The following is a 72,089-nucleotide window of genomic DNA, read 5'->3' on the forward strand; positions in this document are numbered from 1 at the left end:
ATCTGTACACATCTTCCAGCCAATGCCTCACATACTAGCTGTGATCAATCACAAATGTTAACATATAAAGGTAGATGCAGGGAGGATGTTCCCGATGGTGGGGGAGTCTAAAACCAGGTGTCACAGCCTGAGGATTCAGGGTGGACCATTTAGGACGGGGGTGAGGAGACATTTCTTCACCCAGAGAGTGGTGAGCCTGTGGAATTCATTAGCACAGGAAGTAGTTGATGCCAAAACATCGAATGTATTCAAGAGGCGGCTGGATATAGCACTTGGGGCGAATGGGATCAAAGGTTATGGGGAGAAAGCAGGATTAGGCTATTGAGTTGGATGATCAGCCATGATGGTGATGAATGGGGGAGCAGGCTCAAAGGGCTGAATGGCCTCCTCCTGCTCCTATCTTCTATGTTTCTATACTGTGGCTATTTCCTGTACTGTACGGCTAGATGTAACTGACCATAATGTAAACATATAAAGGATCAAAGCACTCACGCATTATAGTGCTGTGTCCAGGGAGGGTTTAAAATAAGAAGGCAAATGTTTCCATTCAGACTGTAATCAACCTTCACATTGTAAGATTCAATATCGAGGCTCAACTCCCTCAAGCACGGGTCAGGACATGGACCCACACCTGTCCAGATCTGTGCCACTCAGTGTGATGTTTACGATTCCCGTGGCAGGCAGGACGGGAGAATTCCCCCAGAATCAGCAATTAAGACACAGAAAGAAACTGGGATTGCGTGTCAGAACAAGGTTGCTGAAACGGTCACACAAATGGAAAAGCAGCAAGCCTGCATGGAACAGCTCCATGCAAGACCAGACTTGGAACTGTACATAGTTAAAGCCTACCAATAAAAGTGTTTGGCCGGAATTCTCCGGCCGTTCACCCTGGCGGGATTCTCCGGTCCTGCCGGCAGCGGGTTTCCCGTCGGGGTGGGGTGACGTCACTGGAAATTCCCATTGACAGTGGCGGGACCAGAGAATCCCACCGCTACCAAACAACACGCCACCTCCCGCCAGCGGGAAACACGCGGCTGGGAGGCCGGAGAATCTCGCCTTTATGTTTAAAAACATACAAACCTCAAGATCTCATCAGTGAGCCATCACCACAGCAATAATAAAAATCTATTCAGTACATAATACGAAATGAGGTCATAATATGAAGCTTCGGTAACGGATCAAGTTAGACACCTGGAATTATTGTCTCCGAGATCAGATTCCTGTTGTACAGAGTAGACATGGCGGGAATGATCATTTGTGAGCACAGCTGAGGAGCAGAGAGCCGCTCCAGCAGTCAGTGTTGCCATCAAGAAATATTTTCGAACCTGTAAGCCCTGAAGTACCTGATCGGCCTGTTATAGACATAACTATCTCCCTGGAAGCAAATAGTGATGAATTGCCTGTGCCAGAAGAGGTACCTGTTATTGCAGTTCCTGTTGACGTCGATCCTGTGGAAGCATCTCAGACAACAGAATTACACTGCTCTACAAGAAACCGAAAAATCCCCCTCAACTCTCCATTTATAATTGTCCAACTTGTTGAGTTCGAATTTGGACTTGACTACTTGGTTATTGAAGGCTGTATAAAGAAGCAAAAAGCGGAGGGATGTGGTGAATGTCCATTTAAGGGAAACTGACTGGAAGGACCAATTGGGACTGGGAATGGGTAATCACCCCAAGGGTTGGAGTCCTCTATTAGGCAGAAGACAGTCTGAAAACTTGTAGAAGACATGTAGGGACTGGGGCAGCCAGGGGCTGCCTGCCTCTGTACAGTTTTTCCATATTTATAAGCAGCCTTTGTGTTCCTGACAAAGTCTGTGATTGTGCATCATTACAGATCCTTACTGGATTCCTTTTTTAAAAATGTTTCTCTTGTTTTCTTTTCCAAATCCAGCGGAGGTTTGAACCTGCTGCTGATTCATGATTGCACATTTTGTACCAACACTCAGAAGAATTTATAGTCTTCGATGTGGAGCCCAAAACTGAATCATCCTCCAATCCCCCTCCCTACCTGTGTAGTGTGAGCATTGCTGTAAAGCTTTCCCAACTCAGGACGTCTAAAAATGCTTTCATATCAGTGAAGTGTAGTCACTGTTGTAAGGTAGGAAATGAGTCAACCAATCTACATAAGCTCCCACTGCAATGAGATAATACTCAGACAGTCGTGATCTTCACTGCATGGTAAATTCAAGAAAAATGTTCAGAACAGAACCAATCACTTTTCCTGGCCTTTTTCGACCTCGCGGAAGTCTTTGGGCGCAATCTTACCGGCCGTTCATGGCACGCTCCCTCTGCAGCGAAGTCGGAGAATTTGGCACCCAGCCAAATCTCCGCTCACTGCAGTGAGATGGGGAAATCTGGCTTTTGACCCTGTTGACTGCGAAGGCTTATGGCGTACCTTCCTCAAATTTAGCTGCCCTCAGAAATTTTTCACAATCCTCCACCTACTCCGCGATGACATGCAAGCTGTGATTCTCAACAATGGAACCAAAACAAACACTTATCTGAGTGAAGACTGAGGTCAAACGTGGCAGCAACTCGCTTCTCCATTTTCCTTATTGCAACACTGCTCCTCATCTCCAGAAAATTACCCACAGTCTTGAAGTTAATTTACAGAACAGAGAGGAATTTCGCAGTAACTTCATTGCAGTGTTAATGTAAGCCTTACTTGTGACTAATAAATAAACGTTAAAATAAATAAACTTTAAAAACTGTTCAACCTACCCTGCCCTCCAATCCAAAATCCAAACCACTCCGACCTCAGTCACTGAGTTTCAGTATACAGGAGACGTTTCCACCAAACATCTGGAAAACTAAGATCTTCTCCTAATAAGTTCCCACAGCAGAAAACCTTCCCTGTCATTTCATATTAACGGTGAGATCCTCGAAAGTGTGGATCATTTTCCACCGCGTGGGAGCCTCCAGTCAGCAACGGCAGAAATAGATGACAAAATTCATCGTCAATGTGATAGTTCAGCCATTGGCTGACTGAGTGAAAGAGTATTTGAAGAGCAGGATCTGAAACCTGAGACGAAGATCCTGGTTTCCTGGGCAGTAGTGATCCCTGTGCTCCTTATATATGCTTCAGTGACTTGGACTATCAACAGTCTCATCTTAAAACATTGGAGAAGATTCACCGGTGGTTCCTTCACAAGATCCTCCAAACCCAATGGCAAGAGAGGATATCCAACAGCAGCCTCCTTTCCCAGCATGCCCAGCATCGAGGCGCTAATCACTCAAAACCAGCTCCATTGGAGAGGGTATGTGGTTCGTGTGTCTGGTACCAGATTCCCGGAGAACCCACTCCAGCCTTGGCAGGAAATGCCAAGGAGAACAATAATAATACTGCACGGATGATTCCTGAAGAGATCCTGCTGACTCATGGGAGTTCATGCCTTATAACCAACCAAAATGGAGAAGGTTCATTCAGGAAGGCAGCAAACACATTGCGAGACTTTGCCGGGACAATGCAAGGGTAAGGGTGGGGCATCAGAGAGGATGCACAAACCTCCAAATAACTCATCTTTGCCAACCTTCCAGCCCATATGCTCCATGTGGCACAGTCTGCAGACCACTCTTTGGACTTAACAGCCACCCAGAACCCACCGGACCTGGAGTAGAACTAAGTCATCCTCGATTGTGAGGGCCTGCCTAAGAAGGAAAGACATGAGGCAAACTGTTTGCGCACATTCCCACAAACAGCAATGAGATAAAGATCAGACCGTCTGTCTTTAGTGATGTTGTTTAGGGGCTAGAAGGTGGCCAGGAGGGAGAACTCCCCTGCCCTTCTTCACTGGATTCCGCCTCCCCCACTCTCCCCACCCCACCTCCCGAGAGGGCAGACTGAGCCTCTGTTTAACATCTCACCTGAAAGATGAGACAACACCCTGACTGCCCTGGAAGTGTCAGCCTGGAATTTGCGAGCGAGTGGGATCCAACTGCACCATCTTTGCGTGCAGAAGGTGAGCACTACTCCAGAAATCTTTCCCGTCTGCTTCTAACGACACAGGATGGGAAAGGACAGAGAGTCTCACGGATAACATGGCACAGGACATCAGAATGTTAACAGATGTGCCAGAGTATTGCCCGCAGGTTCTAACTGAACCATTACAAATCGTGTCAACAACACCTACATCCTATCAATATGCATCCACTATCATCAGGCACACCTTATCAGCAACATCATTCAAAGATCTTCAACAGCTCTCCTGGATTTATATACAGTTCTGCAAATTATGGTCTGACCCTTTCTGCTGCCTCGTGTACTTAAGCTTTCTCCCCTGCCTGAGGAGATTTCACTAACAACATATAGCAAACAAAATCCTTTTCTCTCTATCAGTTTTCAAACACCACAAAGCAGAACAAAATCCCCATCAACTCTCAACTTCCTGGAAATTGCATGAAAATGAATGAAAACATTAAGAGCTGATGCTTCTGAAATGCACAGCTATAGCATAACGCGATAACATTCACAAAGTGGCCGTTTATGTCAGAGGAGTCAGTGAATTATTATAGCTGATGACAGTTTTCACTCTGGAAACACTCCGTGCTACATGATCCTCCAGCAACAATCTGCATTGATATAGCGCCTTTGACAAGGACGAAGTAGAAATGGTCGAAAGCTTCAGATTTTTAGGTGTCCAGATCACCAACAACCTGTCCTGGTCCCCCCATGCTGACACTATAGTTAAGAAAGCCCACCAACGCCTCTACTTTCTCAGAAGACTAAGGAAATTTGGCATGTCAGCTACAACTCTCACCAACGTTTACAGATGCACCATAGAAAGCATTCTTTCTGGTTGTATCAGTTTGGTATGGCTCCTGCTCTGCCCAAGACTGCAAGAAACTACAAAGGGTCGTGAATGTAGCCCCAATCCATCACGCAAACCAGCCTCCCATCCATTGAATCTGTCTATACTTCCCGCTGCCTCAGAAAAGCAACCAGCTTAATTAAGGACCCCACATACCCCGGACATTCTCTCTTCCATCTTCTTCCGTCGAGAAAAAGATACAAAAGTCTGAGGACACATACCAACTGACTCAAGAACAGCCTCTTCCCTGCTGCTGTCAGACTCTTGAATGGACTTACCTCACATTAAGTTGGTCTTTCTCTACACCCTAGCTATAACTGTAACACCACATTCTGCACTTTCTCCTTTCCTTCTCTATGAATGGTATGCTTTGTCTGTATAGTGCGCAAGAAACAATACTTTTCACTGTATGTTAATACATGTGACAATAAATCAAATCAAATCAAAATCAAATCAAAAAACATTGAAATTCATTACCAGGCTCTTGACAAAGGAACGTTAACAAAAGAAAGTTGAGACTGAACCAAAGGAGATATCAAGAAGAAGTGGCTATAAGTGTGGCCAAAGTTTCAGTCCTCACTCTGTGCTTATTTATTGGAACTTGGGTGGATTACCAATAGGGAAGGGCAGCAATTGACCCCAGGAGGGAAATCAAGTTTCCTATCCCTGAACGCAGGTCACTCACTGATGGAAAGTTTAAGTGTGTAATAAATTAGGGTAAGGGCATCATCATTCTCCACAGTCAAATAGCCTGCAAACGCTCACAACAGCAGAAGATCACAAGAAGAGACCATGTGACCCTTCAAGTCTGTACCTTTTGTGCCGATTATGCCGATTTATTACTGTTCAAAAATCAAAAGGCAGGTGAAATGAACAGAAACGAGAAAGATATATTTTGATTTAGACAAAGGGAAAGAGGTGTATGGGGAACGGGTGGGGAGGTGGATTTGAGACCAGGGAGAGGTCAGCCATGATCTGATTGGATGTCAGAACAGACTCAAGGGGCTGAATTTGCTTATGTCTGCTCCTAATTCCTATGTTCTTATGTTGTTAAATATTTTCCTAATCTTGCAGTGAGAGATATTAACCCAACACCACAAACCCTTGCTCCTTTCAATGTGAACTCTGGTTGAATGGGGGAATTTCCCCTGAAAATTCACCTCCTTTGTAAGTAAAAAGATCCTTTGATCATCCAAAGGCTATTTTCCAGCACAATTCTGCTCATGTGGTAATATTCCTTAAAATTTTGAGATTAAAAGAATATTTGATTCATTAAACAGTGCAGAAACTAATTCAGAAAGACAACAAAAATAAACAAGTAATATATTTGGATGACTAAAGCTAGTGTCCCTTGTGAGTAACATATAATAGTTATAGACACAAGCACACTTACACACGTATGAACTCACATTAACACAGATACACACACACACATACTCAAACACTCACTCTCACGCGTACACATACTCAAACATACACTCACACACAAGTATACACAGATACACACATACTTACTCACTTACACAGACATACACACACACACAGACACACCTCAGATCTGCCATCATATGTTGACTCCCTGTTGTAGGATGGGAGATTGATCAGAGCACAGTATATTGTAATTTGATGTATAAAATCTGTCAAGTGATTTTGGTTTTGGACCCACTAAATATCAATGTGACCTGTGACAAGTCACACAACACTTAGAGCTAAAGAGCTGGGCCATTGTAATTGGTAAACTCCCCTGTCTCGTATTTCTATTGAAATTAAAAACACTTGCATGGAACATCAAGCAGTTGAAGGCTTCATGGATACAGTCTGAATTTTCTCATAATGTGCAAAACTGTGGCAGCTGAAGTTCATTGCAGGGAAGTTTTGTAATCCAAGCAAGACAAACCGGAATATTTCTTAAATGGCAAGACACTAGGGAGGGTGGAGGATTAAAGGGATTTGGGTGACCTGGTACACAAATCACCGAAAACTAGTGTACAGGTGATCAAACAATTCAAAAAATCTAATGGAATGTTGATCTTTATCTCGTGGGGTCTGGAACGGAAATGGGAAGGAAGTGATACTTCAGTTGTATAGAAGGTTGGTTAGAATCCATCAAGAGAATTATGTTCGGTTCCAGGCATCAGATTTTGGGAAGGAATTATTAGACTTAGAGGGAGTACAGTACAGATTTACCAACTTGATACTGTGGTTAAAAGGATTAGAATAGAATTCTCCAGTGCAGAAGGAGGCCATTCGGCCCAAGTGGTCTGCTCTGACAGAGCATCTTACCCAGGCCCGATTCTCATAACCCCACATATTTACCCCGCTAATCCCCCTGCACATAGCGAAACTCTAAGGGGCAATTTAGCACGGCCAATCAACCTAATCTGCGTATCTTTGGACTTTGGGAAGAAATCAGAGCACCCGGAGAAAACTTACACAGACGCGGGGAGAACATGCAAACTCCACACAGCAGTGACCCAAGGCTGGAATCGAACCTGGGTCTCTGGAGCTATAAGGCAGTAGTGCTAACCACTGTGCCACCGTGCCGTGAGCATAGAAGCAAAGGGTAATGAAAATGTGGAACGCTCTGACCTGAAAGGTTATGCATTTTGGGGGTCAACTGAAATGTTAAGAGTGGTATTAACAGGTTTTTCTTGGGTAAAGGTATCAATGATTGTGGATCAGGTGAATGGAGCTAAGATGTGATCTCATTAAATGGCAAAACAGATCGGAGAGGCTGAATGGTCTCCACCTGTTCCTACGTTCTGCTTACTGTTAATTCTGCTTGGTAAGTTTATTAGGATTAATATTTGTAATAAAACTGAAATATCACATGGATACAGTCAACGTTTCTCTTCTGGGATCAGTGTTCAGCCTAATCGGCAAAGAGGAAACAGCCACTTCCTGTGATCGCTTTGCAAAGCAAATGGTTTCTGTTCATTGAGTATTCAATACTTAAGGACATTTTATGGAAATAAGTAAACACAATCTATTAGTCTTCCCTTCTTAAGAAGTTTTACTTGGAAACTATGGGTTCTTGTCATTGTAAATTATTCAGTATAGATTATTTTTTTAATGACTGCATTTAACTTTCCATTAAAAGGATGTTAGTGCAATTGAATACCATTTAAGTCTTGTCATTATAAATGTTTACAATTACAGCAGTGCCAGTCAATGCCCTGTGGCATTACCATGGGCAATAATATAAAATGAGCAACATTGATTCTGCTACCCATTATGCACCTTGCCATGTTTTCATTTGTGTTCTAGTTACTGACTGGCTGAATCAACAGCAATGGTAGTGTAATGGCTCTGCTACTGGACTTCTCATCATTAAACCTGGATAAATGATTCAAGGTAGGAATTTGAATCCTGCGAAGACAAATGGGGAATTTAAAATCTGTTAATTAAATGAATTTGGGATCAAAAGCTATTATCAGCAATTGTGACCCTGTAGACCATAAGACCAGAGGAAATAGGAACAGGAGGAGGCCATTCAGCCCCTCGAGCCTGCTCCGCCATCAGTAGGATCATTGCTGATCCCGACATTGCTCATATCCACTATCCTGCCCGTTCCCCCGCAACCTTTAATTCCTTTAATGTTCAAAAATCTACTCATCTCAACCTTAAATCTACATAAAGAATTGGTTTAGTTTATAAAAGCAAATTACTGCGAATACTGGAATCTGAAACCAAAAAAGAAAATGCTGGAAAATCTCAGCAGGTCTGGCAGCATCTGTAAGGAGAGAAAAGAGCTGATGTTTCCAGTCCAGGGGTCATCTGGACTCGAAACGTCAGCTCTTTTCTGTCCTTACCGATGCTGTAAGAGTTTTAACAACACCAGGTTAAAGTCCAACAGGTTTATTTGGTAGCAAATGCCATTAGTTACCGATACAGACTTACCGATGCTGCCAGATCTGCTGAGATTTTCCAGCATTTTCTCTTTTGATCGGTTTAGATCATTTGGCTGGACAGCTGGTTAGTGATGCAGAGCGACGTGGGTTCAATTCCCGTACCGGCTGAGGTTATTCATGAAGGCCCCGCCTTCTCAACCTTGCCCCTCTCCTGAGGTGTGGTGACCCTCAGGTTAAATAAATAGAGCAGTAGCCTATGGTTACCTGGGACTAAGGAGACTTTACCTATACACAGGATATCCACAAAATTGTCATAAAAACCTACTTTGTTCATTAATATCCATTGGGGGAGGGGGGCGGGGGGGTGGTAAGTCCACCAAGTCTATTTAGCTTCAGCCTCACAGCAATGTGGTTGGCTCTTAACTGGCTGAGCAAGTTGGTTGTCATGGTAGTGGGAAATTAACGTTGGCCTTTCCAATGTTGCCCACATTCTGTAAATGAATTAAAATCTCCATCAGCATTGACCCTAACCACCTCTGAGTCAGGGAGAGGTTAGCATCTGCATACAGTGAGGTTGGAAAGTAGGAGATTCTTTGTCTAGATATCCTCTTTAAAATATGCATATTCTGTCCTTAATTTTATATTTCTGTTATACATTTCTATATTTAAATTGATAAAGGTCATTAATTACACCTTCCTGTTCATCACACCCTCTACCACCCAGGTGAAATTGCAGTCACAGTGTGACGTATTTACAAAGGCAGTTTATATTATAAATGGAGAAAAAAAATGACCTTAAATTTCCTAGGATTTTTTTAACTGTACTATAATTGTGTGGGAAATGTGACAGAAGCCAGCGTTTACCCACATCCAGCAGAGCCAGGCAGCTCAGCGGACCTTCCTGCTTTATAGTTCATAGAATCATAGAATCCTTACAGTCCAGAATGAGGCCAGTTGGCCCATCGAACCAAATAAGCAATATTAAACCCCAGTTGGGACTCGAATGGAGAGGAAAGGCAAGAATGACCAGAACTATCCACAGCCAGCCCCGGACGTGGGATGAACAGGAGCTAAATGAACCTCAGCCAGACCTGGTCTTGATCTTCAGCAGCTCTAGGGTGAGTGAATATATTACATCCACAGAAAAATAAAGACTCTCAGACAGTGTCCTGGACACGGTCCGCGGATCGATATAGGTTCACCTTAATCAATGGGGGTAATCCGAAACACACAGGAACCTATTGGAATGGTCAAAATAATCCACTGGGAAAAGTGTAAACCCCTAAAACAAAAGTATAAATCTGTAACTTTTCTAGCAAGATATAAAATGGCAACTCTGTACCATCCACAGGCAGGCCGAGGTAAAATACAAATCTTTTAAGTATTTGATGACCAGAAACAATAAGAGAAGCCTAGACCAGGTTAGCTTGTTACAAAGGACTCTCCTTTAAAAATGCAAATGTCTATACTCCGTGGAGCAAGAGAAAGAACCTTGGATACAGGGTAACTTACCATCACTGACAAAGAAACTCTCCTAAGAAGGGCAAAAACTAACCCCCTGGATCACTCTAAAATAATATAATAAATGTGAAATCATTCATTTATGGGCTGGCAAAGTGGCACAGTGGTTAGCACTGCTGCCTCACAGCGCCAGGAACCCAGGCTGGGTTCCCAACTTGGGCCACTACCTATGCGGAGTCTGCATGTTCTCCCTGTGTCTGCGTGGGCTTCCTCCGGGTGCTCAGGTGTCCTCTCACACCCAAAGATTTGTACGGTAGGTGGATTGGCCATGATAAATTCTTCCTCAGTGTACCCTTGCACAGTAACTTCATTACATGTTTAATGTAAGTCTACTTGGGACATTAATTAATAAATAAATGGTCAAAGAAGCCATCTTTGTACTGCCTACAAAAGTTCTTGCCTCATGCCAAACCCATAAACCATCTGGATAAACGAGGATGTCCCTACACCCCTTCGCTCCGCCAACTAGTGCCCCCACACCAATCTGATTCATACTACCCGAATCCACCCAACACAATTCTGCCCACCACAACATAAAGCACCCACAGATAAAAAATCATCCATCCCACCAGCTCCAGGAGCACCTCCCCACCACCCTAACAGACACACAGAGGAGGCAGAAGCACCAAGACATGGGAAGATAACAAACCACCCTTCAACCCACAACCTACCCACCAACATCCCTATCAGGAAACCCCCAGGACATTTACCCCCCACATGCCTGACCTCCCCCACTATAGTCCACCTGCTACCCATCTCCGCCCCCGGAATCTGACTCAGCAACAAACACGAAACCTCTCCAGCCAGGAAACCTGCCAAAAAAACTCTCCAACACGCACACCACCTTGACATCCACCCCCAACCCCCAGAAACACATAAACCCCCAACCTAACAGCCCCCTCCCCCTAACGCGCACCACCTCAACAACCACCTCCCCCCAACCGCCTAAAATACGGCAGAACCAGACCATCACCCTGCTTTCCTCTTCCCCCACCCACAACCCCCACCTTTCTTCCCACACTTTGTTTTGGGATCTAATGAAGATCAAGAACACTGGTCTTGGATTCTGTTGAAAAAGGAAGAATTTTGGAGCTGACCTAATTGATGTTTTTAAGACTGTGAGGGGGATTGACAAAGTATTTCCAAATAAATGATTTACTTTGGTGAAGAGTTCAAATGCCTAAAGCCCAATTTACCAATGAGGATGTTTGTAATGAGGAAGGAAATTGAGGGAATAGATTTCTGGAATAAGATATTAAGTAAGAGACAATCAAACTGGGATCAAATGATGATGGGATGTCTTTCTGGGAAGATAAGAGACTAATGTTTTCGAAAAGTAATAGGTTTATTGAATAAGTTGCCAGGGAAGGCAATTGTAACAGACGCTAAAATGGATTGAAACAATTCAATGTACTTTTGGACTGAGAGTGAAGGCGGAAGGTTGGACTGAACTTAATCAATAATGGATATGTTGCTGAGCCTCAGGCTGTGAGTGAAAATGATATTCTCATCTCTATTCCTAAAATTAATCGGGATTCAAAATAAATTATCAGAATCTTTAAAATGGCAAACCCTTCAAGAGATACTGGGGTGAAACTGGACCTCAGCAGAATGTAGATTAACAGATAATTTTCAGTTCCAACAAGGATCTGGTTATGGTGCAAGTGGTATAGAATCATAGCTTCCTTACAGTGCAGAAGGAGGCTATTCGGCCCATCAAGTCTGCTCTGACAACAATTCCACCCAGGTGCTATTCCCATAACTCCATGCATTTACCCTGGCTAGCCCCCTGAAACTAAGGGGCAATTTAGCATGACCAATCAACCGAACCCACACATCCTTGAACTGTGGGAGGAAAACGGAGCACCCAGAGGAAACCCACGCAGACACGGGGAGAACGTGCAGACTCCACACAAAAAGATCAGAATTGAACCCGGGTCCCTGGCGCTGTGAGTCAGAAATGCTAACCACTGTGCCACCATGCAGCCCAAATAATGGGCAATCAGTGTGACATTTTGGGTCATCAGTCCTCATGTCCAATCCATGTCCAATTTCATCTCGTCTTTCTCAATTATGTCAATCCAGCTCTTCCCCCGAGGGTTAATTTCTATTTAGTTTGACCCTTGTGATGACCTGACAACAGGTTTGAGATTCCAAGAAATGACTGTGATGCCTTAATTGTTTAGATGTGTCTGATGCTACTGTCGAACGACATTGCATTCTCTATTTCCCATCCTGCTTTAGGCCCTGTACCATCAGCCCTTTCCCCAAGTGTTCATTCTCTCCCCTACACAAACTCCCAATAACAGTCAATAATTCCTGAATGAGGAATCTGCCAAAGAATGGGGGACATAATTAATCAGTTTTCATTTTCTTGCACTGTTCTCCCCACTTCTCATGAAGTTCCATAGGTATTGGATTCTCTCCAACACCAAACCCCATCTTCTTGTCAACAAGCGATTCAACTGAAGGGGCTTCTCAGTTGAACCAGGTCCTGTCATTCTAGGCACACCAGTAGGATCTCCAGAATAGCAATTGGGAAGGGTAGAGGTCCCTATGGCAAGATTTCCCTTTCACGAGCACAGGATTATTGAGATTGGCTGTGCCTCAGTTGTCTTGGCAGAGAGAACAGCTAACCAAGTTCTGAGCCGAGGTTGGGGGAGGAGAAGGATGGGGGGAGGAAGGGGGAGTGGGGGGGTGTGTGGTGGAACGGATAGCAGGATCTTGGTTCTGCTCCTTGTGGGGTCAAAGGGAGTTGTTGGGCTTTCATTAAAAGGCTCCAACCAGACCAATGCTGCCTGACAGCTGGTGTCGGCACTAATGAGCCCCTGTGGGAAATCCAAGACAAAGGTGGATTTCATTTTCCTTGTCAATCAAAACTTGGCTGTCATTGGGAGTGAAGAGAGTTCTTTGCCTATTATTTCTTCGGACCCGTGATGGTTTTTGGAAACACCTTTTGTGAAGTGGTTTAGCGTCTGCTTCATCTTCTAGGAGATGATTCACACAGCAGGCTGTAAACCCTACTCCAGACCATCCCAGTGGGTGGAGACTGATGCTCTGGCTTTAAATTCTGGAGTTTAAGGTTAAAGTTTATTCATTAGTGTCCCAAGTAGGCTTACATTAACACTGCAATGAAGTTACTGTGAAAATCCCCTAGTTGCCACATTCCGGCACCTGAGGGAGAATTTAGCATGGCCAATGCACCTAACCAGCATGTCTTTCAGACTGTGGGGGGAAACTGGAGCACCCGGAGGAAACCCGCACAGACACGGGGAGAACGTGCAAACTCCACACAGACAGAGACCCAAGCCGGGAATCGAACCCAGGTCCCTGGTGTGTGAGGCAGCAGTGCTAACCATTGTGCCACCCTGCTGCCCTTTTTATTTGTACTGACATCCAATGGGATCCTCAGGTATTGCATGAGTTGTGGGAGCTCCCTTTGCCTCCCTCCATTCCCCCAAAATACTGGATGGAGTGCAGATGATTATAGCCCATTGGAAGAAGTGTTGTGGCCTGTCAGACTATTAAATCAGCTTATGAATCCTTCCACGACTCCACAACAGCCCAGGTGTACAGCCCGAGTAAGCTCAACCAAATTCCTGGAACTCTTATTCTTAATCTGATTGGACAAAATGAGAAAGATTCCTAGAATCCATACAGGAGGCCATTTGGCCCAAATTAATTTTGATGGTTGGTGGATGGGGATTGAACACGTGAATGCAGGCTGTAGATTATAGAAATTCATATAAAAAAAGGCTGTTTTGCACTTGAAACTATTGGAATGAACAGTTCCAAGGGAAGGCCTTTCTGTCTCCTTCTTACAGCGTTCTTCAATTTCTTAGACAATTAATCTTATGGATTGTCTTGTTTGTCTCGGTTACAGGTAGTTAGAAGCCAGCACTGTAAATTCGAATCTGGCAGCAAAGTGGTATATCTGAATTACTGACTGCTACAAGGACCACTTGAAATCATCATCGCTAGATCATGCTGGATTAGTAATGTTGGCAGACTCATCAAATCCAAACTATATAAATACACATGCAAAAAGAACATTTTTTTTAATGACAGTACTATAAGTAGAATTATCTATACTTACAACCTGAAAACAGATGACTGTGATAATGTTGTTCAAACCCACGCCATTCGCGGTCTGGAATCCTGTCTGAATTTCATCCAACTGACTTTTCTTCTGCATAATAAACCTCTGGAATCGGATTTCATAAAAATCCAGTCTTTGAATCTTTGGTTCACAAACTCCTTCAATTCTCTGAGTCCTCTCCAAGTCCTGCCTTATTGAACTGATGGGATTCACACCACCACGAACACCCACCATCAACTCACTGTCTAACTTGGTGCAAGTGGTTTGATTATCTCCTGTTAGATTATTAACATACTTATATTTAAGTTTCCCTGCTCTCGTAACATTTTGTTGTTCGGCTTTAATCAAGTAATTTATTGATTGAAATAAACAGACAAATTAAGGGATTAAATCTCAAGAGTAGAATTTTATGCAAGGATATTAATGTCACCAAACGCCATTGCACTGTGTGAGGTTAAATTACAAACTTTCATATGAATTCTCTCAGCTCCCATTCATAACTTGGGTATCTTTTAATTTGCTTTAACTAGACTGACACCTCCGGTAGACAATTGAATTTCACTATCAAAGTCTTGGGGTTTACCATTGATTAGAGACTGAACTGGACCAGCCATATTAACACTGTGGCTATAAGAGCAGGTCAGAGGCTGGGAATCCTGCGGTGAGTAACTCAACTCTTGATTTCCCAATATCTATCCACCATCTACAAGGCACAAGTCAGGAATGTGACTGAATATTCTCCACTTGCCTGGATGGGTGCAGCTCCAACAACACTCAAGAAGCTCAACACCATCCAGGACAAAGCTCAATGCTTGATTGGCACTTCATCTTAAGACTTAATGTCTTAAACATTAACTTCTTCCATCACAGGGGCACCCCAGTGGCAGCCATATGAACCATCTGCAAGATGCACTGCAGCAATTCACCAAGCCTCACTTTGACGGCACTTTCCAAACCCATGACCTCTACCACCTAGAAGGACAAGAGCAGCAGATACCTGGGAGCACCATGACCCACAAATTTCCCTGCAAGTCAGCCACCATTCTGACTTGGAAATATATCACTGTTCCTTCACTGTCACTGGGTCAAAATCCTGGAACTCCCTCCCTAACAGCATGGCGGATGTACCTACTGCACAGGGACTGCAGTGGTTCAAGAAGGCAGCTCACCACCACCTTCTCAAGGGCAACTAGGGATGGGCAATAAATGCTGGCCAGCCAGTGATGCCCACATCCCATAATGAATTAAAACAAAACTCACACAGATGAACAGGGGGTGATTTATATTTCTTCTGCCTGGTGAAAATGGGTCAAGGGATGGGATCAAAATTGCAGCTGTGGTTCCTGATGTATCTGTCCCTGTGGATTTGTGCTTGCTGCGATACTGACCTCTGGAACTTTCATTGGGGCTCAGGTGGGAGGCTAGTGGACCTGTGTACATTGTGAGCCTGGGGGAAAAATCTCTACGATGTACGTAAGTCACCCCACCCCCTTCCCACGGGGAACTGTAAGAAAATACAGGGTAGATGATGCACTGTTGTCAGTCAACTCTCTAAAGCACTGGTGCTTCAGAGCAAGATGCCCTGAAAGGTGAGTGCTGCTTTGGTCTCTGGGAGAATACATAGGTCCCTGACTCTGTAATATATCTCCAGTCTCTGAATCCCATCCACCCTGCTCCTTCCTTTGGACCACCTTGTCTGCCATCCAGATTGGCATCCATGTTGTGCCAACCTGGGGGTTGGTATTGTGCAGCAAGGCATTGAACAGGCAGCTGGTCTGGTGTATACCAATTAGCTTTGCTGTTAGGATGGAACTGGTGTCCAAGGTGACCGTCAGGCTCACCACAATGAACCCGCCTCCCCCACCCTCACCTGTGTCCCTCTGTATAAAAGCAGAACATCATCTCACCCCCAGGAGCTGTTTCAGGAACACCACAGGGCCAGTGCGACCTGTCCGCAAATCCCTTGAGAATTCTAATGACAACACTACTCCAAACGGCTGGATCTATTACCTCTTCACCTCCGCAGGAAGTCCAGCTTTGTGTAAAGTAAACTTGGTTCTAACTTTTGTTGGTTTTTTGTTGTTGTTGTTGTTGTCCTTGCAGCATTGAATTCAGAATCTAGACAGCAAACAGTCAAGTACAAAGAGCAGATTGCTTGCCAGGGCCTGTATTTTGTGGCAGCCCTCTGTGAAAGGGTTGAGAAATTGAATAAGTTGGATGTTACAACATGCAGCCTAGTGGCAAGTTCAAAGTGCGTGCCGGAGGACTCATGCCGTTTTGTTGGCAAGACTAAATCATCAGCTCTGATTGCACGCAAGACAAGCTGATATGTTTGGAGATTGAGGGAAACCCAACTGAAAAAATGGATTATTCCAGATACATATTGTCTAAACAGACAATCAAATTCCGGTTGCATTAAAATTTGTCTTAACCTGTTCTAGAAGTACAAAATGTAGAGTTCATATCTGTGACTCTCGGTTAATTCTAGAGTCACGTGTCATTCAGACACCCTTCGAAGGCTTCACACGTTCCGACCATTCTCTCAGGACATCTCCATTCACCCAGTAGCACAGACGAGCTGTTACTGAGCTTTGGTGTGCAATAGCCATGCTTTGTGTTTCTGGCACTCGTTGCCATGCTGCTTCTGCCAATGCAAATGAGCGTTTCCATCGAGCAAACTCCAGATGGAGCACATGCAGCGGGCTCACACTGACCTCCGACGGCTTCGGAGGCACTGGCTGAAGGCGGGGTGTCCGAGGGAGGCAGTGCTGCCAGGGGAGGAGAAGACAAAGTTCTCTCGTGCATTCAGTGACATCTCATCCACCTTGAAGGAGATGGAGTTGAAGTAAACTGGATTGGTGTGAGCGCTGAAGGAGCCATGGTGGAATCCAGTGGGGCTTTCACAGTCCTGAGATCTGTAGCACATACAGGAGCAGAGAGATCCAACATCCGAGACAGGTTCTGGGAGACTCTCGCGCCTTATCTCCACCTCCCCCTCCATCAGCGGGATCAGATTGCTCCTACTCTGTCCCTCCTCCAGGGGCAGGAGTACGGTGCTCCTGCTCTGAATGTCCTCTCCGATGGCCATGGCCGCGTGGTCCCTGTTGCCGGCGCGCTCCTCAGCATCTCTCTTCTCATCTTCTGAGTTCATGGTGAGGAACCTCAAAACCACCAGGTTCAGGAAAGCTCCGATCACAGTCAGTCCAACCAGAATGTACATGAAGCTGAATGCCACGTAAGGGGGCCTCTTCTGCAATGCCTCATTGTTCTGTAAAGCCACAAAATCCCCAAAGCCAATGGTGGTAAGAGTTATAAAGCAGTAATAATATGCATGGAAGAAGGTCCAATCCTCAAAGTGTGCAAAAGCTGCCGCTCCAATGCACAGGGTGCCCAGGCATGAGAAGAAGCCAACAGTTACCATGTTCTCCATGGAGACTTCAGTCTTCTTCATTCCCAGGCATTTCTTTATTTTCTTCAGCAGGTATCTAACAAAGGTGTTCATGCGTTCTCCCAGACTCTGGAACATCACTAGAGTCAGCGGGATGCCCAGAACTGCATAAAACATACAGAAGGCTTTGCCAGCATTGGTGCCTGGAGCTGCGTGACCATAACCTGTGTCAGAGCAATGAGAGAAGAGAAGAATTGTTAACATGGAATTTAACATGGAAAAAGTTATTCACTTTGGAAGGAAAAACAAGAAGGCAGATTACTACCTGAATGGCTGTAAATTGGGAGAGGGGAGTGTGCAGCGGGACCTGGGTGTCCTTGTGCACCAGTCACTGAAGGTAAGCATGCAGGTGCAGCAGGCGGTAAAGAAGGCAAATGGTATGTTGGCCTTCATTGTGAGAGGTTTCGAGTACAGGAGCAGGGATGTGTTGTTGCAATAATACAGGGCCTTGGTGAGGCCACACCTAGAATATTGTGTGCAGTTTTGGTCTCCTTTTCTGAGGAAGGGTGTTCTTGCTCTCGAGGGAGTGCAGCGAAGGTTTACCAGGCTGGTTCCGGGGGTGGCGGGACTGATGTATGAGGAGAGATTGATTAGGTTAGGATTGTTTTCACTGGAATTCAGATGAATGAGGGGGGGATCTCATAGAGACTTATAAAATTCTAACAGGACTAGACAGGGTCGAAGCAGGAAGAATGTTCCCGATGTGGGGAAGTCCAGAACCAAGGGTCACAGCCTGAGGAGTCAACGCAGACCATTTAGGACGGAGGCAAGGAGACATTTCTTTACCCAAAGAGTGGTGGGCCTGTGGAGTTCATTACTACGGGAAGTATTTGATGCAAAAGCATTGAATGTATTCAGGAGGTGGCTGGATATAGCACTTGGGACGATTGGGATCAAAGGTTATGGGGAGAAAGCAGGATTAGGCTATTGAGTTGGACGATCAGCCGTGATCGTGATGAATGGCGGAGCAGGCTCGAAGGGCCGAATGGCCTCCTCCTGCTCCTGTCTTCTATGTTTCTATGTTTCAATGGCTCAGCTAGTTCATCCTTTAAACCATGCAAAACAGTATGATGTTCAAATTAGAACACAATTTGCATTCTGACCTCACAAAGAGTTGTCCTGGTCTCCTAAACTAGGGGGGGCTTGAATCGGTCAGAATTTGGGCTCCTTGACTGTCTGGTGTGGAATTCGGTGACGATGTGATCACAAGAACAGGGAGAGGCCATTCCTTCCTTCCCGCCAGTTCCACTATTCAGTTAGAATTTGGCTGGCCTCAGGAGGTCCTGTGACACAGTGGGTAGCAATCCTGCCTCTGAACCAGAAGCTCCAGGTTCAAGTCCTGCTCCAGGACTCGATAGACAGAGATGCTTCATTGGTGATGCAGTCAAATGAGTTGTAAAGTTGTTATCAATGGCAAACAGTGGGAGTGGGAGAGGTTCCTGGTCAGCCATGTGATGGAAAGAAATTAGAGCTCCTATCATCACTGTCCACAGCTCCAGAATACAACATGTGTTTAAAATTTTGTGTTGGCACAGCAACTTGGGCTCCTTGCGGGTTGGGTGGCTCAGTTCGCTGGATCTGCTTCCTGAGGTGGAGTCACAGCACTGTGGGTGAGACATGCCTTTGGGTGGAGGACTGAAGGAGATGGTTGACCTGTATCTCAGCTTTATTTACCTGCGTTGGCTTCATATACCTTGAGTTCCTTGGCCATTCTGTTGACCTCAGTCTTGAAAGCCTGAGCATCCACAGATTCATCCAGGGAAAAGGAGTTCCAGATTTCCACTCCTCATTGTGTGAATAAGTGACCTCATGCCTGAACTCTCACCAACTGTTACAGATACACCATAGAAAGCATTCTTTCTGGTTGTATCACAGCTTGGTATGGCTCCTGCTCTGCCCAAGACCGCAAGGAACTACAAAAGGTCGTGAATGAAGTCCAGTCCATCACACAAACCAGCCTCCCATCCATTGACTCTGTCTACATTTCCCACTGCCTCGGCAAAGCAGCCAGCATAATGAAGGACCCCACGCACCCCGAACATTCTCTCTTCCACCTTCTTCCGTCGGGAAAAATATACAAAAGTCTGAGGTCACGGACCAACTGACTCTTCCCTGCTGCTGTCAGACTTTTGAATGGACCTACCTCGCATTAAGTTGATCTTTCTCTACACCCTAGCTATGACTGTAACACCAGTCTCCCCTTTCCTTCTCTATGAACGGTATGCTTTGTCTGTATAGCGTGCAAGAAACAATACTTCTCACTGTATGCGAATACATGTGACAATAATAAATCAAATCAAACCGAATCGAATGGCCTGGCTCTCATTTTACGATGACGATCCCTTTGTTTTCAATTCCCTCCCACCCTCACCAGAGGAGTTTATTTGGATCCACCCAATCAAATTATTCTATCAACATAACCATGTCATTCTAGGCAAGGCAGCATTCCAGAATCATAGAATAACACAGCACAGATGAAGGCCAATTGGCTCATCGAGTCTGAGCTAACTCTTTTGAACAGTTAGTCCCATTCCCTGTCTCTTCTCCCGTGCAAATCTTTCTCCTTCAAATACTTATCCAATTTCGCTTTGAATGTTGCTATTAATTCTGTGTAGATCATTTTATCAGACAGTGCATTCCAAACCCTACAACAACGCATTCCCTCATTTTCCCAATGTCTCCTCTCTGGTTCTTATGTCAATCATCTTTAATTTGGCCTCTCTCATTATTGATGCTTCACAGAAACCAAAAGAATGGGAGCAAGAGAGGCCATTCGGTCCTTCAAGCCTGCTCCGCCATTAATTATGATCATGGCTGATCATCCAACTCAACAGCCTGATCCCACTTTCCCCCCCCAATACCCTTTGATCCTCATCATCCCAAGAACTATATATAACTCCTTAATGTTTTGACCTCAACTGCTTTCTATGGTAGCTAATTCCACAGGCTCACCACTCTCTGGGTGAAGAAATTTGTCCTCACCTCAGTCCTAAAAGGTTTACCCTGGAGCCTTAGACTATGACTCCCTGGCACTGCGAGGCAGTAGTGCTAACCACTGTGACACTGTGCCGCGCCGTTCTCCTCATAGCCTTCCCTGCTCACCCTCATACCAACATTTCTAGCTGAACTTGTGCGTGAAACATTACTGCTCATGAAACCATACTGCAGATACCCAGCCAGTCTCTCACAGGATGGGAGAAAATTCACAAAGCAGGTCCCCCAAGAAGGGAGATTAATTTACAAATTCAGATTTTTCATTTGGAAAACACTGAATAAAACAGCTATTGATGTTACTGTGAGTTGCTATGGGAGACACCCTTACATTTTACTCACTTTTGCTTTCTGATTTTGTGAAATTATTGCATCTATTTGAAGTGGAGATTTGGGTATTTTTAACACACTAAAGGAGTAATTGGGCCAGTGATTGTGACAAAAATATCATTGCAAAAATAAACTAATCCCACTGTGTTCTGTTGTAGACATTCACATGCTTTAATAACTTTCTGGAGACAGAAATTCCATTTCCTAATTTGTGAAAAACACCTTTAGATGGTATACATTTTAATAGTTTCACAACATTATTCTTTTGTAATATAAATTAACTTCTTTTCTTTCCAATTTCCTCTCAGTTGCTTCATTCATTCTTCAAGTTTTCTGCTAGGAGTGATTCTAAACCGCTTTAATGTCCAAGTGCGAATTATTCACATTTGAATATGTGACAGTAACGGCTGTCGGCCATTCTACTGTGGGATGCATCACAGTTGAAGCTTTCCCTGCTCTCTTGCACCTAGCCCTTCTTGGGTGACAGTGATCCTCCAGTCTGACCCAAGATACTGAAGCCAACCGTAGACACCACGAGAACTGGTTCACGGACTGAGACAGAGCAGGATTCTGACCCAGGAACTGTGAGTAGATGGCAAGTAGAGGGACAGATAGTATTGAGGAAGCAGGGGGGCTGCAGAAGGACTTGGACAGATTAGGAGAGTGGGCAAAGAAGTGGCAGATGGAATATAATGTGGAAAAGTGTGAGGTTATGCCTTTTGGAAGGAGGAATGGAGGCATAGACTATTTTCTAAATGGAAAAATGCTTAGGAAATCAGAAACACAAAGGGATTTGGGAGTCATTGTTCAAGATTCTCTTAAGGTTAACGTGCAGGTTCAGTCGGCAGTTAGGAAGACAAATGCAATGTTCGCATTCATGTCGAGAGGGCTAGAATACAGGAATGTACTTCTGAGGCTGTATAAAGCTCTGGTCAGACCCCATTTGGAGTACTGTGAGCAGTTTTGGGCCCCATATCTAAGGAAGGATGTGCTGGCCTTGGAAAGGGTCCAGAGGAGGTTCACAAGAATGATCCCTAGAATGAAGAGCTTGTCGCATGAAGAACAGTTGAGGACTCTGGGTCTGTACTCGTTGGAGTTTAGAAGGATGAGGGGGGATCTTATTGAAACTTACAGGATACTGCGAGGCCTGGATAGAGTGGACGTGGAGAGGATGTTTCCACTAGTGGGAAAAACTAGAAGCAGAGGGCACAACCTCAGTCTAAAGGGACGATCCTTTAAAACAGAGATGAGGAGGAATTTCTTCAGCCAGAGAGTGGTGAATCTGTGGCACTCTTTGCCGCAGAAGGCTGTGGAGGCCGGGTCATTGAGTGTCTTTAAGACAGAGATAGATAGGTTCTTGATTAATAAGCAGGTCAGGGGTTTTGGGGAAAAGGCAGGAGAATGGGGATGAGAAAAGAAAATCAGCCATGATTGAATGGTGGAGCAGATTTGATGGGCTGAGTGGTCTAATTTTGCTCCGATGTCTTATGGTCTGATGGTCTAAGTGCCTGGATCGTGACTGTATGGGAATGGCCTTAGTGGATGAATTTGTCTTTCCAGTCTGAAATTTTTGCATGTTCACTGCTTCCTAACACTTGTCTGTGCCGAGTTCCACTCCTGACGTACACCCATTAAAGCCATCCCGAGAACACTTATCACACCATTTAAGAGAGAAATAAAAATCTCTGCAGAAAATTGCAGACTGCAGTAAAAGATATTGAGAGCAGGAATTTATTCTGTGTTATTAGATGCCATATTCTGGAGTGGCTGATGCTGCTGGAGCCATCACTAGGAACACAGTAGGCACTTGAAATAAAAACAGAAATTCATCATGGAATGAATAAAAAACATTCATTCATACAGCACCTCTCCGTGACCTCAGCATGACCCAACATGGTTCACAGCAGCCAATGAACTCATTTGAAGTGCGGTCATTGTTGCAATGCAGGAAACACAGCAGCCAATTTCTGCACAGTAAGATCCCGCAAGCAGCACTAAGATAATGGCCAGATCATCTGTTTTAGGGATGTTGAGGGAAAAATATTGTCACAAAGTAGAGACAATTCCTTCTGCAGATAGTCCCACAAGATCTTCCATATCCATTTGATGGGGCCTCACTTTAACAGTCCGTCTTAAAGACAGCACCTCCAACAATGTAACACTCCTGTGGTGCTGCACCACATTGTCAGCTTGGATCACACAGTCCAGTATCTGGGGGTACATTTTCCCGTCCTGCCTATCGTGGGAATTGTCATGGGTGGGATGAACAATTTGACGGACAATTGAAAGTCCGCTGACCTTGGGCAGGAATCTCTGGTTCCAGGGCAGGTGGTCCTCAAGACTATAGGAAATAGGAGCAGGAGGAGGCCATTCGGCCCCTCGAGCCATCTCCGCCATTCATAGGATCATGGCTGGTTTGACATTCCTCACGTCCACTTTCAAAAGTTAAAGTTTATTTTTTAGTCACAAGTATGCTTACATTAACACTGCAGTGAAGTTACTGCGAAAATCCCATAGCCTGCCCTTTCCCCGTAACCCTTGATCCGCTTACTGATCAAATATCTATCTATCTCAGCCTTAAATATACACAAAAACTCTGCCTCCCAGCTCTCTGTGGCAAAGAATCCCAAAGACTCTCAACCCTCTGAGAGAAGAAATTCCTCCTCACCTCAGTTTTAAATTGGCACCTTTTTATTCTGAGATTGTGCCCTCTGGTCCTAGACTGTCCCTTGAGGGGAAATATCCTCTCAGCATTTACCTTCTCAAGCCCCTTAAGATTCCAATATGTTGCAATGAGATCACCTCTCATTCTCCTAAATTCCAATGAGTAGAGTCCCAACCTATTTAACCTTTCCGCAGAAGACAATCCCTCCAAACCGGGAGCCCCGGAAAGTCCTGCTCCTGAAGTGGGATTTTGAACCCAAAACCTTCTGACTCAGAAATTACAAAGTGAAGCCACACTAACAAGTGATGAGCAGATGCTTGAGATGCATTCTGAGAGATATCTGAGTTCCTAGTTATAAATGTACTGTTAGATAAAACCAAAAAGAAAGATTTGCATTTATATAGCACTTTCACAACCGTTGGATGTCTCAAAGCACTTCATAGAATCATAGATACTCTACAGTGCAGAAAGAGGCCATTTGGCCCATTGATTCTGCACCAACCACAATCCCACCCAGGCCCTACCCCTACACATTTACCCACTAATCCCTCTAACCTATGCATCTCAGGACACTAAGGGGCAATTTTTTAGCATGGCCAATCAACCTAACCTGCACATCTTTGGACTGTGGGAGGAAACCAGAGCACCCGGAGGAAACCCACGCAGACACGGGGAGAATGTGCAAACTCCACACAGACAGTGACCCGAGCCGGGAATCGAACCCGGGTCCCTGGAGCTGTGAAGCAGCAGTGCTAACCACTGTGCTACAGTGCCGCCCACTGATAGCCAATGGATTATTTTCTATGGTGCAGTTGCCACGATTACGAAGGAAAGGTGCCAAACAGCAATGTCACAATGAACAGGTTCGAGCACAGGGAGCTGACAGTCAGGGACAGCTGCCCTATCCAAGGTGCCATTGTCTGTTCTCTCAGGGGGATGTATAAAACCTATGGCATTATTGTGAAGAAGAGAAGGAGAGTTCTTCTCATTGTCCTGGATAGTTATTACCCCTCAATCAACATCACAAAAGTAGATTTGTTCATGATCATATTTCTGTGTTTCAGAGCTTGCTGTGTGTGAATTGGCTATTGCATTTTCTGTGTTATAACAGTGACTGCATTGAAAAAGTAATCCACTGAATGCAAGTCATCTCTGGATGCCTAGAGGCTGCAAAAACCATGAAAGAAATCCAAGTCTTCCTTTTTCTTAGAAACACTTAAGGCTCTGGACATTCTCTCTTCCACCTTCTTCCGTCGGGAAAAAGATACAAAAGTCTAAGATCACGTACCAGCCAACTCATGAAAAGCTTCTTCCCTGCTGTCATCAGACTTTTGAATGGACCTGCCAAATATTAAGCTGATCTCTCTCTACACCCTAGCTAAGATTGTAAAACCACAATCTGCACTCTCCCCTTTCCTTCTCTATGAACAGTATGCTTTGTCTGTATAGCGCGAAAGAAACAATACTTTTCACTGTTTACTACTGCATGTGACAATAATAAATTGAATCAAATTGAGTCAAATATGATTAGGAAGTGGTGCTGTATTCATATTGTTGCGGGACTAGTAATTCAGAGACCCAAGTAATGTTCTGGGGAGCCGGGTTCGAATCCCACTATGGCAGGTGGTGAAATTTGAATTCAATAAAATTCTGGAATTGAAAAGTTTAATGATGATCTTGAAACCATTGTTGATTATCATTCAAGCCCATCTGGTTCACTAATGTCCTTTAGAGAGTGTGCTTGTTAAGTTTTTTTTTTGCGAGACTCTTCCGTCCTTGATACAAAGGCAAACACCAACCGTTGTCAGAATCAAAGTCCTTTATTTGTCCTACGTATGTAGGCTGGCTAACCTTTACTACTTAACCTCCACTCAGTGCTGGAAGTCAGTTAGTAAAAAGCACACGAAGCAACAAGGCTAACCCCTTTTATACAGTTTACAATCCCATCAGGTAGATGTGATTTCAAACAAGACTTAACACACATCATCTGATTCAATCAAAAATGTCTAGACTTAAGCACACATCACCCGATACAATCAAAAACGAGTAGTTACAGGAATTGCTGCATAAGAAAGAACATCCTATTAAAATACGCATTTACTACTTACGACCCCCACCAATCAGAACATAAGCATAATGTCTTTAGGATACGCCATTTGTTAGCGCAAAAGAGAGCATTATCACAGACTCAGCTAGACTCGCACCCCAGCCGGGCTCAGCAAGCTGGAGCCTGTGGTTAACCTGTTTTGTCAGTTTGCTCCCATGAGCTGTTTCTCTGCCGTTCTTGCAAGCCCAATAGTTCACCTTGCCCTCTATAGTGGACATTAACTCTTTAATATCTCATGCTGATAGTCCCTTTAAGGGCAACACAGCAGACTAAGTGTCACCTGCTGAGAGAGGGGGAGGCGATTAGGATGAGACTGGGTAATCACCCCAGCGGGTGGAGTCCACTCATAGGCAGAAGGCATGCTGGCTGGCTGCTGTAGTTTTTCTTATTGCTAAATACCTTTCCTGTTTTTAATGAAGTCTTTGAAAGTGTGTCATTTCAACTGGCAATGGGGATAAAATTATCCTGACACTGCCTCTGGCCCGACACCTGTGAGTTTCCTGTTTTATTTGAAGTCTGAAAAGAAAGTACTCATTTGAATGAGGTGAATAGACCCATTTGAGATGTTGAGATAGTGCTGGAGCCTGAGAGACAGGCACAGAAGGAAGCTGTAGAGACCAGCAGAGTCAAAGATTTGGGAGTGTATGGAGAAAGAAAAAATAAGAAAAAAATCATCCTGTGAAGCAAGAGCTGTGCCTTTAAGATTAAAAAAACAGAGTTTATGTTTTTTAAAAAATTAAAGAGTTTTTTTAAGAAGGAAGGAGAACGCCGGATGCGGGTTTGGGTGAAAGGGAAACAAATGCCCAAGGAGCTGCGGTGTGGTCTCCTGAAGCATGGGAAAATCAAAGGACAGAAACAGTTCCCAATCAGAGCAGGGCCTGCGGAGGTTCCAGGGCAGAAACTGCTGCCTTGATGGACTTCAAACAGAAATGTTGTGACGTTTCAAAAAGATAAGATTACCTTTTAAAAAAGTAACCAGTTTAAAAACAATGGCTCAATCGGACATCAAATGCCAGCGAAATTGATAAAAAAAAGTCACAGGCACGGTGGCACAGTGGTTAGCACCGCTGCCTAACAGAGTCAGGGACCCGGGTTCGATTCCCAGCTTGGGTCACGTGGAGTCTGCACGTTCTTCCCGTGTCTGTGTGGGTTTCCTCCGGGTGCTCTGGTTTCCTCCCACACTCCAAAGATGAGTTAAGTTGATTGGCCACACTAAATTTCTCCTTAGTGTTAGGGGGATAAGAAGGGTAGATATGTGAGGTTGCGGGGGCCTGGATGGGATTGTGGTCGCTGCAGACTCGATGAGCCAAGTGGCCTCCTTCTGCACTGTAAGATTCTATGAATATGAATCATATCAAAAAGAGGGAAAAATGGAGTCTCCAAATAGCCAGAAGGGATTAGAACCATAGAACCATAGAAAATTACAGCTCAGAAACAGGCCTTTTGGCCCTTCTTGTCTGTGCCGAACCATTTTATGCCTAGTCCCACTGACCTGCACTTGGACCATATCCCTCCACACCCCTCTCATCCATGAACCCGTCCAAGTTTTTCTTAAATGTTAAAAGTGACCCTGCATTTACCACTTTATCCGGCAGCTCATTCCACACTCCCACCACTCTCTGCGTGAAGAAGCCCCCCCTAATATTCCCTTTAAACTTTTCTCCTTTCACCCTTAACCCATGCCCTCTGATGTTTTTCTCCCCTAGCCTCAGCGGAAAAAGCCTGCTTGCATTCACTCTATCTATACCCATCAAAATCTTATACACCTCTATCAAATCTCCCCTCAATCTTCTACGCTCCAGGGAATAAAGTCCCAACCTATTCAATCTCTCTCTGTAACTCAGCTTCTCAAGTCCCGGCAACATCCTTGTGAACCTTCTCTGCACTCTTTCAACCTTATTTACATCCTTCCTGTAACTAGGTGACCAAAACTGTACACAATACTCCAAATTCGGCCTCACCAATGCCTTATATAACCTTACCATAACACTCCAACTTTTATACTCGATACTCCGATTTATAAAGGCCAATGTATCAAAGGCACTCTTTACGACCCTATCCACCTGTACAGGATCTGTACCTGTATTCCCAGATCCCTCTGTTCAACTGCACTCTTCAGAGTCCTACCATTTACCCTGTACGTTCTACTTTGGTTTGTCCTTCCAAAGTGCAATATCTCACACTTGCCTGCGTTAAATTCCATTTGCCATTTTTCAGCCCATTTTTCTAGTTGGTCCAAATCCCTCTGCAAGCTTTGAAAACCTTCCTCACTGTCCACTACACCTCCAATCTTTGTATCATCAGCAAACTTGCTGATCCAATTTACCACATTATCATCCAGATCATTGATATAGATGACAAACAACAATGGACCCAACACCGATCCCTGCGGCACACCACTAGTCACAGGCCTCCACTCAGAGAAGCAACCCTCCACAACCACTCTCTGGCTTCTTCCATTGAGCCAGTGTCCAATCCAATTTACTACCTCCCCATGTATACCTAGCGACTGAACCTTCCTAACTAACCTCCCATGAGGGACGTTGTCAAAGGCCTTGCTGAAATCCAGGTAGACAACATCCACCGCCTTCCCTTCATCCACTTTCCTGGTAAACTCCTCAAAAAACTCTAATAAATTGGTCAAACATGACCTACCACGCACAAAGCCATGTTGACTCTCCCTAATAAGTCCCTGTCTATCCAAATATTTGTAGATCCGATCCCTTATCACACCTTCCAATAACTTGCCCACCACCAACGTCAAACTTACTGGCCTATAATTTCCCGGATTTCTTTTGGAACCTTTGTTAAACAACGGAACAACATGAGCCACCCTCCAATCATCCGGCACCTCCCCCGTGAATACTGACATTTTAAATATGTCTGCCAGGGCCCCTGCAAGTTCAACACTAGCTTCCCTCAAGGTCCGTGGGAATACCCTGTCTGGTCCTGGGGATTTATCCACTCTGATTTGCCTCAAGACAGCGAGCACCTCCTCCCCTTTAATCTGTAAAGGTTCCATGACCTCCCTACCAGTTTGCCCTATTTCTGTAGACTCCATGCCCATTTCCTCAGTAAATACGGATACAAAAAAACCATTTCGTATCTCCCCTATCTCTTTTGGTTCCATACACAGTCTACCACTCTGGTCTTCAAGAGGACCAATTTTATCCCTCACTATCCTTTTGCTCCTAACATACCTATAGAAGCTCTTTGGATTTTCCTTCACTCTGTCTGCCAAAGCAACCTCATGTCTTCTTTTAGCCCTCCTGATTTCCCTCTTCAGTAGCTTCTTGCACTTTTTATACTCCTTGAGCACCTGATCTGTTCCTTGCTGCCTGTACATTTCATACAACTCTCTCTTCCTCTTAATCAGTGTTACAATCTCCCTCGAGAACCAAAGTTCCTTATTCCTATTTACTTTGCCTTTAATCCTGACAGGAACATACAAACTTCGCACTCTCAAAATTTCTCCTTTGAAGGCCTCCCACTTTCCATTTACATCCTTACCAGAGAACAGCCTGTGCCAATCCACACTTCCCAGATCCCTTCTCATTTCATCAAATTTGGCCTTTTTCCAGTTCAGAACTTCAACCCGAGGACCAGATCTATCCTTATCCATGATCAGGTTGAAACTAATGGCATTATGATCACTGGATCCAAAGTGTTCCCTCACACTCACATCCATCACCTGCCCTAACTAATTTCCCAATAGGAGATCCAATATCACATCCTCTCTAGTTGGCACCTCTATATACTGATGTAGAAAATTCTCCTGAACGCATTTTACAAACTCTACCCCGTGTAAACCTTTAACAATATGCGAGTCCCAATCTATATGTGGAAAATTAAAATCCCCTACTATCACAACTTTGTATTTCTTGCAGTTGTCAGCTATCTCTCCGCTGATTTGCTCCTCCAATTCTCGCTGACTATTGGGTGGTGTATAATACAAGCCCATTAATGTGGTCATACCTTTCCTGTTTCTCAGCTCCACCCATAGGGCCTCTGTAGACAAGCTCCCTAATCTATCCTGCCTGAGTACCGCTGTAACATTTTCCCTGACCAACAATGCCACCCTCCCACCTTTTATCCCTCTGCCTCTATCCCGCCTGAAACATTGGAACCCTGGAACATTGAGCTGCCAGTCCTGTCTCTCCTGTAGCCAAGTTTCACTAATGGCTATAATGTCATATTTCCATGTGTCTATTCACGCCTTCAGCTCATCTGCCTTCCCCACAATACTCCTGGCATTGAAATAGACACACCTCAAAAGATTATTTCCACCACACTCTACCCTTCCATTTGTGATTTTGCTTGAACTAACCTGTCTTTTTACTCCTGCTCCACTATCTGCTCTGGCACTCTGGTTCCCATCCCCCTGCAAATCTAGTTTAAACGCTCCCCAATAACACTAGCAAATCTCCCTGCAAGTATATTGGTCCCCTTGTAGTTTAGGTGTAACCCGTCTCTCTTGTACAGGTCCCATCTGCCCCAGAAGAGGTCCCAATGATCCAAGAATTGGAAACCCTGCCCCCTGAACCGGTTCCTCGGCCACGTGTTCATCCGCCCAAGCATCCTACTCCTACCCTCACTGGCATGTGGCTCAAGTAGCAATCCTGAGATTACTACCCTCGGGGTCCTGCTTTTTAACTTCCTTCCAAGCTCTCTGTACTCACTCTTTAGGACCTCCTCACTCTTCCTTCCCACGTCATTGGTACCGACGTGTACCACGACATCTGGCTGATCACCTTCCCACTTTAGAATGCTGTGCGCGCGATCAGAGACATCGCTGACCTTGGCACCTGGGAGGCAACAAACCATGCGGGAGTCTCTGTCCCGACCACAGAACCTCCGGTCTGTACCTCTGACCATTGAGTCCCCTATCACTACTGCTCTCCTCTTCTTCATCCCACCCTTTTGCGCTGTCGAACCAGACTCAGTATCAGAGTTCCGGCTGTCGCAGCTTGTCCCACGTAAAGCATCTCCCGCAACAGTATCCAATTCAGTATACCTGTTGTGGAGGGGTATGGCCACAGGGGAACCCTGCTCTGTCTGTCCTTTCACACTGCCATTTCCTCTCCTTACAGTAACCCAATTTCCTCTGCTCTGCTGCTTAGGTGTAACTATCTCCCTAAAGCTACTGTCTATATACTTCTCATTCTCCCCAATTAGATGGAGGTCATCAAGCTCCTTCTGCAGTTCCCGAACACGCTTTGCTAGCAGCTGCAGCTGGATGCATCTTTTGCAGGTGCTGTCGTCAGGGATACTGGAGGTCTCCCTGATCTCTACTAATTACTAATTACTAATAGAGATTTCCTTACTTTAAAGTGGAACTTTTAAAATTCAAAAAAAGGCAGCCAGGTTCATTCCAAAACTCTAAAGTGCGAGAGAAACACAGAGAGAAAGCAGGCTGAGAGTTCAGTGAAAACAAATGACAGTCTTAAAGCAGTAAAACATTTTAAATGGTAATTAATTAAAAGAAACAACTACAAGAAGGAATAAATGGGCAGAAAAATTGGAGAAGATCCCAGATAGAGGGCCACTAAAAAAAAGGCCTATAAGCAATGAAGATGAGAAAGATGCAACAGACAGTCTCAGCGGGGCAACACAGACCTCAAAGAGGCAATGAATACTTCAAAAAGAAGGTAATAGAAGACTCCAGAAGATGGATACTGAAAGACCCCAGAACAAGGTATACAAGATGATGAAAGGTATGGATAAAATAGACGTGGAGCGGATGCTTCCTCTTGTGGGGTATTCTAGGATGAGAGGTCATAATCTTAGGATAAGGGGTAGCAAATTTAAGTTAAGGAGAAACTATTTCTCCCAAAGGGTTGTGAATCTGTGGAACTCACTACCCCAAAGTGCGGTGGATGCTGGGACAGTGAGTAAATTTAAGGAGGAGTTATAGAGATTTTTAATTGGGAATGGGCATTGAAGGGTTGTGGGGAGAAGGCAGGAAAATGGGGATGAGGAGCATATCAGCCACGATTGAATGGCAGAGCAGACTTGATGGGCCGAATGGCCTAATTCTGCTCCTATATCTTATGATAAGGGCAACAAAAGACTCCACAAGGAGGACTGTGAGGAAATTGCAGAATAGAAACAAGATAATGGTTTGTCAGAGACAGACCTGACCAACAGTGAAGGCAAAAAGTGTTTGACTGAAGTTAACACAAGTAGAAATGAGGATTCCATTTGTGAAATGTAAATGTTCGGGAAGAACTTGATGGACCCACTTCAGGAGAAACACAGAAATTAATGAAGGAGCTATTGAACGCAAAGAAGAATCAGCAAAACCATTTACAGCTCCAGAAAAGACATTAAAACAATAAGATGAAAGGAATGATAGCAAACTTGGAGAATAAAGAAGTTGCAAAAGAAATTACAAACTGAAGTTAAGGAGAAGGAGAAATTAACAAGATAATACAGAGAATAAGCTGAGCGCCCAAGAAAACAACCAGAAAATAAGAACAAGTGAAGAATTGAATCGGGACAATAGGAGCTTGAAGAAAGGAAGCTTGACATTGAGAAATTAACTGAAGAGGTAAAAACAGTGAAATTGACAGCAGGCTCAGCAATCCAGACACAGGAAGAAACTGAGATTATGCACCAGAACAAGATTGCTGCAATGGTCACACTAAAAGCACAAGAACCAATTTAATAAAACGGTCGATGAAAAAGATGCTGAATGGAAATGCTGGAAAGAGAAGAAACTTTTTCACGTCACCTAAGTACCAGAAACAGAGAACCATGCCCATTCCTTCACACGTGACAGACTGAGGGGCTGATTCTCCCAGCCGGCTCTGCTAATATTCTAGCGCAGCGGGCCGGGAGAATCACACAAAGGGGCAGCGTTCGCGCACCGCTAGTGCCTCCCAGCTTCAGATTTCCGGCCGCAAATCGGCAGGGAGGAGGGGCTAGCATTCCCGCTTGCTTCTCCCACCTCGCCAGAGTGTCTCACTCCAGCGGGGTTTAGCGGGTCTCACCACGCTGGAATGAAGGAGGGGTGGTGGGATGTGGTGCCTCCTGGGCATGGGCACCCTGACAGTGCCAGCCTGTGCCCCTGGCACTGCCCAAGGGGTAAAGTGCCAATGCCCATGGGGCACTTTGGCACTGCCCATCGGGCATTGGGCAGTGTCAAGGTAGGAGGGGCCTGATGGGGGTGGGGCCTCAGGGGATGGGTGGGCTCCCATTGCCATGCTGCATTGGGATCGATGGGGGCAGGGGGGAGGCCAGCAACCAGGGCAGACTGGGCAGGTGTCTGCCAAGGGGGATCTACCCGGGAGGGGGCGGCCGTCAGCCTGCGGGGATCTTTGCACTTTGCACTTTGGGGTGTTGAGGGGAATTGTACTGCGGGGAGGAGAAGGGGACTGGAGGTCGGGGTGGACAAGGACGAGGGGAAGAGATTGAAGCTGGCCCGGGAATGGTCAGGGGGACCGTGATCGTGCCATGGGGGGTGGGGGGGGGTGCAACACTGTGGGGGTCCCGGGATGGCCAGCGATCAAGCTGGCTAACCAACAGAAGGCTGACAGTTTGGGGCCACTGCACACGTGCAGGGACCTGCTGGTTTCAGCCGCCTGGGTGGGAATAGGCCCCACCCTCTGAAATCTAACGCTGGTGGCCTCTGCATTGCACAGAGTGTGCGAGATTTTAGTCTGAACTCCCACTGTAAAAACCAGCGTGAATTACTCCAGTTTTCCCGTGAATTCAACATTTTGGGGAGAATTCCGCCCTGAGATTGTGAAAGAACTGCCAAGACACAAGATATCCTTGTATTGTGATGATCCTGCATGCAGTATAATATAAGGTGCTCAGCATAGAACCATAGAAAATTACAGCTCAGAAACAGGCCTTTTGGCCCTTCTTGTCTGTGCCGAACCATTTTTTGCCTAGTCCCACTGACCTGCACTTGGACCATATCCCTCCACACCCCTCCCATCCATGAACCCGTCCAAGTTTTTCTTAAATGTTAAAAGTGACCCCGCATTTACCACTTTATCCGGCAGCTCATTCCACACTCCCACCACTCTCTGCGTGAAGAAGCCCCCCCTAATATTCCCTTTAAACTTTTCTCCTTTCACCCTTAACCCATGCCCTCTGGTTTTTTTCTCCCCTAGCCTCAGCGGAAAAAGCCTGCTTGCATTCACTCTATCTATACCCATCAAAATCTTATACACCTCTATCAAATCTCCCCTCAATCTTCTACGCTCCAGGGAATAAAGTCCCAACCTATTCAATCTCTCTCTGTAACTCAGATTCTCAAGTCCCGGCAACATCCTTGTGAACCTTCTCTGCACTCTTTCAACCTTATTTACATCCTTCCTGTAACTAGGTGACCAAAACTGTACACAATAGCAGAGCAAGGTTCAACCTGGGACTGGAGAGTGGCACCGCCCACAGTGTGATGTATTTAGTCACAAGGTCAGAGAACAACCGAGGACAGAATCGACCCATCATGTCTGCACTGATTCTCGGATTGATTTATCTTACCCAGGCCCTCTCCCCTGCCCCACACATCTTCCATGGCTAATTCCCCTAACCTACACATCTTGAGACACTAAGGGGCAATTTAGCATGGCCAATCCATTTAACCCTAACCAGCACGTCTTTCAGACTGTGGGAGTAAACTGGAGCACCCGGAGGAAACCCACGCAGACACGGGGAGAATGTGCAAACTCCACACAGATTGGGGCAGGTGACCAAAAACCTGGTTGAAGAGGTAGGTTTGCGGGAGCAGCTTATGTGCCAGTTGACAGCACTCTCACCTCGGTGTCACATGTCTGTGTGTACACAATCCCACTCCAGGAAGTTGTAGATTGGTGTTCTGGTGGAGAACTGAGGAAATGTTGCACTGTGGGAGGTTTCAGGTTAGATATTAAACTACAGTGCTATCTGCTATCTGAGGTAGACAGAAAAGATCAAAGAAGACCACATTTTTATTCATCCTTGGGATGTGAACATTGCTGGCTAGGCCAGTATTTATTACTCATCCATAGCGGTGGTGCTGAGTTGTTTCCTAAACCGTTCAGAGAACAGTCAAAAGTCAATCACATTGCCAAGGATCTGGATCAGATGTAAACCAGACCAGGCAAGGATGGCGGATTTATTTCCTGGAAGAACACAAGTCAACATATGAGGCTTTGAACTATCCAGTAGTTTTGTGATCATTATTAATGAGACTAACATCTCATTCCGGATCTATTGGAGTGGCACGGTGGCAGAGTGGTTAGCACGGCTGCCTCACAGTGCCAGGGACCCGGGTTCTTGGATCACTGTCTGTGTGGAGTCTGTATGTTCTCCCCGTGTCTGTGTGGGCTTCCTCCGGGTGCTCCGGTTTCTACCACAGTCCGAAAGGTGTGCTGGTTAGGTGCATTGGCTAAATTCTCCCTCAGTGTTACCCGAACAGGTGCTGGAGCCTGGCGACTAGGAGATTTTCACAGTAACGTTATTGCAGTGTCAATGGGCCTGATTTTTGGTAAAATCGGGCCCATTGACTGTCACATTTCCGACATTATCAGAGTGACTATACGTCATCAGCAGTAAATTGCTTTGGGTGTCAGAGAATGTGCTACATAAATGCAAGCCTATCTGGTACAGAACCAGGGGGATTTAGTGAGTTAAAGCCACTCAGCCTTGGCAGCTGACGGCTTGACTGTCAGTCTTCCATGAGAAGGTCCATGCACCATGTCTGGCCCATGCTGGGCACATTATAGCTTTGGGAGGGTGAGATACAACATCAATACAAAATAGTATCACGCAGAGCAGGTATTAATCAAAGTAATCTGAATGCACATAGCAGGAAGAGAAGATACCATTCTGGGATCAGAAGCTACAGTCTTACTGTGATCAAAGCGATTGAAGGTCCCCTGCAAATTATTTCAGTTTCAAGTTCAAACTGTGTCTGAAGGTTTAAACTTGCCCCTCCAATTTCTCCCTCTCTGAAAGATCGTTTGAGTTAAGTAGATGTTGTATGGAAGAATCAGCCTTGTTCAAGTGAATCTATTCCCAGAAGATTAATGGTGTGTATTAAGCGGGCAGCAGTTGCTGTTTGAGAGCAGTGCGAATGTTGGTCATTTATTAACAGCCTTCTTTATTCCTTCGCTGTTAGTACTTTAATCATCAGGTGCAGCAGTAAAACATCACAGCTAAAATGTTCTTCTCAGTGCAAGAAGAGATCAAATAGATTCTAATCAGGACAGGAGCAAGTAGCAGGAGCGATTTGCCTAAGGGTGCGTTCTCTGCTCAATTCTCTATGCCTTGCGGACTTGCATTTTCCCCTTCATCTGCTCATAGGAGCCTCCCATTTCAATTTCAAGTTGTCTAATGTCATCATTCTCTTCCTCACTCTTGATCTCTAACACTCTAATCTTCTTGCAGCAAGTTCTCACGCTTTAAAATACAGCCAATCCAATCTTGTTGCCTTTTCTCGATGATGTTCACTAACGATCTTTCTTCCTGTACCATCCTGAGAACCTCTCTCTCCAATGGGTCTACTCCACCCTTCTCCAGAATCACATTTCACAAATATCTAGTCTTTGGATGTCCGCTTCTCAAGGTTCATGTTTCAGTCCCCGACAACAAGACACTCTAAATCACTGACTATCCTTTCCATCAGATTTCAACTCATATCAGAAACGTAAGAAATAGAGCCAACTGGCTTCTGGAGACAAATCCCCATTCAGTAAGATCATAGATGATCTAATTGTGGCCATAACTCCAATTTCCTGTCTGCGAACACACCCCTGCTCCCCACCTCCATTACTCTTGACGCTCCTGTCAACCCAAAATCTATCTGTTGATGAGCAACACAGAATCATAAGCCGCGATTCTCCCATCGCGACCCGCAGCTTTTCTGGCAGGTCAAGGTGCGCGTCACCGGCCTGGAACCGGGATTTGCGCATGTGCCAGGAACGCATGCGCGTCTCCCAGAGCCGGCGAACAGTCCCCGGTCAGATCACGCTGGAAACCGGCGGGCAGGCAGCTAAATCATTTGAATCTTTTCAAAATGTATCTTAAATATGTTTATCAGTTCATTATCGGGAACTTTCAGGTCCCGATTGAATCTCCCATCCCGCCAGGAGTACTTCGTTCCGATGGGGTTCAGACTAGCTCCCCACGTTCAGGGAACTAGCGGTAGAACCCGCTGGAATGAAGTGGGGGGCAATCGGGGCCCCCCACGGGGTCGGGCGGTGGGGAGGTAGTGCCCCCGGGCATGGGCACCCTGGCAATGCCAGTCTGTGCCCCGCAGCACTGCCCAAGGGGCAAAGCGCCCATGACCAGGGGGCACCTTGGCATTGCCCCCCCATTGCAGAAAATGCAGATGTATGGGATTGGGGGTGATCTAGGAAATTGGATCAGGAATTGGCTAGCGGATAGGAAACAGAGGGTGGTGGTTGATAGTAAATATTCATCATGGAGTGCGGTTACAAGTGGTGTACCTCAGGGATCTGTTTTGGGGCCACTGCTGTTTGTAATATTTATTAATGATCTGGATGAGGGTATAGTTGGGTGGATTAGCAAATTTGCTGATGACACCAAAGTCGGTGGTGTGGTAGACAGTGAGGAAGGGTGTCGTAGTTTGCAGGAAGACTTAGACAGGTTGCAAAGTTGGGCCGAGAGGTGGCGGATGGAGTTTAATGCGGAGAAGTGTGAGGTAATTCACTTTGGTAGGAATAACAGATGTGTTGAGTATAGGGCTAACGGGAGGACTTTGAATAGTGTGGAGGAGCAGAGGGATCTAGGTGTATGTGTGCATAGATCCCTGAAAGTTGGGAATCAAGTAGATAAGGTTGTTAAGAAGGCATATGGTGTCTTGGCGTTTATTGGTAGGGGGATTGAATTTAGGAGTCGTAGCGTTATGTTGCAACTGTACACAACTCTGGTGCGGCCGCACTTGGAGTACTGTGTGCAGTTCTGGTCCCCACATTACAGGAAGGATGTGGAGGCTTTGGAGAGGGTGCAGAGGAGGTTTACCAGGATGTTGCCTGGTATGGAGGGGAGATCCTATGAGGAGAGGCTGAGGGATTTGGGATTGTTTTCGCTGGAAAGGCGGCGGCTAAGAGGGGATCTTATTGAAACATATAAGATGATTAGAGGTTTAGATAGGGTGGATAGTGATAGCCTTTTTCCTCTGATGGAGAAATCCAGCACGAGGGGGCATGGCTTTAAATTGAGGGGGGGTAGTTATAGAACCGATGTCAGGGGTAGGTTCTTTACCCAGAGGGTGGTGAGGGATTGGAATGCCCTGCCAGCATCAGTAGTAAATGCGCCTAGTTTGGGGGCGTTTAAGAGATCCGTAGATAGGTTCATGGACGAAAAGAAATTGGTTTAGGTTGGAGGGTCACAGTTTTTTTTTAACTGGTCGGTGCAACATCGTGGGCCGAAGGGCCTGTTCTGCGCTGTAATGTTCTATGTTCTATGTTCTATGTTCTATCGGGCAGTGCCAAGGGGTTGGGGCCTATTGTGGGCAGGGCCTAGGGGCAATCGGTGGGGGTGGGGGGTCCCGCTGCCACACTGCAGACAGGATCAGTCTGGGATAGAGGGAGGACAGTGATTGGGGTGGGCTGGGGGGGGTGGTCTGCCGGGGGGGGGGGTGCGCTGCCTCTGGGGGGCAGGGTCTGACCTTGAGGGGTAGGTCAGTGGGGGCGGGGGGGGGGGGGGAGGGGATCACCACTGCTGGGGGGGCTTTGGCTGTGCATTGGGGTGCTCTGGGAGGAGGGGTGAGTTCAGGGCTGGCCCAGGAATTGTTGTAGGAGCCGCGATCGGGCTGTGGAGGGGGGCTGGAATGGCAGCACTGCGGGGGTCCCGGGCTGGCCAGTGACTGAGCAGGCCAGCAAACGGGGAGTCTGACAGATCGGGACCACTGCGCATGCGCAGAGTTCCAGAACGTTCAAACTCTGGTGTGAATAGGCCCCGCCCCCCTGGGTTTTTAATGAGATTCATGACTGGGACCTCTGCAGTGCACAGAGTGCGGAGATTCAGGTGAGAAGCTGAACTGAAAAAAGAGTCGGGATCCAGAACAGTTTTCCCGTCAATTCAGCACCTTTGGGAGAATCGCCCCCATAGGGTGGGAATTTACAGCCTCGCTCCTCCCGAAACTGTAAAATCCCGCCCGAGGCCAACGGATCTTCCCATTGTCCATCCGCCGCTGCCTGCTCCATTCCCCGTGGTGGTCAGGGTGGGACATTTCCAGCTGCAGAATTGTCACAGTGCAGAAAACCATTCAGCCCATTGCATCTGCACCGAAAGGGCATCATGAATTAGTGCCATTCCCCTGCCTTTTCCACATAACCCCAAACATTATTCCCCTTCAAATAATTATCTAATGCCCTCCTGAATGCCTGCATTGAAACTGTCCCCACCACACTTCCAGGCACTGCATTCCAGACCCAGAAACAATCGCGATGTGAATGAATATTTTCACACAACAGGTTTGCTTTTTTTGCAATTCACGTTTAATCTGTGCCCTCTCGTTCTCGATCTCTTGATCAGTGGGAACAACATTTCGCTATCTATTCTGTCCAGACCACTGATAAATTAGCACAATCTGTTCTGAAATTAGAATAAAACCAAAGGCACAATTACAATATCCTCAAACTGAATTACACTAATCCCAGACTGAATGAGACTGATCCCAGACTGAATGAGACTGATCCCAGACTGAATCACACTAATCCCAGACTGAATCAGACTGATCCCAGACTGAATCACACTAATCCAAGACTGAATCACACTAATCCCAGACTGAATCACACTAATCCCAGACTGAATCACACTAATCCCAGACTGAATCAGACTGATCCCAGACTGAATCACACTAATCCCAGACTGAATCACACTAATCGCAGACTGAATCACACTAATCCCAGACTGAATCACACTAATCCCAGACTGAATCAGACTGCTCCCAGACTGAATCACACTAATCCCAGACTGAATCACACTAATCGCAGACTGAATCACACTAATCCCAGACTGAATCACACTAATCACAGACTGTATCACACTAATCCCAGACTGAATCACACTAATCCCAGACTGAATCACACTAATCGCAGACTGAATCACACTAATCCCAGACTGAATCACACTATTCCCAGACTGAATCGCACTAATCACAGACTGAATCACACTAATCACAGACTGTATCACACTAATCCCAGACTGAATCACACTAATCCCAGACTGAATCACACTAATCCCAGACTGTATCACACTAATCCCAGACTGAATCACACTATTCCCAGACTGAATCACACTAATCACAGACTGAATCACACTAATCGCAGACTGTATCACACTAATCCCAGACTGAATCACACTAATCCGAGACTGAATCACACTAATCCCAGACTGAATCACACTAATCACAGACTGAATCACACTAATCACAGACTGAATCACACTAATCGCAGACAAAGAACAAAGAACAAAGAACAGTACAGCACAGGAAACAGGCCCTTCGGCCCTCCAAGCCTGTGCCACTCCTTGGTCCAACTAGACCAATCGTTTGTATCCCTCCAGTCCCAGGCTGCTCATGTGACTATCCAGGTAAGTCTTAAACGATGTCAGCGTGCCTGCCTCCACCACCCTACTTGGCAGCGCATTCCAGGCCCCCACCACCCTCTGTGTAAAAATCGTCCCTCTGATATCTGAGTTATACTTTGCCCCTCTCACCTTGAGCCCGTGACCCCTCGTGATCGTCACCTCCGACCTGGGAAAAAGCTTCCCACTGTTCACCCTATCTATACCCTTCATAATCTTGTACACCTCTATTAGCTCTCCCCTCATTCTCCGTCTTTCCAAGGAGAACAACCCCAGTCTACCCAATCTCTCCTCATAGCTAAGACCCTCCATACCAGGCAACATCCTGGTAAACCTTCTCTGCACTCTCTCTAACGCCTCCACGTCCTTCTGGTAGTGCGGTGACCAGAACTGGACGCAGTACTCCAAATGTGGCCTAACCAGCGTTCTATACAGCTGCATCATCAGACTCCAGCTTTTATACTCTATACCCCATCCTATAAAGGCAAGCATACCATATGCCTTCTTCACCACCTTCTCCACCTGTGTTGCCACCTTCAAGGATTTGTGGACTTGGACACCTAGGTCCCTCTGTGTTTCTATACTCCTGATGACTCTGCCATTTATTGTATAACTCCTCCCTACATTATTTCTTCCAAAATGCATCACTTCGCATTTATCCGGATTAAACTCCATCTGCCACCTCTCCGCCCAATTTTCCAGCCTATTTATATCCTGCTGTATTGCCCGACAATGCTCTTCGCTATCCGCAAGTCCAGCCATCTTCGTGTCATCCGCAAACTTGCTGATTACACCAGTTACACCTTCATCCAAATCATTTATATATATCACAAATAGCAGAGGTCCCAGTACAGAGCCCTGCGGAACACCACTGGTCACAGACCTCCAGCCAGAAAAAGACCCTTCGACCACTACCCTCTGTCTCCTATGGCCAAGCCAGTTCTCCACCCATCTAGCCACTTCTCCTTGTATCCCATGAGCCTTAACGTTCTTAACCAACCTGCCATGTGGGACTTTGTCAAATGCCTTACTGAAATCCATATAGATGACATCCACGGCCCTTCCTTCCTCAACCGTTTTTGTCACTTCCTCAAAAAACTCCACCAAATTTGTAAGGCACGACCTCCCTCTTACAAAACCATGCTGTCTGTCACTAATGAGATTGTTCCGTTCTAAATGCACATACATCCTGTCTCTAAGAATCCTCTCCAACAACTTCCCTACCACGGACCTCAAGCTCACCGGCCTATAATTTTCTGGGTTATCCCTGCTACCCTTCTTAAACAACGGGACCACATTCGCTATCCTCCAATCCTCAGGGACCTCACCCGTGTCCAAAGAAGCGACAAAGGTTTCCGTCAGAGGCCCAGCAATATCATCTCTCATCTCCCTGAGCAGTCGAGGATAGATGCCATCAGGCCCTGGGGCTTTGTCAGTTTTAATGTTCCCCAAAAAACCTAACACTTCCTCTCTTGTAATGGAGATTTTCTCTAACGGGTCAACACCTCCCTCCAAGACACTCCCGGTTAACACGCCCCTCTCCTTCGTGAATACCGATGCAAAGTATTCATTTAGGATCTCCCCTATTCCCTTGGGTTCTAAGCATAATTCCCCTCCTTTGTCCCTGAGAGGTCTGATTTTCTCCCTGACAATTCTTTTGTTCCTAACGTATGAATAGAATGCCTTAGGATTCTCCTTAATCCTGCCTGCCAAGAACATCTCGTGACCTCTTTTTGCCCTTCTAACTCTCTGTTTGAGTTCTTTCCTACTCTCTCTGTATTCCTCCAGAGCTCCATCTGTTTTCAGTTGCCTGGACTTAACGTACGCCTCCCTTTTCATTTTAATCAGATCCTCAATTTCCCTGGTTATCCACGGCTCTCAAATCCTACCTTTCCTATCTTTCCTTTTTACAGGCACATGCCTATCCTGCAGCCTTATCAATAGTTCCTTAAAAGACTCCCACTGAATCACACTAATCCCAGACTGAATCACACTAATCGCAGACTGAATCACACTAATCGCAGACTGAATCACACTAATCCCAGACTGAATCACACTAATCCCAGACTGAATTACACTAGTCCCAGACCGAATCACACTAATCCGAGACTGCATTACACAAATCCCAGACTGAATCACATTAATCCCAGACTGAATCACACTAATCCCAGACTGAATCACACTAATCGCAGACTGAATCACACTAATCCCAGACTGAATCACACTAATCGCAGACTGAATCACACTAATTCCATACTGAATCACACTCATCCCAGACTGAATCAAACTAATCGCAGACTGAATTACACTAATCCCAGACTGAATCACACTAATCGCAGAACAAACAAAGAACAAAGAACAATACAGCACAGGAACAGGCCCTTCGGCCCTCCAAGCCCGCGCCGCTCCCCGGTCCAGGATTGAATCCTGAATCCAGGATCCCCGCCCAATTTTCCAGCCTATCTACATACCAATATCCTATCCACCGAGCTGTCCCTCACAGCTACGATGCTTTTGTTCATTACAACCTATTAACTTACCCCCACCCCCCCATTCCAGACCATGTGATCTCCAGGGAGAGGCGAAAACCCAGAGTGAAAAACCCCAGGGCCAATATGGGGAAAAAAAAAAATCTGGGAAATTCCTCTCCGACCCCCTGAGGCGATCGAAACGAGTCCAGGAGATCACAATGGCCCCGATCGGAAAATGCTTCCCAACCCTAGTCATTTCCACTTCCACGAACACCATATGAATTCCCTGCCCCCGAGACAGGTTCCCAACTATCCGCAGTCTCACTCTGTACTGGCACCAGCAAGATGATCATAGAATGAAGCCTTGAAACGAGAAACCAGGAACAATTAGCCCGCGCCGCTCCCTGGTCCAAACTAGACCACTCTTTTGTATCCCTCCATTCCCACTCCATTCATATAGCTGTCTAGTTAAGTCTTAAACGTTCCCAGTGTGTCCGCCTCCACCACCTTGTCCGGCAACACATTCCAGGCCCCCACGACCCTCTGTGTGAAATATGTCCTTCTGATATCTGTGTTAAACCTCCCCCCCTTCACCTTGAACCTATGACCCCTCGTGAACGTCACCACCGACCCGGGGAAAAGCTTCCCACCGTTCACCCTATCTATGCCTTTCATAATTTTATACACCTCTATTAAGTCTCCCCTCATCCTCCGTCTTTCCAAGGAGAACAACCCCAGTTTCCCCAATCTCTCCTCATAACCAAGCCCCTCCATACCAGGCAACATCCTGGTAAACCTCCTCTGTACTCTCTCCAAAGCCTCCACGTCCTTCTGGTAGTGTGGCGACCAGAACTGGACGCAGTATTCCAAATGCGGCCGAACCAACGTTCTATACATCTGCAACATCAGACCCCAACTTTTATACTCTATGCCCCGTCCTATAAAGGCAAGCATGCCATATGCCTTCTTCACCACCTTCTCCACCTGTGACGTCACCTTCAAAGATCTGTGGACTTGCACACCCAGGTCCCTCTGCGTCTCTACACCCTTTATGGTTCTTCCATTTATCGTGTAGCTCCTCCCTACATTATTCCCACCAAAATGCATCACTTCGCATTTATCAGGATTGAACTCCATCTGCCATTTCCTTGCCCAAATTTCCAGCCTATCTATATCCTTCTGTAGCCTCTGACAATGTTCCTCACTATCTGCAAGTCCTGCCAATTTTGTGTCGTCCGCAAACTTACTGATCACCCCAGTTACTCCTTCTTCCAGATCATTTATATAAATCACAAACAGCAGAGGTCCCAATACAGAGCCCTGCGGTACTGAATTACACTATTCCCAGACTGAATCCCACTAATTCCAGACTGAATCACACTAATCCCAGACTGAATCACACTAATCCCAGCCTGAATCACACAAATCCCAGCCTGAATCACACTAATCCCAGACTGAATCACACTAATCCCAGACTGAATCCCACTAATTCCAGACTGAATCACACTAATCCCAGACTGAATCACACTAATCCCAGACTGAATCACACTAATCGCAGACTGAATCCCACTAATCCCAGACTGAATCACACTATTCCCAGACTGAATCCCACTAATTCCAGACTGAATCACACTAATCCCAGACTGAATCACACTAATCCCAGACTGAATCCCACTAATTCCAGACTGAATTACACTAATCCCAGGCTGTATCATGCTAATCCCAGACTGAATCACACTAATCCCAGACTGAATCACACTGATCGCAGACTGAATCACACTAATCCCAGACTGAATCACACTAATCACAGACTGAATCACACTATTCCTAGACTGAATCCCACTAATCCCAGACTGAATCACACTAATCGCAGACTGAATCACACTAATCGCAGACTGAATCACACTAATCCCAGACTGAATCACACTAATCCCAGACTGAATCACACTGATCGCAGACTGAATCACACTAATCCCAGACTGAATCACACTAATCACAGACTGAATCACACTAATCCCAGACTGAATCACATTAATCACAGACTGAATCACACTATTCCCAGACTGAATCCCACTAATCCCAGACTGAATCACACTAATCGCAGACTGAATCACACTAATCGCAGACTGAATCACACTAATTCCAGACTGAATCACACTAATCCCAGACTGAATCACACTAATCCCAGACTGAATCACACTGATCGCAGACTGAATCACACTAATCCCAGACTGAATCACACTAATCACAGACTGAATCACACTATTCCCAGACTGAATCACACTTATCCCAGACTGAATCACAGTAATTCCAGACTGAATCACACTAATCCCAGACTGAATCACACTATTCCCAGGCTGAATTACACTAATCCCAGACTGAATTGCACTAATCCCGGACTGAATCACACTAATCCCAGACTTAATCACACTAATCCCAGACTTAATCACACTAATCCCAGACTGAATCACACTATTCCCAGACTGAATCACACTAATCCCAGACTGAATTACACTAGTCCCAGACTGAATCACACTAATCCCAGACTGAATCACAGTAATTCCAGACTGAATCACACTAATCCCAGACTGAATCACACTAATCCCAGACTGAATCACACTAATCCCAGACTGAATTACACTAGTCCCAGACTGAATTACACTAATCCCAGACTGAATCACACTAATCCCAGACTGAATCACACTAATCCCAGACTGAATTACACTAGTCCCAGACTGAATCACACTAATCCCAGACTGAATCCCAGACTGATTCACACTAATCGCCCGCTGTTTTACTCTAAACCCAGTTTCTTTCCACCTTGAGATAATAACCCTGGCTATCTTTACTGAATTTGCCACCAATGAGTTCATGCTCCCCCTGTGTTCCTATTCAGCCCTGTGTGGATCTCCCTATTGTGTTCCTCCTGGTGGGATTTCAGCTATCTCCTCTCAGATTCCAGCTCTTAGGTAAAAGCTCATTACTGCGGAGGCTGGATTCTGAAACAAAACCCGAAAATGCTGCAAAATCTCAGCAGGTCTGACAGCGTCAATGGAGAGAGAATAGAGCCAATGTTTCGAGTCTGGATGACCCTGGGGGCAATTTCGGTTTTTGTTTCAAACCCCAGCCCTTGTCTGATCAGCTGTACCCTTTCGCTGTCGAGGAACCATTTCTCTGTGTGATCGGATACTGGAGCTGGGATTAGTTGGGATAACATCATTAGTTGGGATAACAGTGGATCGATCCTCAGCACCCCATTTCCCGGGCGGATTGTGGATTGGATTCATTTCCCTGCAGGTTTCTGCATGAGCCGGACGGGGGAAATAAATAGCAATGAATGGGTTATCACATTGAAATAATGTGTAGAAACCGGGATCTCAATGGCAGCTTCTAGATCGCATTCCCTTCCTGCTAAAAGTTTGTCGTTACTTGCAGAATGTTTCAGTGCTGACTGCGCCGCCGTCTCTCCGTGGCATCCTCGGACCATCTGGCGACCAATCCCAATGCCAATGATACATTCTCCTTTCTGGCCTTGTGTCCTTATCAGGGAAGCTTGGGACTGGTGTGGCTATATTCCTAAACCCCTTTAGAAGTAAGATAACCATCAATTTTGTAGTATACCTTTTGCCATTAGAAACTGGGTATAAGATTCAGTCCAGTTTACCTTTTACTCTTCCTATAAACACACTGACAAACACTGACAATGAGATTGGTGACTTATTTGTGATAGGAATTAATCTCTATTCAGCACTCTGCCACGGGCATCCGACCAGTCTTTAGTTCAATGTTTGCCAAACTTTCTGTCTCCTAGCCCGTTCCCAGTCCCAGTTGTATTCCCAGCTCCCTGCTCCAGATATTCCTCTAGACTCAGGGCCAGGCAGTCCTGTGCGTGAGTACAGCATATTTTAACAGAGCTTGACCCTTCCTCACCTATGGTGGTGATCACGGTGATGGCGAAATAGAAGGAGCCAGCGAATTTCCATTGGTGGCCAGAGCGGTGCGGCTCGGCTTGTAGAACCACCCACTCCATCTCCTTGTAGTCTTCCTCACTCATGCCATACTTGCTCTTCAGTTCCATCCGCTTGGAGTTGAGCAGCCGCTTGCGGGAGCTCTCGAAGTCGGACTCGAGTGCGTCAAAGACGGCGGCTCCCACCAGCAGGTAGGTGAACATGCACAGGATCAGGGAGAGAGTCCGCACGTTCTGCCGCTTCATGACCACCAGAGGCTGGCTCCAGCGCGCCGCATCCCCGCCTCCCCCACCCACAGCACCCCGGGCACTCCGGGCGCAGGCACGCGCGCGGCCGCGCGCTCCCCGCAGCGTGCACGCGCCTCCAAACAATTTAGCAAATTAAAGAAATGAATTGTGCAATCGAAGAATTCCCTCTAACCGGGAGCCCAGGGGGCGGGGGGGGGGGGGGGGACTGAGTTGAGTTGGTTATTTGGGGTGGGTTATCTTGGCTTGGCTTGGACTGGGGTTGGTTCAGATTAGTTTGGGTTGGATTGGTTAGCTCGGGGCTGGGGTAACTCGGATTAGTTTGGCTTGGATTGGTTAGGGCTGGGATAACTTGGGTCGGTTTAGAGTAGTTTGGATTGGATTGGTTTAGGATGGGTTAATTTGAGTTGGCTGAGATTATATTGGGTTATTTTGGGTTGGAATGGGTGAAGTTTGGTTGGTTGAGATCCAGTTTGGGATGGATGGCTTTGAGTGGGTTAATGTAGATTGGTTAAGATTATTTTGGATTAGTTTGTGCTGGTTTAGATTCTCTCGGGTGAATTTGGGTTGGTTGAGATCAGTTTGGGGTGGATTGGTTTGAATGGGTTAATGTAGATTGGTTAAGATTATTTGGGGTTAGTTTGTGGTTGTTTCGATTCGCTTGGGTGAATTTGAGTTGGTTAAGATCAGTTTGGGATGGATTGACTTTGAATGGGTTAACGTGGGTCTGTTTAGATCATTTGGGTCTGCTTGGGTTGGATTGGGGTACCTCCGGTTGGTTCAGAGTAGTTCGGGATGGATTGGGTTAAATTAGTCGGTTTAGATCAGTTGGGTTAGCTTGGGTTGGATTGGTTAGGGCTGGGGTAACTCGTATTGATTTAGATTAGTTAGGGTTAGTTTGGGATGGATTGGGTTATTTTAGGTCGGTTTAGTTTGGGTTGGTTAGGGTTGGATTAATTCAGGCTGGGTTGGGTGTTACACAGTTAGATCACTTGGGTTAGATCACTTGGGTTTATGTTGGCCCGGGTTGTGTCGGGTTGGCCCTTGTCCAAGTGGGGACAAAGACCCTTCCCACCTTCCCCCGAGTGAGCCCTCCCTGCTGCCGGTGCCAGTGGCCAAAGCCGGTCTCTAGCCCAGGAACGGTCCAGGATAAACGGAGACCACCCGCCAAAATACAGTTACCCGAAGCCGGAATAAAAGCCCCCCCAGGACAGCGACGACCGCCCCACCCCCACCCCCCGGTCAAACCCCCGCCTTGCTCTAACTTTCTGCCGGTAGTTTTATCCTGAGAATGTGGATCGGTTCCTGCAGCCGGATGGGTTCTCCTGGGTTAAAATCAAACGGTCCCGGGTGAAGGTCTGCCAGGCGTGCCTTATCCTGAGCTTCTCTCCAGTCAGTGAGAGTCCTTCACGGGCGAAGCATTCCGCTCCACAAGCGCTATGCTCCGGGTGGGATCCAGCTTCCTCTCGGTGACCTGCACGGAGCCGCTGTCTCGCCTTCCCTTCGCCGCTGCTCTGATAAAACCCAATTTCTCATTCTGTCTCCTCCCAGCCTGCGAGACTCCGAGCTGCCAGGATGAAGCGGGACACACAGACAGAGCCCTGGTAGTCCAGGCGAGGCGCTCAGCCGGAGCCCCCAGCACACTCCCCTCTGCTCCCCTCGCCTTTCCTCATTCCCCCAGGCTGAGAGCGACCTTCACTCACTCCACAGCCCAGCTCCGATCCACAAGTGCTCCCCACTCATTGGCCTGAGTTTTCCCAAAGAGTTGACGGTGTGTCTCAGCAGCCTCACTCTGCGGAACAGCAGCAACAGGGGCTGAACACTGGCGATCAGTCCCGAAGCCGCTGAGAAGTGAGACACACTCCCCTAGACTGGGCGCAAGATTGATGTTCAATAAACGCAATGTGTGTTATGTGCACAGGTACTAACACACACCCTCGCACACCCCCTCACACACACATACCCTCACACACACCCTCACACACACACACATTCACTCAAACGCACTCACACATACACGCACACACACTTGCACACACACATACTCTCTCTCACACACACAATCACACACACACACTCTCACTGACCCACACACTCTAACACACACACTGACACGCACACACAGACACATACACGAACACTTACTCGCACACACACACACACACACCCCCACACTAACGCACATACACTCACTGACACACAGTCTCACTCTCACTGACACACACTAACACACACCCACTCACAAACACACACACACTCGCACTCTCACTGACACACACTCACACACATACACTCATACACACACACACTTACTCACACGCACACACACTCATTCACATACACACACTCACTCACACGCACACACACACTCACACACACTCACGCTCCGACACACACACATACACACACACTCACTCACATTAACACACACACACACACTCACTGACACACACACACACCCTCACTCTCACTGACACACACTAACACACACACACTCTCACTAATGCACACAAACACATACACTTTCTCTCTCACTGACACACAAACACACTCTCACTCTCTTGCACACTTATACATTCTCACACACACAAACACATAGACTCTCACTGTCCTGCACACTTACACACACACACTCATTCTCTTGCACACTCACAAACACACCCACCAACACACTCACAGAAACCACAGGCACTTTCACACACAAACACACATACATACAAACACACATTGACACACACACACAGATAAACACTTTTCTATACACACACTTACTCTCACACACACAGCCTCATACACAGCCACACACCCAATTATCCACACACACACAAACAGACCCACATACATAGAATCACACAAAATTACCCACTCATACGACCATTCTTCACACACACCCATATAGACATACACACAATTATATACACAACCACACACATACATAATTACCCTATATACAGCCACACACATGATAATACACACACCATCACCCCCTTATGCAACCACATGCATTTGCACTCACACAACCACAATAATACACCATTACTCAACCTCACAAACACACAACCCCATGTGCATAATTAACCAGACACAAACAGAGCCACACTTAACCATGCACACGGAAACGCAGTCATATTCACAGACCAACACACACACAAACACAGTCCCACACACGACTACATTTATAAAACCAACCACACACAAATGCAATCAAACACATTGCATATTCACATAACCACACCAAAGTACAAGCACAGACACACACAATTGCACACAACTTGTCAAAATCCCAACTACACACAATCATTAGTGTATATATCGAACCACATACATACATGCACACAACTATACATAATCATACACATTGATTCCCACACGCACATACACGCACGCAGGCCAAAGCCCACTTATGCATGCCCTGTTAAACACTCAGCCTCACACAGCCACATCCTTACATGCAACCTTACATACAGATATGGTGACATGCAATTATACAGACAATACACGGGACACACATCCACACACTCATAGACACAATTATGCATATACACTGGGCCATACGCACACAAACACATCACAATGTCACACATATAATCTTGCACGCAACTAATCATACATTCAATCGAAACAACGTCATCCATTCATTCGCACTGATCACTTCTGGCCATACACTCCCATTTGCATACAGTGAAATTAGTCCAATAAGCTTCTCACAAACTCTGACACAACTGCATCATTTACACCACCTATGTCGTATTCTACATCTGTAGAAACACACTGACACATAAACAATTCGAACACCACTGCACACATTTTCACACACAAACTGATAGCCGTAGACAAATACTTACGCCCCAAAATATGTCACACACACGCACACAGGCACAGGTACGGATAGACATACGTGTAATACGCACACACATACACGCACATGCCAACACATAATGCAAAGCAACTGCACAACCTGATACGCTCACCTATATTTTAGCACCCCTGTATCGCTCTCTAACTCTGGCAGTGAGTGCCAGAGTTTACTCATTGTGATATCAGTTATCTCACAGTTAGGACTGATTCTTTTGAAACCGATCTGTTTTTCGCTGCCCAAAAATAGAAGCAGTGTTACTCCGAACCTATTCACTTGTTTTAGTGGAGGGAGTGTGTATGCGTGTGTGTGTGTGTTGCGGGGGCGGAGAGGTGGTGGGGGTGGTGGCAATACTTTGTACCCGATATTTAATCATGTTTCAATGGTTTCTGAAGGTTTGCAAGTCGGTGTTGATATATTTTTGTTGTTATAAAATAGATGATACGATAAATAGCAAAATTCATTTGCACCTTAAGCGCCCACGCTAATAGGCTTTAATACATCTCTAAATATCAATTAGACATCAGTGAGGGTGAAAATAAAAGCCAGGATTGTAGGAATAATTTTTGCCTATTTCTGGGGCAGAGTGGGAAGCTGGTTCTGTGGAATAAATCTCCATTCCAAACATTATTTTAACAGACAGAAGTTGGAAAAAAAACATGACAGATTAATTTAAATCAGGTAAACACACTTCCCCAATATGTCACATAAACTGTGAGGACAAAACTGGAGTCAGTTTATTTTTCTACGACTGTTATCACCTTTTAGTTTGTATTTTTAACTGGGCTCTCGCCAGATCAGGAGGTTTGAGAAAACAGAATTGCGCTAGGAGCTCTTCAAGGTGCTGGAAGCATCAGCGTGAGCGGCGGCAGTGTTCAGCACCAGGGACAGCGAACACTGCAGCATCCACCGTGACACCGGGGTCCAAACAAACCTGCCTGGGGCTCTTTAATAATCACTGTCTAAATAACGCTCATCCCCGCTGACACCATTTTCTGAGCTCTTCCCCCGAGGGTTCAATGCGAGGTCAGTGAGCACCCCCCCCCCCCCTCCCCGCCCAGTTACTACTGTACCAAGCCGAAGACAGGCAAGAGTAACTCAACAACCCCTGTCTGAGACTCTGGGCTCAACCCTCCTTTTGATCGCGCCTCACCACTTGATAATGGGTGGGTATGAGTTAACTATAGGACAGAGCTGGCCTTTTATAATTGATCGAGTTAGTGTTCCTTGTCTCGGCTCACACATAGAAGAGGGCGTTTGGAACTCTTCCAATGCCTTTTCCAAGTCGGATCCATTAAGTCATGCTTGCACAGAAGGAGACCATTCGGTCCATCATTCCCGAGTCTGTTCCATGATGGAGCTATCCAGCTATTCCCTCCCATCTGTGCTCCATCTCCACAAGGCTAACATTGATTACATCTCGAGTATTTATCCAGATCCCTTTGAAAGTTCTGATTGCATCTGCTTACAATTCCTACAGTGCAGAAGGAGGTCATTCAGCCCATTGAGTCCGCACCGACCACAATCCCACCCAGGCCCTATCCCCATAACCCCTTGCATTTACCCTAGCTAGTCCTCCTGACATTACAGGGCAATTTAGCATGGCCAATCCACCTAACCTGGACTGTGGGAGGAAACCGGAGCACCCAGGGGAAACCCATGCAGACACAGGGAGAACATGCAAACTCCACACAGACAGTGACCCAAGCCGGGAATCGAACCTGGGTCTCTGGTGCTGTGAGACAGCAGTGCTAACCACTGTGCCACCGTGCTGCCCACTGCCCTGACAACTGTACATTCCAGATCTTAAATAAAATGTCCTTATCTCCTCCTATCCACTTCTTTGTCTGCCTTATCAGAGATTCCGCAAATATTAGGTATTGCTGGAATATCTGTTAAGGAATTTGATGATAATATCACTAATTGAAATTTCTGTGTAAGAACAATTCAATTAAACCTAGTGGTGCATTGCAACCCATTGAGGTGTTTGGAAAGTGTAAGTAAAGATAGCTGAAGATAATATTTGCATGCATTGAAGATTTTTTAAATCAAATGTCAATCATTAAAAAAAACCCTGATCCCTATCCAGGGATACACCTTTTTCTCTCCCACTCAAAGTGGGAAGATGGGAAGAGCTGGGAATGTTCAATTCAGAGCAAGGGATGTTAGGGAAGATTCAATCGAGATGCTCAAAGTAATGAGAGCTTTGGTAGAATAAATAAGGAGAAACTATTTCACTACCAGGGGAGTTGATAACTAAAGGGAACAGATTGAAGGAATTGGCACAAGAACAAGAGGAGAGATGAGAATCTTTTCCTTTACATACAGCAAGTTATGATCTGGCATGCATTGTCTGCTGGAATCAAATTCAATAGGAACCGTCAAAGCAAATTGGATAAATACCTGAAAATGAAAAATATGGAAGAATTTGATAGCTTGTTCAAAGCACTTGCACAGCATGTTGGATGAAATGGCCTCCTACTGTGCTGTGCCACATTATTATTCCGGTATATATTTAAGTTTAGTTTTCTTGATGTTAACCTCAAATGCTGAGTCCAGGAATTGGACTGTGCAGTGCACTTTCTTGTGGGTAGCAGTGTGAGGGTGAGGATGGAATGCAGCACGATGATTCCACACTAGAAGTGCTCTGGTTGCCACCTTAGCATTGGCACTGCATTATCATTGTCAGGGAGGTTACCTGAAAGAGGCATTAGATCCATTGCCTGTCCAATCTAGATCCAACATCCACTTCTGGTTAATTTGCCAAATTGGATGCTGGTGCTTACTTCGGTCAGCCTTATTGGATGCTAGGCCAAACTATTAGCCCTTAAAGGGATAGCTGGAGGCTGCCATGAGGAAGATAGTACAATTATTTTTATCTACCTGAATGTGGAGGCAAGAGTAACACACCTGCACTACTTGCCATCAATCTTTTGATTGACTTATCCCTGTCTCAAAATCCCTTTCCTATCCCCTGGACACACCAGCTGCCATTAGCAGACAGCCCAGCTGACTGACTGTACTTCACCATAAGGTGACACCTTTCCCCTGGAGCTCTGAATAGTGACTGCTTGAAATACATAAATGAGGCTAACACACCCAGTTCACTTGATCCTGCCACCCAGCGCTTTAGGCCCAAATTAAGGCAAGGTCCAATTTGCATGTCCAGGATGGTAAATCAGGGAACTCTTTTAGTTGCATTTGTTTGCCCTCTTTACTGCCATCTCTACTGGTCCTGGTCTGATATCTCCACAGGAATCTTCTTGCTCCCCGTTGCAGGCAATGTCACTATAGCAACAAGGACGCCTCTGGGAAGGTAGATTTCAGGGTGGGGGAAGGGTCAAGAGCTTTTTGTCTTGTGTTTCATTTATATTCATTCTGGCATGTAACTTGCCCTTGATAAATGGTACATTCATGCCAGGAGGCATTCAGAACACAGTATTCATTCTATTTAGAAGGAAGAAAAAGTGGATTGTAGATATTCCAATCATTTCAGCATCTAATGGACAGCATGAGATGATAGACTACCTCTTAGGCCACTTAGCTCAGCTGTCTGATGGTGCAGTTGATAAAAGTGGTGATATGCTGAGCCATAGAGACCAGGAATATCCAGGTTCCATCTGTTTTTTGCACTGTGTGAGCTGATTTGAGCTCAGGCAAGAGTATTGCTGTTACAACTGGTGTTACAACTGACTGCAGTGATGGGAAAAATCAGTGTGTGTGTGTGTGTGTGTGTGTGTGAGGTGTGAGTGTGTGTGAGTGTGTGTGAATGTGTGTGTGTGCGTGTGAGTGTGTTTGTGTGTGAGTGTGTGGGTGTGTGTGTGAGAGAGTGTGTGTGTGTGTGTGAGAGAGTGTGTGTGTGTGTGTGAGTGAGTGTGTGAGTGTGTGTGTGTGTGTGTCTGTGTGAGCATGTGCGTGTGTGAGTGTGTGAGTGTGCGTGTGTGTGCGTGTGTGAGCGTGTGCGTGTGTGAGTGTGTGTGTGCCTGTGTGTGCGTGAGTGTGTGTGTGTGCGTGCGTGTGTGTGTGTGTGTGCCTGTGTGTGCGTGTGTGAGTGTGTGTGTGTGTGTGTGTGTGTGCCTGTGTGTGTGTGTGAGTGTGTGTGTGTGTCTGTGTGTGCGTGTGTGTGTGTGTGTGTGTGTGCTTGTGTGAGTGTGTGTGTGCGTGCGTGCGTGTGTGTGTGTGCCTGTGTGCGTGTGTGTGAGTGAGTGTGTGTGTGTGTGTGTGTGTGTGTGTGTGTGTGTGTGTGTGTGTGAGGAGTGGGCATGGATAGGATTAACCTCAGCTTTGATGCATGCCCCTACTTTCAAGTCATAGCCCAATCCAGGTGAGGGGACCAATAATTTACTAAAGCCCACCAATTATAATACTGTACACAGAGATTAACTCTATTACTGTATAACTATCTCTTAATGATGGCTAACCTGCAAGCAGTGAAGTATAATAAGCATCATGGTATATACTGTTGGCAGGCAGTTTACATCTTATTTTAAATTTATATTGTTAGAAATGATTATTTTTAAGGGTATTACCATGAGGATGAGGTACATGAATAATTAATTGGCTTTGCTCAAATGTTCCACAATTCAGGACACAAGTCAATAATTCCAGAAAAAAACAGGTTATCAGTTTTCCGAGCCATTTTTTAAAGTTAGCAGCTACACCAATACATGTTCGAGTCCTAAAAATAGGAAATACAGGAAAATGCATCCTTTAATTACTATTTCCTGATTTATCCAATCCTTTTTACTCATTTCAATCTTGCTGATAACTTGTATGTGGAATGTAGTGCACAAATTCAAAGTTCTATTTCAAAAAAATGAACCAATAGCAAATATAACACAGGGACATGCTTTTGACATAGTTGGAAAAGAGACTGATGAGAGCAAATGCTGTCCAGAGAATGCTGAAACATATTGATCAAGAACAGGATTGTACATGGACATTTTGAATTGATCAAAAATGTTAGGGTGCAGCAGCTAATGCTTCTGCATTGCTGCATTGTTGATATGAACACTATGGTCCGCTTCCCATGTGGATCCACAGCAGTCTGAATCCTAGAAAGGACTGACAGTCAGATACATCTCCCTGACCTTGTTGATGCTGAATTCTGCCATTGATTCAGCCAGCCTCATCCAGTTGGCCAGACTAATCTGGATGCTGTGAGAGATGGGCTTTCTCTGTTAAGTCCACAATATTTCATCACTAGTTAGATATAGATTTCATGGGACAAATGTTGCTTACTCTGGGAAGTATCCCTGACTGAGTGTTCATGCGAGTTTCACTTTTGGACTGGCAGATCTTGTTTGTCGCAGTACAACTTGGGTGTAATTGAGAAACAGACAATTCTGTTCTTTGGAAGGGAGAGGGGTGCACCGGCTTCATGCATTCACAGCATCATTTATTGACTTGGCAATTTCAGTGCTGAACATAATGAAATATTTGTCAGCTTTCCTGTTCATCCGTGCCTCCCGTAATCCTTATCTTTCAAGTGAGCAACCACAATCTCTGAAATGCTAAGGGATGGAAATGAATATTTGTATTTGATCACATTGCCAGGTTCTGCAATGGGGCCAGAAGCAAAGGGGGTCAACAATAGTTTGTTGAAGGGAGGGAAGGGGTGGGGTGGGTGGAGGACTTGATCTCCTGGGAAGCAAAGATTGGTACATCAACTTTCACGGATCATCGCCGACTGTCTGCATAGTCTGAGTGGGCTAAATATTCTACTCAAGAAATGCAATCCAAATTCAGGAAGTCCAATCCTAAATAAAGCACCAATGGAAATCTGGAAATTTTCCCACAAATGGCTGTGGACGCAGGGCAACAATTAGAGTTTTCAAGACTGGGACTGACTGATCTGTGTTGGGTAAGGACATCAGGGAATATGGAGCAAAGACAGGCAAATGGAGCTGAGTTTATGGATCAGCCATAATCTAACTGAATGATGGAACAGGCTTGAGGGGTCAGGTGACCTCCTCCAGTTCTTATTATTCATGTAGTGCATTGGCTAACTAAGCCACCAACAGAGCCCTGGATTTCGCATTAATCCCTTCTCATTGTTCAGCAATTTGTTGGTGATACAAAACTCAAGCCACGTGGAATTTTAAAAAGCAGCAGAGTTGATGAGAATGCATGAAAACCCAGTTCACCTGCGAGCATCTGTCTCACAACATGGGACTTAGTCACCAGTGAGTGTGGATCAGGTTGCATGTGAATCATAGCTGTGTGTGAATCAAAATAGAAATTCACACTGTAATATCATGTATGTCTTATTTACACATAAATATTCAGCAACAGCTTACATTCATTTAATACTCTTTAGATAGAAAAATAAGGTGTGATCAGGAAATGGACATGGAGCTAAAGAAGGTAATGTCATCGCAGTGACCCAATGCTTGGTCAAAAAGGTAAGTTTTTATGATCTTGTCAAAGAATGAGAGACAGGGAGCTTTAGGGAGATTTAGGGAGGGAATTGCAGAGCTTAGGATCCAGGCAACAGAAGGCATGGCAACCAAATTCAGGGAGTGATCAAATTCGGGGATGTGTAATAGGCCAGAGTTGGGAAAACAAAGATTGTAGAGTTTGAGAAGATTACAAGGGAGCACTAGAATAATTAAGTTTAAAGCTGGAAAAGCGACCTTTCTCCCTTAAATGATTCTCTGATGTTCTTTGATCTTTGATATAAATTGCAGATTACCATATTGCTTCGACTAAGCTCCATTTTCTGTGTATTTCCTCTTTCTTTATTGGTTATGAACTCCGATAGTGGTGCAGTTACCCTGTTGTTCGTCGGTACCTCATGAGTGTTCATAAACCTTCCAACCACGGTGCCTAATTCAGACAATCAGTCTGAAGCAGGGATCAGCACAGAATGATTAGCAGCAGTAGGCCTGACTGGTTTTATTCTCTCATGTAACTAAAGCCAATTGGCAAATATGGGGCAATTAATGTACTCAGCACAGACCTGGAGCAAGGCAGATTTTAAAAACAAATTGTCTCTTTGACACTGTTATTGCAATGGTTCTGAAAGGTGGCATTCTAAAGGGGATTTACAGTGTCTTTATAAACTCATCCAGTTACTGCTAAATGTTTTACATTGTCAAGATGATAATAGATTAGATTTCACATTCCACCCTTGCTACAAAAGATATGTTATTCCTCCTTGAAAAAAAATGCTCATCATACTTTGCCTAAAACGCTATCACCAAAATGTTTAAATGCGTGGACTTATCAAAATACCCCAAGCTTCACTCAGTGCAAATTGTGTGCATTTGACAATGGCACCTCACTGGGACTCCAAACCCACCTGGTTCACTAATGTCCTTTAGGGAAGGAAATCTGCCCTCCTTACCTGGTCTGGCCTACATGTGACTCCAGACCCATAGCAATGTGGTTGACTCTCAACCGCCCTCAGAAATGGACGGCAGTTAGGGACAGGCAGTAAATGCTGGCCCTGTCAGCGACGCCCACATCCCATGAATGAATAAAAAATATATAAAAATATACTATGGGCCCAGAATCTTTTAAGCCTGACAAGGGACTTACTTACCTAAAGGGCATTAGTGAACCAGATTTTTAAAAAATATGATAATCAATGATAACATGATGGTCACTATCACCGAGAACTAGCTTTTATTTTCAGATTCTATTGATTGAATTTATATTTTACCAGCTACTGGGCTGGGATTTGAACCCATTCCCTTGAAAATGAGCTTGCGCCTGCGGATTACTAGCACACGGGCAGTGCCACTCCCACCCCATCTCTCCAGGAGAATGGCAAAGTGAATGGCGGTCACCATTATTGATGTGAAAATCATCTAGCTGCTCGTGGCAAAGAAGAGATCCTTTGTGAATTGCGTATCGCCACAGGGAGCTGGGCGATTTGCTTTGTTCCATGACTAACCCTAAAAAATCAACATCTTGCCATCAACCTTGCCATGTGTTTGTGAGGTTGCTGCATTGGCATGTGAATTACACATTAAACTTACCACCGAAAATTAGGACTGGCACTCAGCAACTAAATGAAGATATTCATGTTCCTGCAATATAACTCAAATTGTCCAGCCAGTCACAGGAAAAAAATGAAACTGTGGGTTCTCAAATTATAAATCTTTCAAATTTTACACTTTAACATTTTTTTCTTTTCCTCTTGCCTCTTTTTTTCTCTCTCAACCCAATCTTTTTTTTCCATCTCTTTATTTCACTTCCTGTATTCAGTTTGACTCTAATTCACACAATGGCCTTCTCCATTGTTCCCCTGTTCCTTTCTTAGTTCCTAAGTCTCATTGATTGAGGAGATAAACTGTTGGTTCCACTATTCACTGAGGTTGCCCCTGCTTCCCTGTCGCGAGCTCACATTTGCAGCAAGTTAAGGCGCAAAAGCTTCTTGAGCTGTAGAAAAATGTCTCACTCACTGTGCACATCATGAGATGCAGCATTTTCAGGAAGATCTGGCCAATTTCCTCTGTCGGCTCCAAGTTACTTTGCTTCTTGTAATGATAGCACATCTCTGTAGGTGTCTCTGCTCGCAACTACAGGCAGTGAAATAGCAACAAACAGTACCTTGTTTGAAATGCTAAGTACCTGTCCTCAGTTCTATATTGCTGGGTGCCACCTTCCGACTATTTAGATGCATAAATAATAACTAGAAATAAACACTGACTGGGTCCCTTATTAACTGCTTCTGTTAAAAAAAACAAAATGGAACATTCTGTCAGCCAAAATAAACACTTGTGTTTGTATATCTGTGCTGATACAATTCTGGCCTCACAGAAATGTACGGTTGTTTTACAGGGGATCAGAGGAGCAGAGAGTTTTAGTTTGCAGAAAGTGAGGAGAATGAAGAGATAGGGATTTAAATAGAAGTTTATGAATTTTAAACATGAGACATTAAGGGGCAGGGACAACATAGGACAATGAAGGTGGATTCATGACTGGTTTTCACTTAAAATATCAACCCGTCTTTTCCATTTTATGTCTGACAGACCTGCTCTGCAATTGCAATTGTAATTGGGTTTTTTTACCCATGTTTGAGTGCAGTGTTTTCATCTAAAGTGTATAGGAAACTCAGCGGGACAGTGCATGTGGAGCTGAAAAAGTGATTTCAGATATGGTGCAGGAACAGGTCCAGAGGCTACAGATATGGAATTTTGAAATCAAGGGAATGTGTCCAGATGTGTTTCTCCATTGGTCTTACTGTGAGCTGTAGGGGATGTGAGGAGGGGGTATGCAGAGGGTGGTGGGTGAGCTAACAACACTGTACTCATTAACAAGACAGCTAGGTAGTGTTAAGGGAAAATGGTAGAGATGGGATTTGGGAACATTAGATTAAATAAATTGAAGCACTTACACATACAATGAAAAAATAACTTTCATTGCTGTAGTGCCTTTCATGACTGTGATACGTTCCAGAATGTTTGGCAGCCAATGGAATAATGTTGAAGTGTAGTGGTTGTTGCAGCGTAGTGAGGCTGCAGCCAATTTGCTCATAGTAAGATCGCATAATGCGATAACAATTAGATTTATTTTTCACCGCTTTGGTTGAAGGAGAAGCACTCTCCAGGGGAACAGAGAGAACTCTCTGGCACTTCTTAGAAACTGTCCTGTGTGATCTTTTGTGTCCATCTGATAGGACACAAATTAGTTCAATATCTCATCTGAAAGATGGCACCTCGAATTGCGCAGCACTCCCTCAGTACTGACCCTCTGACAGTGCAGCACTCCCACAGTACTGACCCTCTGACAGTGCAGCACTCACTCAGTACTGACCCTCTGACAGTGCGGCATTCCCTCAGTACTGACCCTCTTACAATGCAGCACCCCCTCAGTACTGACCCTCTGACAGTGCGGCACTCCCTCAGTACTGACCCTCTGACAGTGCAGCACATCCTCAGTACTGACCCTCTGGCAGTGCGGCACTCCCTCAGTACTGACCCTCTGACAGTGCAGCACTCCCTCAGTACTGATCCTCTGACAGTGCGGCACTCCCTCAGTACTGACCCTCTGACAGTGCGGCACTCCCTCAGTACTGACCCTCTGACAGTGCAGCACTCCCTCAGTACTGACCCTCTCACAGTTTGGCACTCCCTCAGTACTGAACCTCTGACAGTGCGGCACCCCCTCAGTACTGAACCTCTGACAGTGCGGCATTCCCTCAGTACTGACCCTTTGACAGTGCAGCACTCCCTCAGTACTGAACCTCTGACAGTGCGGCATTCCCTCAGTACTGACCCTCTGACAGTGCGGCACTCCCTCAGTACTGACCCTCTGACAGTGCGGCATTCCCTCAGTACTGACCCTTTGACAGTGCGGCATTCCCTCAGTACTGACCCTTTGACAGTGCAGCACTCCCTCAATAGTGACCTCTGACAGTGTGGCACTCCCTCAGTACTACACTGGAGAGTTACACTTGTCTCTGGAGTGGGAAGTGTGTTTGATACAACAGTGTGACTACTCAAGTCTAGGTTTTATGTGGATAAGGGGTTGGCAGTGTATTGATCATCTTCCCTAATATCTCCTTATCTGGCTCAGAATTACATTCTGTGTGGTTATACTCCTACGAAGTACACTCACTCCATTCAAGGTGCTATACATATACAAGCTGTTATCTTTGCTTGTTTCTTTCTTGCTTGTTTTGTTTTGGAGTACCTTGTGTGACTATCATAGTTCATCATGGAATACTGATCCTGATTTGCATTTTCTATACAGTTTACTGTAAAGATCCTTCCTTTCAAGGCTGAACAGCCACCATTTTTAATGTTCTTTTTCATTAAAGATTCCCCCGTTGCTTATATCTTGGACACATATTTAACAGTAGGTCAGATTGAATGAAATCTTCTTGATTTCTCATGAAAGGGGTTTCGATAGTGTAAATAAAGAGAAACTGTTTCGATTGGCAGAAACATAGAATCCCGACAGTACAGAAAGAAGCCATTCGGCCCATTGAGTCTGCACTGACTCTCTGAAAGAGCATCCCACCCAGTCCCTCCCCTCCAACTTTCCCCATAACCCAGACCTTATCCCTGTAACTCCACATATTTAGCGTGGCTAATCCACCTAACCTACACATCTTTGGAGTGCGGGAGGAAACCGGAGCACCCGGGGAAAACCCAGGCAGACACAGGGAGAATGTGCAAACTCCACACAGGCAGTGACCCAGCGCTGGAATTGATCCCAGGTCCCTGGCGCTGTGAGGCAGCAGTGCTAACCACTGTGCCGCCACGTCATTGTGCCCCCCAGGTTGGTAAACACATGTTTAAGATAATTGGCAAAAGAACCATATTGTTCATGAGGAAGAACAATTTTACACAGCAGTGTGTTGTGATCTGGAAAGTGCTGCCTGAAAGGGCAATGGAAGCAGATTCAATAGTAACTTTCCCAGTAACCTCTGTAGTGGTCTACAAAATTATTAGAGGCATGGACAGGGTGGATACTGAGAGGCTTTTTCCCAGGGTGAAAGTGTCAATTACAAGGGGGGCACACGTTCAAGATGAGAGGGGGAAAGTTTAAGGGAGATGTGCGGGGAAGTTTTTCACGCAGAGAGTGGTGGGTGCCTGGAACGCGCTGCCAGAGGAGGTGGTGGAAGGAGGCATATTAGCAACATTTAAGAGGCACCTGGATGGGTCATTGAATAGAGAGGGAAAGAGGGATATGGACCGAGTAAGGGCAGAAGATTTTTTTTTGTTTAATTAGGGCATCATGATCAGTGCAGGCTTGGAGGGCCGAAGGGCCTGTTTGTGTGCTGGACTTTTCTTTGCTCTTTCTTTGTTCCTTAATTTAATAAGTACTCACAGGAGAATTTTTCAGGGCTGAGGGGAAAGAGCAGGGGGAGTGGGACCAATTAGGTAGTTCTTTCAAAGAGCTAGCAAATGCACATTGGGCTGAATGGCCTGTCTCAGTGATCTAAGGTCCTTTGATCCCAAGAGAAAAACTAATTAAAGAGGCAAGGATTTAAGACTTCATCAGGGATACTGGAGACCCTGGATTTATGGGAGAATGATTCTGAAAATTAACAGCCTTGACTTTATAAGATAATAATGCTTGTTTACTTAGATGGAGACAAAAGTGCTACTCTTAACCTTATACTTTCACAGTCCACCTTGGTTAATGTGAGTTAGTCTGATTTAAATTAGAGGTAATTTGTGGTTGAAATATAATTTATAAAACGCCTGCAAAGCTCTTTTATTCCAGCTTATTAATTCAAAATACTGGATAATTTAATATTTTTCGTGGAAGAAAATTACTTTGAAGGAAGAGGAGCAGCTTGTGCTTGTTTGTTGGTTTTGTACAGGAGACAATAGCTGAAGGAATTTGATTAGAGCACTCAAAAATAAAAGAATGGAACTGATGTTGCTCCATCAGTCTGACCCAGACAGTCATTCATTAAATACCGAATCCCCAACTCTCTGCTTTCCAGGGACACATTGAATTTCCATAAAGCAATGCTGGACTCTGTATTTAGAGAATTGGAACCTGGTCCACCCCAGAATTCAACAACTGGACCTGATCTACTCCAGAATTCAACAACAACTGGACCTGGTCTACTCCAGAATTCAACAACAACTGGACCTGGTCTACTCCAGAATTCAACAACAACTGGACCTGGTCTACTCCAGAATTCAACAACAACTGGACCTGGTCTACTCCAGAATTCAACCCAACTCTGTGATCCAGGTTTTTTTCTTTTACACTTAACATTTTCTAACTCTTCACTTTTTGATGTCTGAGCTGCAGTTAGTGAGCACAAAGGCTGAAATCCAGGGACTGATGTGTGCACATTCCCTCATTGGGTAGCATTCTTACCTTTGGACCTGAATCTTGTGGCTTCAAGTTCAACTCCGAAGACCTGAGCATCAAAACATTGCTGATGCTGCTAGTGCAGTACTGGGGGAATGCTGCACTGTCAGAGGTGCCATCTATAGATGAAACTTAAGAAACGATGTACCAAATCGGGTGAATGTAAAAAAACCCATTCTGCTATTGGAAAGATGAGCAACTGAATTCTCCCTGGTGTCCGGACCAACCAGCATCAATAAAACAGATGAGCTGGTCAGTATCACATTGCTATTGTGAGAGCTTGCTGTGTGTATATTGGTTGCCATGTTTCTTGCATTACAGTGATTACAATTCAAAAGTACTTCATTAGCTGTAAAGGTTATTCAAACGTCAAGACTTTAGAAATGCAAGTTGTTCATGAAGGCAGTTTTATCCAGGCATTTATATGTGTGTGAGTCAGAGGAATACCCTGGCATTGTCAGTGAAGAAGATTTGGCACGGGGCAGCACGGTGGCACAGTGGTTAGCACTGCTGCTTCAAAGCGCTAGGGACCCGAGTTCGATTCCTGGCTTGGGTCACTGTCTGTCTGGAGCTTGCACATTCTCTCCATGTCTGCGTGGGTTTCCTCCGGGTGCTCCGGTTTCCTTCCACACTCCAAAGATGTGCTGGTTAGGTGCACCTACTGTGCTAAATTCTCCCTCAGTGTACCCGAACAGGTACCGGAGTGTGGCAACTAGGAGCTTTTTACAGTAACTTCATTGCAGTGTGAATGTAAGCTTGCTTGTGATTAATAAAAAAAAGTCTTTAAAGTGCAGAATGAGGCCATTCAGCCCATCAGGTCTGCACTGGCTTTCTGGAAGAACATTCTACCCTGTCTCACTCCCTTGCCTTATCCCCGTAACCTTGCACATTCTCTCTTTTCAGATAGCAATCCAATTCCCTTTTGAATACCTCGATCGAACCTGCCTCCAGCACCCTCTCAGGAACCTCATTCCAGAGTCCCACCACCCTCAAGGTGAAAAGGTTTTCCTCGCATCACTTTTATCCTTGAACAGTGCTACACTGATAGGCATGTCACACTTCCATTGAGTATATCCGATGTATTCTGACACATCCCCTGTTCACACAGCTCTCTGATTTTCCCAACATTATTTGCCGCCCTATTCAAATTGAATGTGATATCATTTGGGATTTATTTCAATCAGTATTTCGCCCTTTACAAATATCACTTCTTTGGGCCGTTTTGTGGATCAGTCAGTTTTCCTTCACAGCTCCTTAATGTTCTCTTATAAGCGAATGCAGGGATGCTTGGATGTATTTGGAAAGAGAAGGGGTTATCTTGCTGATTAAGTGGGGTTGGTTTTCAGTGCAGGGAGGGTCGTCCTGGAACCGATAGATTTCCTCAGCTTTGGAAACTCTTCTTGTAAATCACACAGGTGGATGAATCAGTTTGATTGGTCACATGACCCAAATGGTCCAAAGAGAATATCGGACTAGAAGTTTATTTACGGGAATGAGTTATCCGAGGGTCCAGCTGATTTTGGATCTACTGTACAGCCAATCATTGAGCAGGATCTTGCCCTCAGGCAGACCCCAGAAGGAAGGGTGGGGGAGGATGTGGGGGGTGGGGGAGGATGTGGGGGGTGGGGGTGAAGCAATTGGGGTTCAGGGGCTGGGGGTACAAGAAGGAGGAAGTGAATGGAGTTGCGAATGGAAGCAGGGCACAGGGGGGCATGGGGGGGTGGCGAGGTGGGGAGGGGAGATTGGGATGGTGGTCAGGGGTGGTCATCATGGGTGGGGCACTATTCTCTTTGCTCCACATTTAAACAAGTATTTTATGAAATAAACGTAACGAGTTGCCCTTTAAGGGCCGGTGTGTAAGCCACATCCAGGCCTCGTTTTTCTGATTGGAGCCTGACTTGGAGTGAGCCAGCCTTCCAGTGGGAGGCTTCAGAAAGACACTAATTCAGCCCCATATCAACAAGGTGCCTCACACCTGTTTCCTGCCCTTACCAATATGGCGGGGGCTCAGTGTGTGCAATAGCCAGAGCCAATGAATGTCGAGGATGTAGAGTCTTGGCGCAAGCTTCAAAACTTTATTAGAATGGGGGTAAAATTGATCAGACTTGTACCATTAAGCAACATCTCTGGCTTTTTCCACTGTGTTTTATTTTTCCAGCATTAGCAAATTAATATCTTATAAAGTTAAGCACTCCCAATTGAACTTTATTGCAATCACTTTACTTTCTAAAAATAATCTTTTTATTCCTATGACAGTTTTTTTCATCAACTGTAGTGCATATCAATCAGCATCTGCATTGATAACATTGACAAGTCGATCGATGCGAGAAACTTGGGTCTCCAATTCCATTTCTGGCCATGATAGTATTCTTTGAGAGCATTAAATGCATTCTAACCTGCTGGAAAATATTCAACCACTGCCAGTCGCACTTACTTCCCTCCAGTTTTTTTCTCCTGTTAATTCTATCCTCTTCCGTCCTCTTTCTTCTTTCCCTCTCCACTCCTCCTTTTTCTTCCTCTCTTTCACTCCTCCTTGCTCCTTATCTCTCCTTTCTGCCTTCCTTTCCTCACTTCTCTCCTCCCTTCTCTCTTCCCCTTCCCTTTCTCCTTCTTGCTCTTCTTCTCTCCTCTCTCGCTTTCTCTGCCTTCGCTCCTCTTTTCTCCTTTTTCCCCTCTCGCCTCCTCCTTCCTCATTCTGCTCCAATCCTGTCATCATAGAATGCCTATAGAGTAGGAGGCCATGCAGATCATTGAGTCTGCACTGAGTCTCTCTGACAGAATACCTTACCCAGGCCCTTTCCCCCACCCTATCCCCATACCCCATACATTTACCATGGCTTATCCATCTTTGGACACTAAGGGGCAATTTGGCATGGCCAATCCACCTAACCTACACATCTTTGGACACTAAGGAGTAATGTACCATGGCCAATCCATCAAACCCACACATCTCTGAACTGTGGGAGGAAACCGGAGCACCTAGAGGAAACCCACACAGACATGTGGAGAACGTGCAAACCCCACACAGTCACCCAAGGCCGGAATTGAACTTTGATCCCTGGTGCAGCGAGGAAATAGTGCTAATCGCTGTCGTCTTCCTTCCTTTCCTAACTTGAAGGTGTTTACTGCTCATTTCTGTTGTTCACCTTTGCAATGAAGCTTTAGTGGTTGCTTTGACTCTCCATAATGCTGTGATCTTATCAGCACAAAATGGAGGTGGGGAGCTTTGGACGATAATCTACTGATGCCTCTGGACAACAAGATCAAGTTGGCAATTGTTGTGCTCGCTATACTCTCACTGCTAAAAAATATTCAGAAATCTGTTTCTGTACCAATTATCCCCCCAGAATGAGGTGCGTATTTAAATGTAACATTGCTAAATTTGTCTGAAAATAACTGCTTGGAAAGAATTAAGGGAACAAACAGTTTTAAAATTCTAGCAGTTCAGTCAGATGAGGATTCATTTTAAGTTCTCTCTGTGAAAGATTTGACAAGGTACAGTACACTGCGACAAAGGTTTTACACAGCAGAACCAATTACATTTTCTGTGCTAATGCTTCTGCTTTCAAAACTAAGAAGAAATTCTAATCAAAGAAGTTCTTATGAAGTGCAATTTACCCATTATTAATGGTGTCGTGTGCATGTTTAGATATATTCCCATGCACTATTTGCCTGATCTTTTGCACATCATGTCATTAATTGTAAATATACATGTCAGTTGCTTTGTTCTTCTGGAAGCAATTGATCCATCCTAAATCCCTACCAATTTGGAGAATGTTTGATGACATTGTGATTAATCTGGGAGATTTGTAACCACATGCATGCTGATTATTAATCCCTGGAGCCGGAACAATCCTTTAGGTTGCCAATGGTAGCAGTGTAAGAACATAAATAGAAGGCTATTCCAGGTTGCGCTGCCATCAAACATCACAGGTGACACAGATTATGCTGGAAAATCTCAGCAGGTCTGACAGCATCTGTGGAGAGAGAATAGAGCCAATGTTGGAAAAACGTTGGCTCCATTCTCTCTCCACAGTTGCTGTCAGACCTGCTGGGATGTTCCAGAATTTCCTGTTTTTGTTTCAGCTTCCAGCATCCGCAGTATTTTGCCTTTAATCATAGAATCCCTACAGTACAGAAGGAGGCCATTCGGCCCATCGAATCTGCACCAACCACAATCCCACCCAGATTCTATTCCGGTAACCCCACATATTTACCCTGCTAATCCCCTGACACTAAGGGGCAATTTTAGCACGGCCAATCAAACTAACCTGCACATCTTTGGACTGTGAGAGGAAACCAGAGCACCCGGAGGAAACTCACACTTTTTTTTACAGTAGTCTAGCGATAATACCAGTAGGCCATCACTTCTCCTCATTCTCAACTTGCTGTGTTCTATCGTAGAAAAACAGCAGTGCCCAACATGGGGCTTGAACCCCTGACCCTGAGATTAAGAGTCTTGTGCTCTCCTGACTGAGCTAGCCGGGTACATGGTAAGATCACATTTTCCCACATCATCCCTATATTCCATCCATCCCTGATTCTTTCTTGTGCCTTATGAGACATGAGGGAAATGAAGCAACATGCTTTGTCTGTGTCCATGCCTAGTTTCTTTTCCTGGGACAGGTTACTAACCTGTCACTGGAAGGTGTAGCTTAAGGGACACCACTTCGTATCAAGTGGGGAAATGAATGTAGGCAGCAAACTGGAATCTTCACCTGGGGGAGTTGGCAAAAGCCACTGCTGGCATCAAGTTTTGAAAGCACTGCATTCTGAGAGAGTTTAGTCAGGCCCTCATCCATCAGGTGAACGTCTCTGGCTGTGGCTTTATTGAGCTGTGTCAGTTTGGCAAGAACTCAGATCAACCCATTCGGTTTTGGGACTGGGAGTGGGACACCATGCTTGTATGACTGGGGAGATAAACCCCATGTTTGTCATCTCATACAACTGTTGCTGCATTTGCTTCCTGAGAGAGGGTGGAATCCTTCGCGGCATAGACAGACGCATGGGTTCAGCATCCTCGCTAAGTGTGATCTCGTCTGTGTTCACCAGTTTCCATAATCCTGTAAAACGATTTGGGAACATCTTTCTGTACCTGGAGCCAGGCCTTAGTTTGCTGACCTTGTCAATTTTATGGAAAGGATTAAGGTTGACAAAGGCTTTTTGGTTGTTGATCATTAACAGGGTCTCTCGGGTTGTTCTGTCTCTGTACCTGAGGGTATCTGAGTGCATTTTCTGCCACTCCTATGGCTATTCTACCACTGATTAGCTCAGATTTCAGGTCACCATAATTATAGCCTTCAGACAATCTGAACAGCTCATTAATGATGGAGTTTTCCTGACTACCGGATGCATTTTCTAAATTTAGCCCTAACAAGGGTTTTGTTAATTCTGAGGTTAAAGTAAGTGTTGAGTGATTTTAAAGCTTCATCGAATTTCGCAGATGGTTTGTTGATTTCTTGTCCTGCTATTATATCATCAGCTATTGGGCCTACCGAATAAAGCAGTGTATTAACTTGTTCAGCTTCTGTCTTTTTATCATCAGCTGAAGCAATCATGTATTTAAGGAATCTTTTCTCCTAAGTGCCCAGTTTTGTGATTGTTCTGGGTCTTGGATAAGTCCAAATTAATTTAGAAGAGTGGATTTCTGATCCATAGTTAAAGTTTTTAAATTGTATGTTCAGCTCTAAGAGGTTTCCAAAAACCCAAGATGGCAGTGGTGTCTGCTTCTGCACCAAGGGTTTTCCCGTGCTCAATGGTTTCAGCAGGCCCTGCAGTTATGGCGTTTACGATCTCAGCATTTTTTCAACATTGTCTGCTGGGTTGATTGGTTAGAGCCTTCCCCACTTTAGCATAATATTTTTGAGTCTTGGAAATTTTTTGCTGTTTCTTTTTTAAGCTGCCTACTCAGTCGTAATTAATTTTCAGTTAACTTTTGTTCTTTGGAGTGAACTCAGCCATTCAGTCACTGAGTCAGAAATCAGATTTTTTTGGATTTAAACAGCAATTTCTGACCAATACAATGTTTAACTTCTTTCAGGGTTTATTTTGTCCAGGAATTTTAAATTTACAGCGCAACTCTGCAGACTCTGCACACATTGTGTGCTTCCACTGATTCAATGGAGTCATCTGCTGTAGTGAGGAATTTTATTTCTACCTTCAGCTTCCAAGCCTTTCTTTTGGAGTTTTCCTCTGGTGATTTCCTAATGTCAGAATGCTTTGATTTTTCCTTCAGTTTTTCAGGATTTTGATTTTATTTTGAGGTCTCTGTGAGATTGAATCACTGCCACAGTGCTGTAAGATGTCGGGAGTTATTCAGTTTGTTTTATTAAGGTGCAGTCTCAGGTAGTTCAACAGTATGTTTTCATTAATTATTTGAAACGATAGCAAAGGTACAGTAAAGTTCCAAGCTTGGGACTATCTCCATGTTTGCTTCTACACATAGTTCTGCCCAACTTAAGTGTGGGTCATGTGTTCTCATACATCACTGTGATGCATGAGAACACATATTAACTCTTTATGTGTCAGACCCTTATACTGCACTCTGGAGGAGAAAAATGCAAAGATTTATAACCGTTGGAGTGAAGAAATTTCTCCTAAATTCAGCTTAAATGACCAACCTTACTCTGAGATTGTGACCCCATGTTCCAGATTTCCCCACCAGGGGAAACAGCAACTACATCCTCCAGCCCCTTAAAGAGTAAAATACATTCCAATTAGATCACCCCTCATTCTTCTAAGCTCCAGGAATATTGGCCTAATCTCCACAATCTCCACTCGCAAGTCAACTCAATTATCCCAGGAACATTTCCTGATATGTTTGTATTCTTACGAATGGAAAGTGTCAGAAATGCATTTACAATGTCGCTGGGCATTGTGACCCCGATATCTCTGCGGAACGTTAACAAGGAAACGGGGCATCTCCTGAATTATACGGGATGCAGTCCAATCCATTATGGAAATTTTTCTACCAAACAGCGAGAGAGAAACCCAGCATTGACTCAGCATAATTCACAGTGCCATTGTGAACCCAATTTTGTATGTTTTTTGGCTGCATTTGATATCTAGTCTATTATTGTGGAGTCAATTATGCAATCCCAGGACTATAGCAGTGTGGATGCATGCAAAGTTTCCTGGCTCAGTTTTCTCTTCTATCTTGGCCAATTCTGCTCGGGGAGTGAGGTTTAGTGGGACACAACAAACTGCCAATCGCCTGCCAAGTAAGACACTAACTTCTGGATCCCTCAGTATTTGGCTTCTGGTTTTATTAAATCATTCTTACCTTGGCAATTAGAATAAGTCATGGCCTGAAGTTATGGCTTGAATTTCAAGTGATAAATCCCCAATTAAGGAGAAGCAAAAAATCATTAAAACGAGCAACGTAATTTAACAAGGCCACACAAAAATGCAAAACAAGGCACTGATGTGAATTTCTTGGGGGAAGGAATTGAGAAATTATGTTAAACTCTTATAGGACCTTGGTAAAACTCCATCTATAATACTGCACTCAGATTTTCTCTGCATATTATTAAAAGGGTACAGAAGCACTAGGGAAAGTGCACAAAAGATTCAGGTGATAGTAGAACTGAGAGGTTAAATCTGTCAGGAAGACTGAGCAGTTTGTTGCTCTTTATTCTCGGTAAGGGATGAGCTGATGGAGAACTTTAAAATTATGGAATGGTTTGATAGGATGGTCATTGAGAAAATATGACCATTTGCGTGGGAGACCCAAACTTGTGTCATAAATATAAAATTGTTGTGAATAAATCTGGCAGGGATTTCAGGAGGAACTTTTTCATTACAAACATAATAGGAATGTGATCTGTCAGAGAGTGGTTAAGGTGGAAAGTAGAGATGCATTTAACTGGAAGCTGGATAATCACATGAAGGAGAAAGGAATAGAATAATATGCTGATAGAGTGAGATGAAATAGGGTGAGGAGGATAAACACTGGCAGACACTAGATGGGCTGAATGGCCTGATACTGTGCTGTGCATTCAATGCAAAAGTATACTGAGATATATCCTACAGTCAAGGCAATTGGAAATTCACAAGATTGCAATTGCGTCACGGGTAAACTTAAACCATACAATATTTTGATGCCTCTTCTCCCTACTTGTGTTATCTTTCTGTTGTTCCTAGCTTGTCAGAATTAAGTCGCTAACGTTTCTCAGGTTGCTCTGTGGATGGACATCAATGACAGGCAGGTAATGGTTAAGATTGACAGTAGTGGAGGTGAGTAAGAGTTATTGGCTGCCCACGTCAACCAGGATCTCATTGAATGGCGGAACACATGTGAGGGGCTGAATGGCTTCCACCTCTTCCTATGTTTTAGGGGAGCATGTGACAGATTCAGCCTTGTCATCTGTCCTGGGAGTGGTGACC

General features: G+C 45.1%; 1 protein-coding gene across 1 annotated transcript; it reads right to left on the bottom strand.

Moving 5' to 3' along the window:
- Nucleotides 1–16,985: 16,985 nt before the first annotated feature.
- On the bottom strand, nt 16,986–47,059 carry LOC144508347 (potassium channel subfamily K member 9-like). Its single transcript, XM_078236187.1, has 2 exons — nt 46,774–47,059; nt 16,986–17,893 (listed from the first exon to the last, which is right to left on the bottom strand). The coding sequence occupies exons 1-2, from the start codon at nt 47,054–47,056 to the stop codon at nt 16,986–16,988; spliced, it is 1,191 nt and encodes a 396-aa protein (XP_078092313.1). The 5' UTR covers nt 47,057–47,059.
- Nucleotides 47,060–72,089: the final 25,030 nt, after the last annotated feature.

This window comes from Mustelus asterias, chromosome 20 (genome assembly GCF_964213995.1).
Source record: "Mustelus asterias chromosome 20, sMusAst1.hap1.1, whole genome shotgun sequence".
In the NCBI taxonomy this organism is placed as follows: Eukaryota; Metazoa; Chordata; class Chondrichthyes; order Carcharhiniformes; family Triakidae; genus Mustelus; species Mustelus asterias.

What these genes read in the sequence shown, in the direction of transcription:
- LOC144508347 (XM_078236187.1), bottom strand. Translation starts at nt 47,056, where the DNA reads ATGAAGCGGCAGAACGTGCGGACTCTCTCCCTGATCCTGTGCATGTTC. An exon ending in CACCGTGATCACCACCATAG is followed by an intron (nt 17,894 to 46,773) that starts GTGAGGAAGGGT and finishes GCTCTGACACAG; the next exon opens with GTTATGGTCACGCAGCTCCA.